Genomic DNA, 53,405 nt, shown 5'->3' on the forward strand with positions numbered 1-53,405 from the left:
GAAGCATTGGCTGGCCCTCTTTACCTACTCTGAAGGATATTACGCAATAATGTACAGAAATTTCTCCAAGCCATCCTCGTGACAACAACCCCACCGACTCATCTCCGCCAATCAGAATGCTTGGCCTCTGTGCCCTAGCTCCCCCTCCTCCCCGCCTCCTCCGTCGCACGAGGCGGAATTTTCCGGTCGCAGACTGTTTTTCTCCTGGAGAGGCCGACGCGCCTGCGCACCGCGCCCTGATTGGCTGAGAGCTGAGGCCCTGCGCGTGCAGGCCACAGCCTCGGTTACTTAGGGCGGGAGCCCGGGCGAGGGCGCCGGCGGTGGGTGTTGTCTGAGGCTCGCCTCAGGGCCTGGCTACGCTCGCCATGCCGAACCGCAGGGCCAGCCGCAATGCCTACTATTTCTTCGTGCAGGAGAAGATCCCCGAACTACGGCGGAGAGGCCTGCCTGTGGCCCGCGTCGTTGATGCCATCCCCTACTGCTCCGCTGACTGGGCGGTAAGGCTGGAAGCCCGTGAGCCCGGGGCCAGGCAGTTGGCAAGTGGGAGGGCCAGGCGGGAGGGAAAGAGGCCCTGAGAAGACCAGTGACCCCGGGGCCCTGCTGGAGGGGAAGGAATCGCCCCGTCCCCGGTCCGGGGCAAACCGACGCCGGAACCGCCTCCCAGTAATGGCCAGGCATCTCTTGCGGGGCCCCGGGCACTCGGCCCTCACTGCTGCTGCTTGTTTTCCCTTTCCATCTCCTCAAGCTCCTGAGGGAGGAGGAAAAGGAGAAGTATGCAGAAATGGCTCGAGAGTGGAGAGCTGCCCAGGGGAAGGACTCCGGGCCTTCGGAGAAGCAGGTAAAGTTAACCAGAGAAGAGCAGCCACCTGCCTCACAGGTAGGCATGCTCAGTAAATGCTGGATGAGTGAATGGGTTAATGTCAAGAGTAGACGACCGGGTGATTTGGGTGAGTGCAAAAAAGAGTTTTTCATTTTTTTCTTGGTGTCAGATGCTTGCTGAAAAACGGGCAGGCTCCTGAACTAGGGCACACATTGGTTTTGTTTGATGGTGAAGGCCAGGGAAAATCCCATTAGGAAACCTGCAACCAATAAACCATGATTAATTAGCAAAAGGGAGTCTTGATATTTAGGATTTGTACTAGATCGCCTCTAAGGGTCCTTTTGAATTCTTTTATGATTGAAGAATCTTTTTTCAGATGTTTAACAGTAGTTTGGTCCATTCTCTCTTTTTGAATGACACCAGTCTGTGTTTAAAATATTGAAATAACAGTATCTGTGGATGTTGATTAATGTTTTGTGTGCCTTACAGGTAAGAGTTGAATAAAGTTTATTTGAATTTATGTCTGTGTAGCAGAATGTTAAAGCACTGAATAAAATCTGTTGCTGATTCATATCTAGAAATATGAATTTTACCCCCTCCCTCTGTATTCTTCCCATTCTGACATAGCAAAAATTCTATTCTTATTATAAACTGCTAACATTGGATTGAAATTCAATAGTTTTGCTTGTTTTAGGTTGGAGAGATTTTTATCTTATGGATTTATGTTTGAGTAGAAGCTCTACTCAGTTGAATTCGAATTAATACTTAATTATACTTGTGAGCCCTGATTTTTTTGTGTGTGTCTTCTTTTCACTACAGTTTCTTAAGATATTTCCCCTCAAAATAAAAGTCATGTTCTACATATACATCATTGAGACTTGGAGTCAGCACAGTCTGGTTTTTACTTTGAATGAAGAACAAGCAGTGTCAGAGTACTCTGGCAAATGATATTCTTTTGGCCACTGGACAAGCATGTATTATATGACTCCATAGGATTAGATTATCAGTAGTGGGGAAATGGCTTTCAACAGTAATTGGACTGGTTATTTACCACTCAGCCCCTTGATTCAAAATATTTTTAGATTTTTGCCATTTCTGACTTTGGCTGTTGGTGTTATAGATATTTATTTATATACTCATTGGATTTATTGGCTTGGAGTGGTTACTAGAGTAATCTATGCTATAGGTTGTTTCAAAGTTATTTTGCTAAATTTAAGTATATGATATAAAGTGGGCAAGAGTTTAAATATATGGTCAATGATTACTTTTCTCTTTAGAAACCTATTTGCACCCCATTGAGGAAGCCAGGCATGCTTGTACCAAAGCAGAATGTTTCACCCCCGGATCTGTCAGGCTTGTCTCTAAAAAGTGATCAAGGTAGAGTAATCCTACAGTGTTTTGCTTATATAAATTTGGGCACTTAAAATTCTATGTTATGTTGATCAGTAAACTTGTCTTCTCTTCATTTTGATTCTGCATTTCAAAGTAACTGACTATGGTGTTCGAACATGATGGCACTAAAGTTGTAAAAGATCAGGTAGTATGCATTTGTCTAAGTAACACTGGGGTTTTGTTTTTTTTTTTTTTAAACAAAAATCTGGTTTCTACCATGTCTCATATTTTTAGACATGCTTTTTGAATTCAAGTGTTTATAGCTAGACACTTAAATATGTTTGTTTCAAAAGTAAAGATAAATTGAGCCTAGGCCAGCAAAGAATATAGTTAATCAGAGTCCTTGCTATTCCTTCTGGCTGTTTTTTTTTTTTTTTTTTAATTAAATGTGTTCTGACTTTGTTAAAAACTTACTAATCTTTAGTAGTCCTTAAGTGTGGCCAATCCTGGAAAATAATACCCTTCTTACATTTTCACATTTCTTTCTTCCTTTAGAGAATTTATAAGTCGTCTTGTGTGTATTGGTAAAAGGTAAAGAGTGAACTCAATTGTCCATAGTTTGTACTAGAATTTTTCTATACTGATTCTGCTTGGTTTTATTTTCCATACCCTTATATTTCTTGAATATGGGTCACAGCTTTTCTTAAGTCATTACTCACACTTAAGGCTTATGTATAGCTAAGTTATGTAGAGCTAGCTGTAAGTTTGAATAATTTTGTTATTTCATGCAAAGAGTGGTTACTGCTTTAATCCTTGGTAAATGTTAAAAAAATTTATTTATCTGATACACCTGACTTATTTTTTCTTTTCCAATTTATTTAGGAATATAGGAACAGAAGGAGAAAGGTTCTAAAACTTTTGTTTTTATCAAAGGAGTAAATCCTGAGATGCTCATCTGTTTGTTTTTTTTTTTTTTTTTTTTGAAGCTCTCCTTGGAGGCATTTTTTATTTTTTGAATATTTTTAGCCATGGCGAGCTACCTCCTCACTGTGAACAGCGCTTCCTCCCTTGTGAAATAGGCTGTGTTAAATATTCTCTCCAAGAAGGTATTATGGCAGATTTCCACAGTTTTATAAATCCTGGTAAGTAGCCAATTAGAGTAGATCCTAGATGTTAAAAAGTTACTTTTTTATATTGATCTTATTTGATAATAGTATTTTTCTTAAAAGCTGTTGCATGGGTGAGTTCTTCAAATGTAGACTGGGTGAAAAACTACTGAGAATAAAGTGTTGACAGAGTTTTTGGTTTGGGCTTTTAACCTCAAGTAAGCGTTAAAGTTGAGCAGGTAGAATGCCTGAAAAAATCTGTAGCCTGCTGTTTGCTTATCTGTAGTTTTAGAATCTGCTGAAAGCTTTGCTGTTTACTTTCTTTACCCCATCCTTCACATCAACAGTTCCTAGTTTTTAACTTGGTGTTGACTTGTAACCTTGAGCAAAATATTTATCCTTTCTGAACCTATTAATTAATCTGTAAAGTAGGGGTAATACCTGTTGGAGGGCTGTTCTAATGTGGGAGACCTGGGTTCGATTCCTGGATTGGGAAGATCCACTGGAAAAGGGAATGATCACCCAGTCCAGTATTTTGGCCTGGAGAATTCCATGGACTGTAGTTCATGGGGTTGTCAGACACGGCTAAGCGACTTTCACTTTTACTTTTCTAAAGAATACATGAGAAGGTAAGAAAATAGACTAGTATTTAAAAGACTTTCAGATAATATTATTCCTACTACTATTCTACCCCATCAGAAGCAGTTAGTAATGAACACATAGGATTTCATTGAGTTCTCAAGTTGGTAGATAGTAGTTAGGGGAGTACTGTACCTTTTAGAGATTAGTGGGAGGAATACATAGGGAGAAGAGTTTGGGGAAAGAATAATTTCATCTTTAGTTTTGTCAGATGCTTTAAAATTCATTAGGACAGTCCAACACTTTTCCTTGTTTTGAAATAACAGGAAAACAAATTTTCCTACTTAAGGAGAGTTGCTGCTTAGGACAATTTTTGAACAAGTGTAAAACATTAAAAAGGCAGAACTTGGAGACTTTCCTCTGAGAAATATGTCAGTTATCTTAGTATATCAAGGGTCTCATGAACTGTGGCCTTTTTATGGACTCCTGGCTAAGACTCCTTTAGCACAGATTTTCTTTACCTAGTATTTCTTTCTCTGTGAGGACTAACTTTCTAAAGTAGTGTGGATAATATACCAAGATTCTTTGATAGTCATCATACGTTTGGTTAGGAAAAAAAACTCCTTTGAGGTTTCAATCCTCTGTAATTTCACATAACAATAGCAATTACCTGTGTTATGATATGGTCATCCTATGGAATATTACTGTAGTACAGCTGAGAGCTTCTGGATTTCTCCATCTCTCAATAAAATATTTTGAATTACAGGTGAAATTCCACGAGGATTTCGTTTTCATTGTCAGGCTGCAAGTAAGTATAAAGGAGTGGGATAGAATATAGGCATTGAATATAAGCACCTGGGTAAGATGCTCTTTAAACAGACACATAAAACATTGGGGGAAGATAATCTTAAATTATTGTTGGTAAATCTTCCTAAAAGTGGTAGATAGTGTATGTAAGCCTTAAAAATTTTTAAATTACAAGCAATGATAGAATAATGTCCTTTTCCTTTTACGGAGATTGTGTTTTTATTTCTGGTTTGTTTTTTTCTGCTTTTATCCTTTGGCTTGAAGATCAGTGGCTTTTACTGGCCAGGTGCTTAGGTAGGTCTTCTAATAGGTATAAGGTTATCTAGATTTAGGGCTATTCACAGAAATGTCCATTCAAAAGTAAGGGGGGAAAAGTTTATGCTTCAAAAGTAACAGAACGATAGTGTTAAACAGATGAAACAGCTATGAATTGATTTTTCAGATGAGGAAAACAGGTTTCTGTGTAAAGCATCTGCAACTGAAGGATGTGACTATATAAATCTGACCTCTTGTACTCTTTTCTAGAAACTATATTTTAACCAGTTTCTTCTTTTCAAATAAAAATCAGGACAATAGGTTTGTTTTTAGTTTTTATTCAAAATGTCAGTGTTTAAAAGTTTTTTCTTAAAAATGTAGACAACTAGTGTAGAAGTGTTTGAAATTAAAAATAAGTTTTTCAAATCTGCTATAACAAGCAGCTGTTTTGTAATACTTATAATATTCTTTATAAATGAAGAGAATATTTTAGATTCATTTTTTATTGTGTTGAGTTTTTCCCAGTATTTTTTTTAATAAAAAATATATATTAGTCCCTTTTTTGTTTGTTTTTTTGAATCAGAACTGTAGACTTTGGAACAGGGAGTTTAAGGCAGTGTTTTCGTAAGTTCCCTTATGTAGCTTTGGGTGAAAAAAATGTATAGAATAAAAATGCTGTTGTAACTTTGAGATGTGAACCTAGGTCATCTCAAGTGTTAAACTGTCTGAAGCTATTTGGCAAACTAGGTAGTAGTAAAAAAGTAAAAGTAGAAACTTAGCTGGTGAATTAATTTCACATTTTTGCTTAAGCTCTGTTTATGGTTTGTTCATCTCATGAATGCATTGGAATCCCTATATGCCAGACACTCATTTGTGAGAATGTCCTTTACTGTTTATTTTGTTTCTGATTAATTTTTTTTAAATCATTTAAAAAACATATTTTTGCAATGTTTTCAAAATTAAGTGATTAACAGAAAGTGTGGTTCTTGAAAACAAACCTATCAAGGTTTCCAGGAATGTTTTCTTAAGTTATTTTTCACACTATTTGAAACCAAGCACAATGTTTTTCATTCAGGAAACCTAAAATGCTTGGAGCTTACCAATTTAAGCATGTCTTAAATTGCCAATTTGATAACCCCAGGAAATGTATCAACTAAATAAGATAAATGACTGTATTAGAATGACAGCGATGTCAACAGAGTAACTAAAAATACCGAGGATGGTGTAATCCAGCTGATGTTTCACACAGTAATACTCTGAAAGAGATATACATGATTAATAGCTAAGAATGGTACATTCAGATCTTCCTAATGCTCCTGTGTATCTGGTCTTTAAGAAGTACATGTGAAACCAAGTGAAGGCTTCATGGGCATTACGGTTTAGCACATTATATTGAAGAGTTTTAAGACTGGAAGAGATTTGGATGGTCTCCCATGTCCCGCCCACCCCTACAGTGTTCCTCTGAATGGGAGTTCAGGTTCTGCGTGTCTGTGTTGGGGGTGCGGGGGTAGGTAGGAGATGCGGGACCTCTCCTCCTCCCACACTTCTCCAGAGGTGCTCTGCCTCTCTCCTTTCTATAGTTAATTATGAGACAGAAGTTCTGCTTTAACATGAGCCAAGCCTTAGAAATTGCTCTCAGCTTCCTATATGGAAGGTCTGTCAGCTTTTAAAACGAAGCTTCATACACACATAAAAAGATTATAGCATTCACTTAAAGTTTAAAGAATATTAATGAACAGTAGTGTGCCCGCCAGTCAGCTGAAGAAATAGCACTTGGCTGTTATCACTGAAGACCCCTATATTTCTCTTGGATTTCATACCCCCCTTAAGAGAACCACTGTTCTGAATTTTGTGTTAATCTCCTTTGTTTTATGAATGGTTTTAGGATAAGTACATATTGAAATAATGTGTTTTATTTTGCTTGTTTGAACCTCTCGGTCGTGTCTGACTCTCTGCAACTCCATGTGCTGCACCCCCCAGGCTCCTCTGTTCATGGGATTCTTCAGGCAAGAATACTGGAGTAGGGGCTTCCCTTGTGGTGCAGTGAATAAGTCTCTGCACTCCCAATGCACAGGGCCTAGATCACTCCCTGGTCGGGGAACTAGATCCCACATGCCGAAACTAAGAGCCGGAGTAGCCAAATAAATACATGTTTTATTAAGAAAAAAAAAGAATACTGGGTAGAAGGTAGCCATTCCCTTCTCCAGGTCATCTTTCCAACCCAGGGATTGAACCCAGGTCTCCTTCATTGCACACACATTCTTTACTCTGAGCCATCAGGGAAGCTCCACATATTCTATATATTTCTGTGTATTTTTTAAATGACGTCTTTCCCCCTATTTCTCTGTTGGATTGTTTGTCATCTTTATTGGTGTATGGAAGTTTATAATATGTCTATCTGTTTTTATTGATTATTTTAATCATGTGCAGATACCTGTTTTCATTTTTCTCTCATGGGTATTTTAATTTATAGAAGTTTTTATTGTTAATTTAGTAAATGTATCAGTTTTTTTCCTGATAGCTTGTGGGTGCTTGGGGTCTTATTTAAGAATTCCCTTTTACTTTTTTTATAGTAAGCTTTAAAGAATTTATTTTGACTTGACCTGCTTACATTTCTCAGAATGAGAATATATACATTATTTACCAATAAATGCTTAATGCTTTAAACTTATAATTACCTTACTTGCAGAAATTTGGCAATCATTCCAATTAACTGGAAAAATACAAAAATTTTTTGTTCTTATAATTCAAAATATATTTAAAATAAAACTTCTATAGCAGCCAAAACCTTTAACCAAAAATTCAGAACTGCAGTCTCTTAAGGGTAACAAAATGGCCACATACTAATTATCTTGATTATTAACACAGGAAAAAAATATGTGGCTCTTCAAACAAGACTGGCTAGCAGTTGGTACAGTGTTCCTTTCTGGGCACACAAAGCTCTTTATTTTATCTGTTCAAACACAGACAGTTGCTCCAACTTTAAAGTTTAAACGGACTTTCAACATTTAATATTGGTGATGCTTGCTAAGATTTAATAACTCCCAGCAATGAGAATCAGAAAATGATCACAATTAAAATTATCCTAAAGGACTTAACTACTACACAGAGTAATCTGCTATTCAGTAGTGTTTTTTGAATTACGTGGTATTTTTCCACAAACATAGCACCTCATTAAATATCTTGTAAACCACTTTGTAGTTACAATAAGGGTTGGGAGGTTAAGTTCCAAAGAGAATTATGTAATTAGTTTCACATAACATTGAAAGACAATGCAAATCTCAGGCAAAATCAGCATTAGGAATGCAGTCTGTTGATCGCTACAGTCCATGGAGTCGCCTGTACTCCAGTGGATGCTCATCTGTAATGGGCACCATCTTATTCAGACATGGTATTAATACTACACTTCCAAAGTCCAAGTAGATAAACATTGAAATGGACTCCTGCTTTACAAATCATCTATTAAATATGCCTATAAAATGAAAAAATTTTTTTTCCAAAAGGTCAGATGAGTTACACTTATTTTATCCTTAACCCCAGGTAAAGAATTCCCTTCTCCTTGAAGGCCATGAAGATATCTTTATTTTATAGTTCCAAGATCTTATTTCACTTGGAATTGACTTGTGTATGATGTGAGGTCGAGATTTTCTTTTTTTTTCCCATGTGGATAATCAGCTGTCTCATTTATTGAATAATCAGTGTGTTCCCCATGTGTAGTGCCACCTGTATCACATTATACTTCTGTTTATGCATGAGTCTTTTTGATATCTTCTGTTCTATTAATCTTCTTGTTTTTTAGTGCCCATATGTTGTTAAAACACAATATTTTCATAATATTTACTTAACTTTGTTCTTTTGGAATATTATGGCTGTTCTTGTCTCTTTGCTCTTCCACGTATAATTTATTGCACTTCACAAAAAGGCTATTAAGAATCTCCCGATTTAGAATCACAGGATTCTTAATCTTAGGATTTGGGGGATTTTTAGGGGAGTGTTTGTGCATTTTTATTTTTATTCTTATACATTTTTTAAAGATTGATTTCCACTTATTACAAAATGTTGGTTATATTCTCCATCTTATACAATACATGCTTGAGTACCTCCCATTCCCCCACCCCTATGTTGCACCTCTGCCCACTGAAAGCTGCTGGTTTGTTCTCTATATTTATGAGTCTTTTTTTATATTCACTAATTTGTAGTTTTTAGATCCACATATAACCCATATCATATAGTACTGATCTTGGTCTGATTTATTTCACTTGGTACAGTGTCCTCCAAGTCCATCCATTACAGCAAATAGCGATATTTTATTCTTTTTTAATGACTGGGTAGTAGTCCTATGCGTGTATATATCACAGCTTCTTTTTAAATTTTTATTTTATATTTGAATATAGTTGATTTGGGCTTCCCAGGTGGCATGAGTGGTATAAAAAATCCGCGTGCCAGTGCAGGAGATGTAAGAGACATGGGTTTGATCCCTGGGTTGAGAAGATCTCCCAGAGGAGGGCACAGCAACCCTCTCCAGTATTCTTACCTGATGAATCCCATGGACAGAGGAGCATGATGGGCTACAGTCCGTGGGGTTGCCAAGAGTTGGACACAACTGAAGCAACTTAGCATGTGTAGCACACACATGATTTACAACATTTTGTTAGTTTCAGGCTAACAGCAAACTGATAGTTACACATGTATGTGTATCTGTTTTCCAGATCCTTTTCCCATGTAGGCTATTGCAGAGTATTGAGTAGAGTTTCCTGTCCTTGTTGATTATCAATTTTACATATAGTAGTGTGTGTATGTTAATCCCAAACTCCTAATTTATCCCTCCTCCCCTTACCTTTCCCCTTTAGTAGCCATAAATTTGTTTTCTAAATCTGTGAATCTGTTTCTGTTTTATAAATAAGTTCATTTGTATTATTTTTCTTTTTTTAGATTCCATATATAGCAATACCATATGTATCTTTGTCCGACTTACTTCACTTGGTATGATAATCTCTATAGGTTATAGAGATTGTCTGTTGGTCTATCCATATTGGCTGCAAATGGCATTTTTGTGGGGAGGGCCCCCCACCTCCACTGCACACAATGTGGTATTTTACTTCCCCAACCAGAGATTAAACCCATGCCTCTGCAGTGGAAGTGCAGAGTCTTAACCACTGGATGCTGGGTAAATCCCTGCAAATGGCATTATTTTATTATTTTTTGTTCCATTGTGTATATGTACCACATCTTTATCCATTGATCTGTTGATGGACATTTAGGTTGCTTCCATTTCTTGGCTATTGGAAATAGTACTGCAATGAACACTGGAGTGCATATATTCTTTCAAAGTATGGTTTTCTCTGGATATATGCCTAAGAGTAGAATTCTTAGATCATATGGAAACTCTCTTTTTAGTTTTTTTATGGAACCTCCAGACTCCTTTCATAGTAGTTGTACCAATTTACATTCTTACCAACAGTGTAGGAGTTCCCCTTTTCACCATATCCTCTCCAGCATTTACTGTTTGTAGATGTTTTGATGATGGCCATTCTGAGGTGATGATTTTGATTTGCATTATAATGTTTATTTGCATTATAATCAAAATTATAGTGCAAATTCATTTAATAATTGTAGTGCAGATTTTATAGTAATTTATAATATAAATTATAACAATTTATAATATTATAATTTGCAGTAAATTATAATGGAAACTATAATTAATGCAATTTTTATGTTTATAAAATTTATAAAAATATACAATTTATTTTAAAATTTATATAATTATGCAAATTTCGGAAATTAAAATTATTGAAGTGGTAATTTTTATTTGCATTATAATTTTGATTTACATTTTGATAATTATTGACATTGAGCATCTTTTTAAGTGCTTTTTGGTCATCTGTACATCTTTGGGAAAATGTTTATTAAGATCTTCCACCCATTTTTTAAATTTTTATTTTTTTTTATATTCAGCAACATGAGCTATTTGTAGATTTAGGGAATAATGCCTTATGGGTTGCATCATTTGAAAATATTTTTTCTAATTCTGTGGGTTGTCTTGTGGTTTTGTTTATGGTTTGCTTTGCTGTACAAAAACTTTTAAATATTCATTTATTTTTATTTATGTATTTATTTTGTTGAGCCAGGTCTTAGTTGTAGCACATGGGATCTTCAAACTTTGTTGCAACATATGGGATCTAGCTCCCTGATCAGGGGTTGAACCAGGGCTTCCTGCTTTGGGAACTTAGAGTCTTAGCAGCTAGACCACTAGGGACGTACTGTGTAAAAGCTTTTAGTTAGGTCCTATTTGTTTAGTATTCTTTTTATTGTTATTAGGATGTGGATCCAAGAAGATACTGCTGATTTATGTCAGAGAGTGTTCTGTTTTCCTCTTAAGAGTTTTATAGTATCTGGTCTTACATTTAGGTTTTTAATCATTTCGAGTTTATTTTTGTGTACATTCTTAAAGGATGTTTTAATATTGTATCATTCTGTCACATGTGTCTGTCCATTTTTCTCAGCACCACTTACTGAAGAGACTGTCCTTTCTCCATTGTAATTCTTGCCTTCTTTGCTGTAGATTATTGACCATAGGTGAGTGGGTTCATTTCTGGGCTCTCTATCCTGTTCCATTGTTCTATGTTTTTGTATGAGTACCATACTGTTTTGATGACTGTGGCTTTATAGTATAATCTAAAGTCAGGGAGCCTGATTATTCCTCCAGCTCTGTTCATCTTAAGATTGCTTTGACTCTTTGGGAGTCTTTTGTGTCTTCATACAAATTTGAAGATTTTTTTGCTCTAGTCCTCTAAAACAGTGCCTTTGGTAATTTGATAGAGATTGCATTGAGTCAGTACACTACGTTGGATAGTATAATCATTTTGACAATATTGATTCTTCAGATTCAGGAACATGGTGTGTGTGTGTGTATATATATATATCTGTGTCATCTTTAGTTTCTTTCCTCTGCATCTTCTAGTTTACAGAGTACAGGTCTTTTGCCTCCTTAGGTTATGTTTATTCCTAGGTATTTTATTCTTTTTGATGTGATGGCAAGTGAGATGGTTTCCTTATTTTTTCTTTCTGTTCTTTTGTTCTTAGTGTATAGATAATGCAACAGATTTCTGTGTATTAGTCTCCTAAAATTTTATTGAATTAATGAACTGTAGTAAGTTTTCTGGTAACATCTTTAGGATTTTCTATGTAAGTATCATGTCATCTGCAAACAGTGACGGTTATACTACTACTTTTCCAATTTGGATTCCTTTTGTTTTCTCTGATTGCCCTGGCTAGGACTCCCAAACTGTGTTCAAAAAAAGTGGTGAGAGTAGACATCCTTGTCTTGTTCCTGGTCTTAGAGGGAATGATTTAGCTTTTCACCATTGAATATGGTGTTGAATTTGTCATATGTGGCCTTTATTATGTTGAGGTATGTTCCATCTGTGCCCACTTTTCTATGGATTTTCTTTAATTTGTAAATGAGGTGCATCACACTGACTTGGAGATACTTAAAAATACTTCTATCTTTGGGATAAGTCCATTTGATCATGATGTATGATCCTTTTAATATACTGTTGAATTTAGTTTGCTAGTATTTGTTGAGGATTTTGCATCTTTGTTAATTGATACTGGCCTCTAATATTTTCTTTGCCTGATTTTGGCCTCATAGAATGAGTTTAGAAGTGTTCCTTCCTGTGCCATTTTTTGGAATAGTTTCAGAAGGATAGATGTTAACTCTGCTCTAAGTGTTTAATAGAACTCGCCTGTGATGCCATCTGGTCCTGGACTTTGTTGGGAGTGTCTTAATTAGTTTCAGTCTCAGTACTTGGGATTGTTCTGTTTGTATTTTCTGTTTCTTCCTGGTTTGGAAGGTTGTTCTTTTCTGATAAGCTTCCCAGGTGGCTCAGTGTGGGAGACATGGGAGACATGGGTTCCATTCCTTGGGTTGGGAAGACCCCCTGCAGGAGGAAATGGCAACCCACTCCAGTATTCTTGCCTGGAAAATCCCATGGACAGATGAACCTGGCGGGCTACAGTCCATAAGGTCTGAGAACCGAGCGCAGCTGAGCAACTGAGCACACATACGTACACACCTTTCTAATAATTTGTCCGTTTCTTCTAGATTGTCCATTTTATTGATGTATAGTTGCTCATAGTAGCTTCCTATGACCCTTTGTATTTCTGTGGTATCTGTTATTTCACTTCTAGTTTTGAGTTCAGCCCTCTCCCTTTTTTCCTTGATGAGTCTAGCTACAGATTTATCAATTTTGTTTATCTTCTCAAAAACCAGCTTTTGGTTTCATAGACCTTGTCTATTATTTATTTTGTCTCTATTTAATTCATTGTTTTGTCTCCATGTCATTTATTTCTGCTCTCTTTCCTTCTGCTAATTTTAAATTTTTGTTTTTTCCTCTGATTGCTCTAGATGTAATGTTAGATTTTTTTATTTGACAGATTGTTCTTGTTTCCTGAGATAAGATTGTATTGCTTATAAACTTCCCTCTTAGAACTGCTTTTGATGCATCTCATAAATTTGGATTATTGTGCTTTTGTTTGCATTTATCTTTAAGTATTTTTTGCTTTCCTCTTTGTTTTTTTTCCCATGATTCATTAGTTTATTTAGTAGCATATTATTTATCCTCTGAGTGTTTTGTTTTTAAGTTTTTTTTTTTATTGATTTTTAAAAAATCTTCTAGTGTTGTGGTTGGAAAGGATGATTGATGTAATTGCAGTTTTACCCAAGCTTGCTTTGTGGCATAGCCTGTGATCGCTCCTGGAGAATATTTTCCTGTGCACTTGAGAAGATTTTGTATTCTGCTGCTTTCAGAATGTTCTGTAAGTATCAGTTAAGTCTGTCTGCTAATGTGTATTTAAGACCTGTGTTTCCTCACTTGATTTCGGTTCGGATGGTCTGTCCGGTGATGTGATGTGATGTTGAAGGTCCCCGCTCCTGTGTCACTGTTGATTTCTCCCTTCACAGCTGGGGTGTGTGTCTTGCTCAGTTGCTCAGCTGTGTGCGCGACTCTTGTGATCCCATGGATGGTAGCCTGCCAGGCTCCTCTGTCCATGCGATTTTTTCAAGCAAGAATCCTGGAATTGGTTTCCATTTCCTCCTCCAGGCCCAGAGGCCCATTTCTTCTCTTCCCAACCCAGAGATGAAACCTGAATCTCTATGACTGTTAGCATTTGCATTATACCTTGAGGTGCTCTTATGTTGATTGCATGTATAATTGTTAATTCCTCTTTTTGGATTGATCTCTTGATCATTGTACAGTGGAAGTGACAAATAGATTCAAGAGATTAGATCTGATAGAGTGCCTGAAGAACTATGGACAGAGGTTTGTGACATTGTACAGGAGGCAGGGATCAAGACAATCCCCAAGGAAAAAAAATGCAAAATGGCAAAATGGTTGTCTGAGGAGACCTTACAAATATCTGTGAAAAGAAGAGAAGCAGAAAGCAAAGGAGAAAAGGAGAGAGATTTCCCATTTGAGTGCAGAGTTCCAAAGAATAGCAAGGAGAGGTAAGAAAGCCTTTCTCTGTGATCAATGCAAAGAAATAGAGGCAAACAATAGAATGGAAAAGACTAGAGATCTCGTCAAGGAAATTAGAGACACCAAGGGAACATTTCATGCACAGATGGGCACAATAAATGACAGAAATGATATAGACCTAACAGAAGCAGAAGATATTAAGAAGAGATGGCAAGAATATACAGAAGAACTATACAAAAAAGATCTTCACGACCCAGATAATCATGATGGTGTGATCACTAACCCAGAGCCAGACATCCTGGAGTGTGAAGTCAAGTGGGCCTTAGAAAGCATCACTACAAACAAAGCTAGTGGAGGTGATGGAATTCCATTTGAGCTTTTTCAAATCCTAAAAGATGATGCTCTGAAAGTGCTGCACTCAATATGCCAGCAAATTTGGAAAACTCAGCAGTGGCCACAGGACTGGAAAAGGTCAGTTTTTATTCCAGTCCCAAAGAAAGGCAATGCCTTTGTAGTACTTTTGAAGTGTACTTTTGCTCAACATTCAGAAAACTAAGATCATGGCATCTGGTCCAATCACTTCATGGGAAATAAATGGGGAAACAGTGGAAACAGGGACAGACTTTATTTTCTTGGGCTCCAAAATCACTGCAGATGGTGATTGCAGCCATGAAATTTAAAGACACTTCCTCCTTGGAAGAGAAGTCATGACCAAGCTAGACAGTATATTAAAAAGCAGAGACATTACTTTGTCAACAAAGTTCCATCTAATCAAGGCTCTGGTTTTTTCAGTAGTCATGTATGGATGTGAGAGTTGAACTATAAAGAAAGCTGAGCGCTGCAGAATTGATGCTTTTGAACTGTGGTGTTGGAGAAGAGTCTTGAGAGTCCCTTAGAATGTAAGGAGATCCAACCAATCCATCCTAAAGCAGATCAGTCCTGGGTGTTCGTTGGAAGGACTGATGCTGAAGCTGAAGCTGCAATACTTTGGCCACCTGATGCGAAGAACTGATTCATTTAAAAAGACCCCGATGCTGGGAAAGATTGAAGACGGGAGGAGAAGGGAACGGCAGAGGATGAGATGGCTGGATGGCATCACCGACTCAGTGTGGATGAGTTTGAGTAAACTCCGGGAGTTGGTGATGGACAGGGAGGACTGGTGTGCTGCAGTCCATGGGGTCACAGAGAGTTGGACATGACTGAGAGACTGAACTGAATTTGATCATTAGGTAGTATCTGTCTTTGTATGTTCTATGTCTTTATTTTGAACTTCATTTTTTCTGATACGAGTATTATTCCATCGTTGATTTCCTTTTGCATGGAATATCGTTTTCCATCTCCTCACTTTCAGTCTATATGTGTCCCTAGATCTGAAGTGGTTCTCTTGTAAACAGCATGTATGTGGTTTTATTTTTGTGCGTTCAACCACTGTATGTCTTTTGGTTGGAGCACTTGATCTGTTGACATTTAAGTTAATTACTGATATGTATGTACTTATTGCCATTTTGTTAGTTTTGTACTTGTTTTTATAGGTCTTTTTTCTTCCTCTTTTATTCTCTTGTGATTTGATGACTGTCTTCATATTATGGTTGGATTCCTTTTTCTCTTTTGTGTAAGCATTGAATACCTTTTTAATTTTGTGTGTTGAGTCCATTGTAGATTTTCAGTTTGTGGTTACCATGAGGTTTTGATATAGAAGTCTATATATCCAAGATTAAGTTGCCGGTCTCTTAATTTCAAATGTGTTTCCATTATCCTGCATTTATACTCTGCTCATTCTGTGTGAGTGATTTCCTGTCGTTACTGTGTGTACTGGTGAGCTTTCCTATTTGTAATTTTGTTTCTAGTTGCCACCTTTTCATTTCCATTTAGAGAAGTTCCTGTAGGATTTGTTATGAAACTGGCTTGGTAGTGCTGAATTCTCACGACTTTTGCTTGTCTATAAAGCTTTTGATTTCTGCATCAAATATGAATGAGAGCCTTGCTGAGTAGAGTATTTTTGGTTGTAATTTTTTCCTTCATCATTTTAAATATGCCAAACCATTTCCTTCTGCCCTGTAGAGTTTCTCCTGAAGAATCAGCTGATAACCTTACAGGGATTCTGTTATATGTTATTTGTTGCTTTTCCCTTGTTGCTTTTAATATTTTCTTTTTGTCTTTTATTTTTATCAATTTGATTAACATGTGTCCTGGCACATTCCTCCTTGGGTTTCTGCTGTACATGATTCTGTGCTTCCTCAACTTTTCCATAATAGGGAAGTTTTCAGATATTATACCTTCCAAATATTTTGTCAAGCCCTTTCTCTATATCTTCTTTCAGGACCCGTATAACATGAATGCTAGTGCATTTAATATTGTCTCAGAGTTCTCTTAAACTGTCTTCATTTCCTTTTATTCTTTTTTCTTTTGTTTTCTTTTTCTGTTCCATAGCAGTGATTTCTACCATTCTGTCTTCCAGCACACTTATCCATTCTTCTGCCTCATTGATTTTGCTATTGATTCCTTCTAGTGTTTTTTTCAGTTACTGTATTTTCCACTCTGTTTGTTCTTTATATCATCTGGCTCTTGGTTGAACATTTCTTGTATCTTCATGGTCAGTTCCTATATTCTTTTTCCAAGATTTTGGGTCCTCTTTACTGTCATTACACTCAATTCTTTTTCAGGTACATTGTCTATCTCCACTTAGTTTTCTGTTGTTGTTGTTCCTTCATCTGGAACCTATTCCTCTGTCATCTCACTTTGTCAAACTTTCTGTCTTTGTGGTCCCATTGGATACAGGATTGTAACTCATTTTTTTTCTGGTGTCTGCTCCCTGGTGGGTGGAGCTGGGTCCATTTTCTCTGGTGGGCAGGGCAATTGCAGAGATTGTGTTCAGGGGCAGCTCTGAGCTCAGGAAAACTTGAAGCAGCTTGTCTGCTGAGTAGGGATATGTTCCCACCCTGTTTATTTTTTGGCTTGTGTTGGGTGGGTATCCTTCAGGACAGCTCACACCAGTGAGCATGCCCCAGAGCCTTTGCCACCAGTGCTCTTGTCCCCACAGTGAGACACAGCAGCCCCCGCTTTGCAAGAAGAGCCTCTAGGGCCAGCAGGTGAGTCTGGTCCAGACTCCTGTGAAGTTGCTGCTCTTCCCCCTGGGTCCTGGTACACATGCGATCTTGTGTGTGCTCTCCAAGAGTGCTAGCAGTTTCTGCCTCCCTCCGGCCCTCTGGAGCCTTTGCAGCAAGCCTTGCTAGCCTTCAAAGCCAAATGGCTCTGGTGGCTCCTCCTCCCAACATCAGGCCCCCGGACTAAGAAACCTGACCCGAGGCTCAGAACTCTCATGCCTATGGGAGAACCTTTGAGATATAATTATTTTCCAGTTTGTGCTTCACCCAGCTGGTAGGTATGAGATTTGATTATTTTGCAAATGTGCCCCCCCACCATCTTGTTGTGGTGGGTTTTTTTGTTTCTGGAGGTATAATATTTTTTTGGATAGATTCCAGTCCTCTTTGTTGCTAGTTTTTCAGCAGTTAGTTGTGATTTTTAGTGTTTCATGAGAGGAGGTGAACTCAGGTCCCTTTACTTTGCCTTCTTGTCCTCTGTCCAGAGAAACTAATCTCACTATTTTGAATATATTTAAATCTTTGAATCATCTTGGAAAGAACTTGACAGCTTCATGATATTGTTTGTGTTTACACATTTTTGACCAGAGACATATTAACGCCACTGGTGTTAGTTTCTGCAAAAATTCCCCAGTTGGTAATGTTTTAATATAGAACTACTCTTATTTTTTAAATGTGTAGCTCTTTATAATAAAGTCTTAGTTTTCTCTATAGTCTTTATCTTATTAGTTATGGCTTATCATTTTTCTTGCTAATTATATGTAATAGCTCTCAATTATATTCTTTTTTCTCAGAAAATTAATTTTATTTAAAAATTATTCTCTTTAGTATTTTTTAAGTTGAATCAAAATTATATTTTCTAATTGTTTATTTTTTGTTTTGGTTTTATCCCACCTTTGCTAAACTCTGAGGTTTTCAGAAAATTCCTTATATTTGTGAAATGACTTCTTCTAATCTGTATCTTTTATTTAAAACATCTAAAACCTCTTTGTCTTACTGGCTGGCTCTGAACTCTCGTTTCTAATCTCATCAGTGAGTATTCTGTTTGCTGTAGTCTTTCTCTCTCTCTCTTTTTTAGTTTTGGTATATACTCTTTATCAGGATAAAGAAGTTCCCTTCTGTTCCCAGTTTCACTAGAGATACCAGTTGCATGTTTTAATGAATACTCTTTCTGGATATCAGATGATTTGTGTCTTTTGTTTATATGGTGATTTACTAATCTTAAAAACTAACCTTACATTCCAGGAGCAAATCCAACATTTTCACTATATAACTCTTAAATAAATTGCTGGATTTGGTTTGCTAATATGGATTGGTCAGAAAGTTCCTTTGGTTTTTAAAAAGTAAAAATAAAGGACACATTTTTCATTATCACCAAGAGCTTTATGAAACAGTGATTCACCATTTTGTTCCACTAACTTCTACCGTTATTCAGCAACTTCATAATTCCATCTTCCTAAAACTTTTTACCTTTTAGAACAAAGGATTGTTCCAGGTGCCTTTTTACACCAGGGAATTGAAAATTTTTCTTTAAAAGAAGTTTGTAAAGATCAAAATAAATGTAAATTTGAAGGTGCAATGTCTAGTGAGTATGGTGGATGAATCAGAACTTCCCAGCCAAGCTTTAACAGCTTTTGCCTGGTCATCAAAGAAACATGCAAACCTGTGTTATCCTGATGGAAGACTATATGTTTTCTTTTGGGGATTTCTGGGTGCTTCTCATTGAGTGCTGCTTTCAGTTGATCTAATTGGGAGTAGTCATTGTTGGAATGAATCATTCGGTGTTCCGGAAAAAGCTCATCCCTTCCGGTCCCACCATGTACACACCATCACCTTCTTTGGATAAAGATCGGCCTTTGGTGTGGTTGATGGTGGTTCATTTTGCTTGCCCCATGATATCTTCCACTTACATTATTATACTGTATCATCTTTTTATCACTTGTCACAATTTATTCAGAAAACAAAATATTTTTGTTATGTTTTAAGTAGAGAATTGCATTCAGAAATATGATCAAGAAGGTTGGTTTTTTTTTCCTTATGTGTAACCCAAACATATTTAATAAAAGTAGTTACTACAGTGCTTTGATTTTCAGTGCTTGAGTTGGATATTTTGAGTATGTCACTTATCTCCCGTGTGGAATAAGATTCATTGTTCCAAATGTCTCAGTTTGATTGCTGTCACCTTCAACTGGTCTACCCAACCACGGAGCGTCATCCAACCAGAAATCTCTGCCATGAAACTGTGCAAACCACTTTTGGTGTGTTTGATCAGCCACAATACCTTTTCTATGTACTTCACAAATCTTTCTTTGTGCTTCAGATGCATTTTTACCTTGAAATTATAAAGCATATTATTCTGAAAATGTGGCTTTTTCCCCTTCCATCTTCAATATTAAAATGGCTGCACAAAAACTCAGCCGTTTTGGTAGACTTTTTAAAATGCATGCTTATATGACAACTGTTACAATACAGTCCAACAAAATTGTTTTGAATGAAGTTAAAGACACCTAAGCACTACTAGAGCCATTTTACAGAAAAACCAAACTTTTTGGACAACCCAATATTTTGTTTTAGGATTTGTGCATTCATGTTCAACCTGAGGTTAATCTTTATCTTGTCATCAAGGCTGTTTTGCCATTCTAAAATGGTTTGGGGAATGTATTTTCAGTTTTTGAGTCTACATTGGTTCTTTTTTATGGTTCTGTTTAAGTTATCAGTAATTTTATTTCCTTGAACATAATAAACCTTGTTTTTTAAAGTTTTATGCTTGATAACTCTGTTATGGGGATCTTGTTTTTTGGATGTATTTTTGTACTCTGTTTATCTTGGTGTTCAATCACGTATTCAACTCTCTTAATATGTCTCATCATTTTTGAGTACTGAACAGTATGACTTGGCACACATGCAAAGAAATCATCAGTAAAGTTTATAATCGGCTTCACAGCCTGAACAGTGGAGGCCAGAAGACAATTGAGCATTTTTTAATTTATAAATTTTTATATATACACAAGTAATTCTGGAGTAATGTTTTAAATTCTTACTAGCTATAGGTCTGTTGAAATCTCAGTTTCTCAGTCTCTGTATCTCTTCTAGGATTGGTAAATGCCCAAATAACCAACATACCTAAATGCCAGATTCAGCTCTCTAGGTTTTCTTCATTTTAAGATCTTGGACTTATAGTTCCTCTTTTCATTTATATATCTGCAGTGTTTTCAAGCAGGTGTTTGATGTGTTCCATATTTTCCTTAGTCTGTCATTATCAGAACTTGAACTCTTCCTGTATTATTTTTTTAGTTGGCTGCACAGTGCTGCTCGCAGGATTGAACCCAGGGCCCAAGCAGTGAAAATGCTGAGTCCTCATCACTAGACCACCAGAGAGTTCCTAGCATTCTTTTTCTTAATAGTTTCCAATTTTATGTTGAAATTTGTAATTTGATCTCATCAGATAATAAGCATGATGATTTAAAATCTGTCTCCAGAAACTTCAGCTTCTGGACTCAATTTTGTCTTTCAACTTTGTCTTGGTTCTCACTCGTGTGTGTGTGTGTACCTGGTTTATTCATATAGATTATCTGGAAAAAAATGAGTTAAGGTAATTTGAGGTTGATGGTTCTCTTCTAGAAAGGATTTATGATTGCTTTTTCTAGACACCTGGGGTCTCACAAACCAGGCCCCCAAAGCTGTCTGAAACACACTTCTTAGCCAGTAAACTTCCTCTTAAGGAATTAGCAAATGATTCCAAGATAGAGCTCCAGGCAGAGCCCTGGTGGGCTGCCATCTCTGGAGTCACACAGAGTCCGACACGACTAAAGCAACTTAGCAGCAGCAGCCAGGGTAAAAACTGCCTCCAGAGTTAGGCTGACCTCTCTGACTTCTTTGCATTTTGATCACCTTTCTCTGCATTTGATTACCTCTGTGGCTTTTTTTGCTTTTGACCTGATAATTCCTTGCTACTATAGCTGTTTTCGATATCCTAAATTTTTGTGGGAAGTTTGTGTTACTTGGTCTGTATTTTACTGGAAGTGGAAATATCATTTTACAACCTTCTAAAAGCCAATCATTATTATCAAGGTCTCCAGCCTTTTTAATAAAACAGTTTATGAAAGGCGACATAGAAATGGTGAAAACACTGCTACTTTAACTTAACAAGCCTGGGATTGAGTCCTGACTCCACTGTTCACCAGCTGTTAACTTACTGTTAACTTCTGTGATTCTCCGTTCTCTCTTCTCTAATATGTATGTATATTGCCTATTTTATAACATTGTGGGATAAAATGTGTAAAGTACCTGACCATTACCAGGCTTGGTACAAGTTCTTAAATACAAGTCACCCTTCCTATTCACTCCTTCCTATACTCACCCTTCTGTACCTAATCCATAATATTTGTCTTGGTAAAATTTTAACTCCTACCTACTTTTTTACTTCCTTCAGGTGATTCTAGTCACAAGATTCCTATTTCATACTTTGAATCTGGGCATGACCAAGCAACTGTGTTACAAAATCTTTATAGATTCATTCATCCAAACCCAGGGAACTGGCCACCTATCTACTGCAAGGTAATTTCAACATAAGAATTTCTTTTAAGTCATCTACTTAGAAAACAGAAGATCCATGAAAGATACCCAAAGAAAGAACTTTAGCCTGTGTATTAACTGTGTGCTAAAATGTGTTCATTTTTAGTTGCTTTGAATGTAATTAGGTACGTATGGTGCCTTTTTTTCTACATTTCTCTAATATTGGAGGAATTTTGCAGACTGCAGTAACTGAATGTATTTCACCTTTGGTGGATTTCATGTTTATGGCTCCTCCTGTGAAATACCGTCAATGCCTGTTTACCCTGGAGGGTGGGTTTCTGGTTTGTACACCTATCACTTCGAGGCAAGAGTACTTGAAGTTTATTCAGAACTGTTTTTATAGTAATTCCTTGATCTTCTTTTTGTAATCTTCTTTGTTTTGTCTAAATTCTTTCAGGCTCGGTGTAGTAGAATTGGGTTTTATTAATAAAACAGTAAAAATAGAACATTTCTCACCATGAACACTAATCACCTTATCTTTTTCTGAGCATTGGTTTCATTTGCCTACCCTAAGTCTCACTTGCTGTTCATAAAGTATATTAACAATGCTTTATGAACGTAACTGGTTATTATTAGCAGTATTTTCTAGTATATGTTGTTCTTTTTTTTTTTTTTAACAGTTCTCATTTAGTTTTCACGAACTCTTCAGCCTTTCCCTTCCCCTTACCCCTCCTCCCCCCCACAGTTTGAAAGGGCCTTATTAATTGAAAGTAACAGAGGATAGAAGAAAATATAAGTAAAATTTTTTCCCTTCTCTAGTCTGATGATAGAGCCAGAGTCAACTGGTGTTTGAAGCACATGGCAAAGTCATCAGGTGAGTTTAGTATCAGTGTTTCCATTTTGATGTACATGTTCTGTGTACTTGAATTCACTAATTTTATGTTTGTTTTTATTTACCAATGGAAGAAATCAGACAAGAACTAGAACTTCTCACTGTAGAGGATCTTGTAGTAGGGATCTACCAGCAAAAATTTCTGAAGGAGCCTTCTAAGACCTGGGTTCGGAGCCTCCTAGAGGTGGCCATGTGGGATTATTCTAGCAACACAAGGTACTTAGGTGATTTTGTGATAGTGATACTGACTTTTTTCTGAACTGAGAAATACAGTAGGATTAGTTTGTTCCTTTTAAAGCAAGATTTTCCTATGAAACTTTGAAATCATTGTATTTCCTTGAATATAAGTTTTCACTGATTATAAGATACATTGTTAGTTTATCACTAAAAGCAAAAAACAAACTACCAAATAAAATGACAGTGTTTTATCATTTAGAGTGTCTGTATTGATGAAAGTATATTGTATCCATTTAAATAAATACTCTATTACATAGAATTCTTACATAAATATAAAAATGAAATGATAAGTATTTTATTTTTGATATTTCAGGCTTACAGAAAATTCGGAAGACTCTAGTATAAGGAAATTGTATATACCATTCTCAGATTCTAATTGTTAATATTTTAATATATTTATAAAAATAAACACTGTTTCTTTTTCTCAACCACTTAAGAATAAGTTGCTGTCATGATGTCTTTTCACCCTGAATATCAGGAATGTTCGTAAGAACAGGAACATGTATATTGCCACAGTACAGTTATCAAAACAGTATATTGCCATTGCTACAGTACTACTGTCTAATCATATTAGTTCTAATCATATTTTGCTAGTTCTAATAATGCCTTCTGTAGCAAAAAATAAACACCTAGGGTCCAATCCAGAATGACATGTTATATTTAATTATGTCTCTTTCAATTCAGTTCAGTTCAGTTCAGTCGCTCAGTCATGTCCGATTGCGACCCCATGAATCGCAGCATGCCAGGCCTCCCTGTCCATCACCAACTCCCAGAGTTTACTCAAACTCATGTCCATTGAGTCGGTGATGCCATCCAACCATCTCATCCTCTGTCGTTCCCTTCTCCTCCTGCCCCCAATCCCTCCCAGCATCAGGGTCTTTGCCAGTGAGTCAACTCTTCGCATGAGGTGGCCAAAGTACTGGAGTTTCAGCTTCAACATCAGTCCTTCCAATGAACACCCAGGACTGATCTCCTCTAGGATGGACTGGTTGGATCTGCTTGCAGTCCAAGGGACTCTCAAGAGTCTTCTTCAACACCACAGTTCAAAAGCATCAATTTTTCGGCACTCAGCTTTCTTCACAGTCCAACTGTCACGTCCATACATGCCCACTGGAAAAACCATAGCCTTGACTAGATACACCTTTGTTGGCAAAGTAATGCCTCTGCTTTTTAACATGCTGTCTAGGATGGTCATAATTTTCCTTCCAAGGAGTAAGCGTCTTTTAATTTCATGGGTGCAATCACCGTCTGCAGAGATTTTGGAGCCCAAAAAAATAAAGTCTGACACTGTTTCCACTGTTTCCCCATCTATTTGCCATGAAGTGATGGGACCAGATGCCATGATCTTAGTTTTCTGAGTGTTGAGCTTTAAGCCAACTTTTCCACTCTCCTCTTTCACCTTCATCAAGAGGCTCTTAAGTTCCTCTTCACTTTCTGCCATAAGGGTGGTGTCATCTGCATATCTGAGGTTATTGATATTTCTCCCAGCAATCTTGATTCCAGCTTGTGCTTCTTCCAGCCCAGTTTCTCATGATGTACTCTGCATATAAGTTAAATAAGCAGGGTGACAATATACAGCCTTGACTTTGTCCTTTTTTTTTTCCTTAACTGTGTTTAATAACTGTGTTTAAATTATTCATATGAAATAGTTTATTTTCTTGCTTTATTCCAGTTTGTTTTTGCCCATATTTATTGGTTTTATTACATTTTAAATGTGCAGTACTTTAATACAGTTCAAACAAAACAGTTCAGTCTAGTTCTATAAAATTTCTTGAAAGTGTTAGTCACTCAGTAATGTCTGACTCTTTGTGACTCTGAGGACTGCAGCCCACCAGGCTCCTCTGTCTTGGGGATTCTTCAGGCAAGAATGCTGGAGAGGGTAGCCATTCTCTTTTCCAGGGTATCTTCCTGACCCAGGGATCAAACCTGGGTCTCCTGCATTGCAGGCAGATTCTTTACATTCTGAGCCACCAGGGAAGCTCTGTAAAGTTCCTTGGATTGCATTAAATTTATAAACTAACTTGAGAACTGAAATCTTTACATATGAATTCTGTACCAGGACAGGAGATGTCTTTTCATTGTTCAGATCTACGTTTGGGTCTTTCAAATTTGTTTTAAAATTTTTCTCACATAGATTGTGCCTATCTGAGATTGCTGAGTTTTTGTGGGGTGGTGCCATGATAACTTTCTTTGTTTATTCTATGAAAGTTGACTTGATTAGACTTTCTGACTTTAATTGCATCAGTTTTGGTAATCTGTACTTCCCTAAGAAATGATTCATTTTATATAGGTTACCAAACTTATTTAAGTCTGCACACTAAGTCTCTTATAATTTAAAATTCCGTGTTTCATTGGTTTCTTATATATTTGTGCTTCTGCTTTCCCCTCCTAAATCACACCTCATGCATTGTCTATTTTTTTTTTTTAAAACAGCAGGATTTCAGTTTATTAGATCTACTAATTTTTTGTTCTCTTCCTCATTCATTTCTGTTTTTGTATTCTTGGTACTTTGTGACTCTTTGTTTAGATTTGTGGACTTAGTGTTTAGTTAACTCTTTGATTATTTTTTTAATTGATAAGTGTTTAGTAGAGTGAATTTTCTCAGACATGACTTTCAGTGCATCCCATAAGTTGTTGACATAGCATTTTGTCATTTTTTAAAAAAAAATTCTGTAGTTCCAACTCCTTTTAACCCAAGAGTTAATATGAGGCTTTAAAATGTCCAGGTGGAAAGAAAGTCTTTCTGGTTTTTTGTTAGTAAATTCTAGTGTCTTTGCATTTTGTTCAAAGTATTGCTTATAACATTCCTACCTTATGAAAGTTACCAGTGTTTTGCAAGTTAAAATAATCAATATTTGGACTGTTTTGTGGATATATGAGAACAATATATATTTTGTCAGGGTGCAGCTTTTGACAAGTATCCACAAGCTCTACATTATTATGTCATTTAAGCTGCGTTATCTTCTTATGTTTTTTGTCTGCTTGATCTGTTTTATATTGAAAATGTGGTCTCATTACTATTGTTTATGTCTGTATCTTAGGACATCTCCTATAGTTATAAGTGGTTGCTGTGTTGTTTGATGCTTTTACAGGAAAAGTTTGCTGAATCTTGATTGGTCAAGGGCTCTTGGGAATGACAGTAACTGTGTTCTTGTGTGCTTAAAACTTTTTCTGTTGGTTTGCATTTTATTTCTTTTAGTTTAAAAAAAATAACAGCTGCATTATATTATGTTGTTTTTTAGAAATTTGGTTGTTAAATTCTCGATTTTTTTTTTAAATTTTGATCTTTTTTGCCTGGAGACCCTAAGAATGATTTTTTTCATCTTTAATAGATTTTAAAGAAGTTGATTCATTCATTCATTGATTTCTTCATGTGCTGGGTCTTCACTGCTGTGCGTGGGTTTTCTCTGGTTGTGGTGCACAGGCTTCTCGTGGTGGCTTCTCTCGTTGCGGAGCATGGGCTCTAGGGCGAGTGGGCTTCAGTCGTTGTAGCCCATGAGCTTAGTTGCCCACCACATATGGGCTCTTCCTGGACAGAGATTGAACCTGTGTTGCCTGCTTTGGCAGGTGGGTTCTCTACCGCCGTACCACCAGGGAAGTCTTCCAGTCTAATAGTCTCACTGAGGTAGTTCTCTGAGCTCATCATTGCAGGTCAGCTTTCCCAGGCCTCTGGCAGCCCCTTTTAGTGTGCAGAATCAGGTCTTATTTCTGGATATTTTTCTTAGATTGTAGTTTAATATTTTTTTCCATTTCATTTTTCTTAAGGATGTCCAATGTATGTATGTTCGGTCTATTTTACCTGTGTTTCATTATGGTCAGTCTTTCTCACCCCTGTTTCATCTTTCATTAATCTCTTATTCTTATGTTAGTTTTCCGTTTTCTTTAGTTTTTTACTTAACTTCTCATTTGAGTCTGTTCTTCCTTAGGTAATTTGAAATTCAGTTATTTTCCCATACAATATTTATTTTTTTTCTGAGTTTTGTCAACCCTTATGTCTTATTTTTGTCCTTAGTTTTCAAGTTTCTTATTTAGGCCATGTTTTCATATCATCAGGATTTTTGTTTGAGGATATTTAGCTCATATATTAACAACAGTGTAGAATGTGTGTGGTCGCTAAGTAGTGTCCAGCTCTTTGCAGCCCCATGGACTGTAACCCAGGCTCCTCTGTCCCTGGGATTTCCCAAGCAAAGAGACTGGAGTGGGTTGCCATTCCTTTCTCAGGGGATCTTCCTGACCCAGGGATCAAACATGCATCCCCTGCATTGGCACGTGGATTTTTTGTTGTTGTTTTTTACTGCTGAGCCACCAGGGAAGTCCCTGTTGTGTTATGGTGTTATGTTACAGTTTTCTTCTCCTTCATGTTTCTTTTGGTGGGGGCAGGAGTAAGGGTAGGGAGAGTCATCAATGACAGTGATTCTCGTTTTCTGTTTTTTTTCTATTTTTTTCTTACAGTGGCTTTATGTTGTTCCTTTGCATTTCTTGGACAGAGGTGGTTATTTCTTGTGGTTTGAAATTTATAGTTTAAGTGCTCCCTCATTTGTCAGTGTAACAAAGTATGGTTTCTCTGAATGCTTTCAGGACGGTGGGGGTGTGGTTATGGGTCTTTACTTTTTTCTTTTTTTTCCTTCTGCTTTCCTTGTTCTGGAAAATTAAATTTCCCCCTCTTTGCTTTTTTATCCCTCACACAGCCTCTGAAGGACTTTTGCCTCTTGCCTTCTGCTGACCAGAAACATTGCCTTCCAGGTTGCCTTCTAGAGCTTCAGGCACTTTTAAGTCCTTTCCTGTAGTTAGTGCTCTGATCTTACCAGGAATTCTGAATATTTATGGGTCTCCTCATTGTGGGAATGATTATGATTTAATCTTGGGCTCTTCATTTCTCTTCTCTCTTCCCTGATGTTTTCTGGGCTCCACTCTCTATATGAAGCTATGTAAAGGCTTGGGTGTGAACTTGAGAAATGAATCCATTGGAAATTAAGAGGTGGTTTTTTTCCCCCCTATTTATAGGTAATTGATGCTTGTAGTCTTATAGTGTTCTCTTAGTTATGCTGCAGGCCTGTACTTTGTTTTGTTTATTCTTGTTAGGCTTTAAGTTTATGGATGATGTATTAGGATATTTAGATTTATGTACCATTGCCTCAGCCACTCGCTAAAGTATTCCTAAAATTTCATATCCAGAATCATTCATTGTCTGTGTTTTTATACTTTATTGCCTCTGTGCCATCCAGAGTGGTAATGCAGCATTTTTTAAAAGATAACTGCACTATTATCTCAGGATTTTCTACCAAGCTACTGATAGACACCTTTTCTGCAGATTTTGATGCTGGTTCTTTCTTGATCTTGTGAGTTGATATCAATCGAAGATTTCAGAGACAAATCAGTGTTTTCTCAATGGTTTATTGGCTAAAATGTTGAAAGATCACAGTTGTTAGATTATCAAGAATGGTAAGCAAATATATGTGCAAACCAGAATCAGATTACAGATATAGAAGACAGACTAGAGTGGTTACCAGAGGGAGGAAGGTGAAGGAAGGAGAGACTCAGGACTGTGGAGTGATCAGATTACAGATACAGAAGATAGACTGGAGTGGTTACCAAAGGGAGGAGGGTGAAGGAGGGAGAGATTCAGGAGCATGGGATGATCAAACTAATGTATACATAATAGACACACAACAAGGATGTACTGTATAGCACAGGGAATTACTATACCATTATCTCACAATAACCTGTAATGGAATATAATCTGCACAAATGCCAAATCACTATGCTGTGTACCTGAAACTCACACAATATTGTAAATCAAAACTGTACTGCAATAAAAATGAAAATAACTACATATGACTGCTTTGAAAAATAATAAATTTGTACTTGTTTAGGCAAGTTCAACTATTTCTAGACTGACCAATAGCAATTGTAGAATACTTTGTATGTTGCATTTCACCTTCAGTTAAAGTGTGAAAAAATCATTTTAGAATTGAAGAAACAATGATGAGTCTCAGATTACATACGGGCTGCAACAGGAATAGAGTAACTTTGGTGTAAGGCATTTTTGGGGGTCTGTGCCATGGGATCTTATTAAAGGTAAAACCATTACATAGTACTCTAAGCACTTTAATAATACATTTCTTTGGAAAGGATGGATCTGCCTTTTCCTGAGCTTCATAATGTCGTATAATTCTGAATACATATATTCAGAAGATTCCAAATAGTTAGTATCTTACAAAGGAGTTCTGGTTTTAGTGGACAATAGAAACTGTTGTTAGAATCTGTTAGTTAATATAAGCTGATAGGAGCTCAGTTCATATAAGCTAGATATGACTCATTTCAAACACTGCTCTTAAAGTTTATTAAAATTTGTAATAATTTTTGATAAATTTTGTCTCTACCTCCGGGAGAAATGGGTGGGTTTTATATTGGTGAAATTTAATACAGTTACATAAAAAAGAGTAGCAAGAGTCTTAAACAGGCTGTTAATCATGTTATTTTGAAGGCTAGAGTATTTATAACTTTTATAGATTCCCTCCATTCTCCTTGTTGCTTTCTGTCATAATTGTCCTTTGATTAATTCACTGTGACCTGCTGACTGAAACAAGGTAGCTTTTATTTAATCAACAAATATTTATTAAGCATGTCCCAGTAAGTGTCCTAGGCCCTTACCAAGCATATAGTGGTGAATGAGATGAATATGGTCTCTGCTTTCATGCAGCTCACAGTTAAGTGGGAAAGAGAAACATCCTGTAAATTAAAAAAAACAGTGGTTTTAACTGTGATCAGTGATAAGGAAATCAGCAGGGTACTATAGTAGGAAATACTGTGCAGAAAGGTAGACTGCTTTCTAGAATGTTAAGGAGACTTTTTTGATAATTTAACATTAAAGCTGAGATCTTAAGCAAGAGGAAAGAAGCAGCCTTGCTAAAAATAGAAGGAACAGCATCCTGAGCAGAGGGTTGCAAAGACCTTGAGGTGAGAACTTGGTGTATACTGGAAGCTGTTAGACAATCTGTGTGTCCCACTGGAGAGTTAGTGAACAAAGGGGAGAATTCATAAGATGAGATTGAAGCAGTAAGCAAGGACCATAAGCATAGAGCCTTGTTAGCTAAGGGAAGGGATTTTATCAAATAGGGAATCAACAGGATTAGCTAAGATTTCTAAAAATTTCTGAGTATTTAATGGATGTATTAGGAGCAGTCAAGAAAGAAAGTATTAAGCCTGTAGTTATTAGGCATTTCTCTGGTCCATGTAAGAAGTGGCTTGAACAGGGATGATGGCAGTAAAGTTAGAGCTGAATAAGTAGCTGTCAGGCTGGTGAAAATGTTCCAGGTCTCTAGTGCAGGCCTCAGAGTAGAAGAGGAAGTGAAGGAGCAGCGCGCTTAGAATATGTTGGGGCCCTGGGGAGGCACGTTCTAGAAATAGTGTGTAAGCAGCTGGTCCTTCTGGCCTGGAACTCAGTGCAGAAGTTTGGATACTGTCAGCGTTCGTTTCACTATATTTCAGGCACTGTTCTGGATACTGAAAATGGCAGTGAAGGGAGCCAAATCCTCTGCCTAAATGGATCTTACAGGGTATGGAAGAGATCATCTAGGCAGAGGGTGCAGAGAGAAGAGGGCCCAGCACAGGGCCCTCACAAACTCTGACGTTTTCACACTGGGAGAGATTGAGTTTTTCATCTTCTAGAACCTTTCAGCCCACAGTTGCTATCCATATAAATCATCATAGCCAATCATCAGTGTTGATGAGGGTTGAAAGGATGAAGAGAAAACCTAGGATTATAGATGCAGTAATTTCACAAATCTCATTGGGGTACTTGTTGGTGAGGCAGAAACAGCTTGCTTTGGTTCCCTGGATTATCTCATTCTTTTGGGTTGTGAGTTGTGATCCTCCTGTTGTCGTTGTTGAGTCACTTAGTCGTGTCTGACTCTGCAAACCCATGAATTGCAGCACTCCAGGCTTCCCTCTCCTCCTCCGTCTCTCTGTGATCTTCCTATGTGGACCTTTCTTGTGTTGCAGACTTTCCTTGAATGTGCAATTGTCCTTGGCTCTGTTCACATTTTAGAATGAGGCTGTAAAGATGCATAAGTGCTCTGTGTTGTCCAGTGGGGACTGTCAACTGATCAAGCTTTGCTAAGGGAAAACAGACAAAGGAGCTAGTTGTAAAGATGGGGGTCGAATCATAAATTCCAGAATTCTGAGGGTTTTGCCCTATGTATTCAGCATCTGTTCTTGCTGCCTAGTTCTCCAAGAACAGGTCACTTCTTTGCATGGAGTCAGGGGAGTTAACTATTCTCTGTACAGAAGAAGTCCAGTCTCATATCTTGCCTCTGCTTTCTGGCCAGGGACATGTCCATGAGTTCAGAGCTTCTCCAGAGATGCATAAGTAGGTTAGCGTCTGTGCTGCCTATTCTGTGAGTACTGAAGGCTGAGACTTCGTTTGTCTAGTCCCATCAGTTCTCACTCTTCGTTTAATCCCACAGGTTTGTTCAGCTCTCTTCCTTGGAGGCCTCTTCCTGTTTTCTCCTCTATTGTGGACATCTCCTACTATGACTGTTTGACTTTCATTTTGATAGGGTCTTAAGGGCAAGAGGAGATAAATTTAGGCATCTTGAACCAGAGCATTTGTAGTTTTAAGAGGTGCAGTTTTCTATTTTGACATCACTTTAAAATAACTTTTTTTTAGTCCAACTTGAGGTTTTGATATTTAACAAATACAACTTTTGTATATAAGGCATGAGACTAGGTTCTGTAAACAAGGGGAAGAGTAACAGGGTTGCCCTTGCCCTCAGAGTCTCCTGTCTGATAAGAGCAGTAAAGCACGTTATGCATGAGTTATATATGATAATTTCTGAAAATTCTTAAAAGAGTTTCAAAAGATAATGATAAATCACATGAGGGAGAAATTGCTTCATGTATTTAATATATGAAGTACTTTATAGAATAAATGTTTTATTAGCTTCTTCTGGAAAGATGGATAGAATTTCTGTGAGCAGAGATTTGGGTTAAAGGGAGGACCTTTCCAAAAGAATAACATGGCCTGAGCAGTGATTCAGGATTGAAAACATGGAGAGTCTGATTGAGAAAAAACAGTGAGTCAGTTTGACTAGAGTGGAGAGCATCAGAAACTGTCAGATGACAGTGGTTCCAGAGAAAAGGGAAAGGCAGGGCTATCCTTGAAAAGGAGGAAACTTGACCCTGAAATAAGAGGAAAAGAGTTCATTGAGACCTTTGGATATCAAGAGAAGAGTGTAAAAGTCCTTTATGCTGCACATTATTTTAATGGATAAGATCGTTTTGAAACTTTGGGAGTGAGTTGCAGACTTAACAGACATACTCACTTATGATCTTATGTTATTACTTTAGAGTAGAATTTCATAAAGGAAGCACATTGGAAATTATTAAAGTTTAAGCTAGATTTGAGGTTGCATAGTGCATATTAACAGAACAGTATACTAAGTTCTGATTACTGACAGTTTTTAGAATGAATCATCCTTTACTAGAAAATACATTCACATTTTGGGATAATTTGGAGGAAGATCAGTAAGTATAAATAAAACCAGATCAAAATAATGTCCTTTTTAACAGTATGATGAGATTTGGAGACATTTTTCCCTGGAGTCAGATTTTTCTGGGGTTTTTGTTGTAGTTTGCTTTAATACTGGAATACATTGTAATATTTTTAATTGTTTTCATTTAAAATATGAGCTCCAATGGGAAATGTGTATATTAAGTAGGTGCTCTTGGGAATTAAGATCTGGACAAGGAGCAAAATTCCTTGGTTTCGCGTGGACCTGTGAGAACTAGATTCAATTTTCTTTTGTTCGCGTCTCACTGGGGTGTAGCTCACTCACAACTCTGAGCTAGTGTCAGGTGTATGGCATGGTGGTGCAGATGCATGTGTCCATCCTTCTCAGATTCTGCTTCCCAGACAAATTATTACAGAGTATTGAGTAGAATTTCCTGTGCTATACAGTAGGTCCTCCGTGATTCTCTCCCTGATACATAATAGTGTTTCAGTGTTAATCCTAGCCTTCTAATTTATCCCTCCACCCTCACCTTTCCCCTTTGGTAATTGCAAGTTTATTTTCTAGCCCCGTGAATCTGTCTCTGTTTTATAAATAAGTACATTTTAATATATTTTTTAGATTCCACATATGCTTATGGGCAAATATCATATAATATTTGTCTTTGTCTGGTTTACTTCACTTGATATGATCATATCTAGGCCATCCATGTTACTGCAAATGCCATCATTTCATTCTTTATGGCTGAGTATCGTTTCATTGTATATATGTATCACGTCTTTGTCCATTCCTCTGTTAATGGACATTTAGGTTGCTTCCATATCTTGACTGAGGAAATAGTGCTGCAGTGAACATTGGGGTGCATGTATCTTTCTGAAATATCGTTTTCTCTGTAAATATGCCCAGGAGCAGGATTGTAGGATCATATGATAGGTCTCTCTCTAGCATTTTTAAGGAACCTCCATCCTCTTTTCCAAAGTGGTTATACCAACGTACATTCCCTACCAATGGTGTATGAAGGTTCCCTTTTCTGCACACCCTCTCCAGCATTTATTGTTTGTAGAATTTTTGACAGTGGCTGTTCTGACTAGTGTGAGGTGAAACCTCTTTATAGTTTTGCTTTGCATTTCTCCAATAGTTAGTGATATTGAGCATCTTTTAATGTGTTTGTTGACCATCTTTATATCTTCTTTGGAGAACTTTCTGTTTAGGTCTTCTGCCCATTTTTTTGATTAGGTTGTTTGGTTTTGATACTGAACTTGCAAGAGCTGTTTGTATGTTTTGAAGATTAATCCCTTGTTGGTTGCTTTGTTTGCAAATATTTTCTCACATTCTAGGTGTTGTCTTTTTGTCTTATTTATGACTTTCCTTGCTGTGCAAAAACTTTTAGGTTTCATTAGGTCCCAGCTGTTTATTTTTGTTTTTATTTTCTTTATGAGGGGGGTCAGAAGACAGAGTGCTGTGATTTTTATGTCAGAATTGTTCTACTTGTTTTTTCCTCTAAGTTTTATAATAGTTGGTCTTACATTGAGATCTTTAATCCATTTTAGTTTATTTTTATGTATGATGTTAGAGAATGTTCTAATTTCATTTCCTTTGCATTCCAGTTTTCCCAGTATCTCTCAATGAAGAGACTATCTTTTCTCCATTATATAGTTTTGCCTCATTCAGTTCAATTCAGTCACTCAGTCATGTCCGACTCTGAGACCCCATGGACTGCAGCAGGCTAGGCCTCCCTATCCATCACCAATTCCCAGAGTTTACTCAAACTATGTACACTGAGTTGGTGATGCTATCTAACCATTTCATCCTCTGTCATCCCTTCTCCTGCCCTCAATCTTTCCCAGCATCAGGGTCTTTTCAAATGAGTCAGCTCTTTGCATCAGGTGGTCAAAGTATTGGAGTTTCCGCCTCAGCATCAGTCCCTCCAATGAACACCCAGGACTGATCTCCTCTAGGATGGACTGGTTGGATCTCCTTGCAGTCTAAGGGACTCTCAAGAGTCTTCTCCCAACACCACAGTTCAAAAGCATCAATTCTTTGGTGCTTAGCTTTCTTTATAGTCCAACTCTCACATCCATACGTAACTACTGGAAATCCATCGTGTTGACTAGACAGATCTTTGCTGACAAAATAATGTCTCTGCTTTTTAATATGCTATCTAGGTTGGTCATAACTTTTCTTCCAAGGAGAAAGTGTCTTTTAATTCCATGGCTGCAGTCACCATCTGCAGTGATTTTGGAGTCCCCCAAAAATAAAGTCTTGTCACTGTTTCCACTGTTTTCCCTTCTACTTGCCATGAAGTGATGGGACCAGATGCCATGATCTTAGTTTTCTGAATGTTGAGTTTTAAGCCAACTTTTTCACTCTCCTCTTTCACTTTCATCAAGAGGCTCTTTAGTTCTTCTTTGCTTTCTGCCATAGGGTGGTGTCCCTGCGTATCTGAGGTTATTGATATTTCTCCCGGCAGTCTTGATTCCAGCTTGTGCTTCTTCCAGTCCAGAGTTTCTCATGATGTACTCTGCATATAAGTTAAATAAGCAGAGTGACAGTATACAACCTTAACATACTCCTTTCCCAATTGGGAACCAGTCTGTTCCATGTCCAGTTCTAACTGTTGCTTCTTGACCTGCATACAGATTTCTCAGGAGGTGGGTCAGGTGGACTGGTATTCCCATCTCTTTCAGAATTTTCCACAGTTTATTGTGATCCACACAGTCAAAGGCTTTGGCATAGTCAGTAAAGCAGAAATAGATGTTTTTCTGGAACTCTCTTTCTTTTTCAGTGGTCCAGCGGATGTTGGCAATTTGATCTCTGGTTCCTCTGTCTTTTCTAAATCCAGCTTGAATGTCTGGAATTTCACAGTTCACATACTGTTGAAGCCTGGCTTGGAGAATTTTGAGCATTACATTACTAGCATGTGAGATGAGTGCAATTGTGCAGTAGTTTGAGCATTCTTTGGCATTACCTTTCTTTGGGATTGGAATGAAAACTGACCTTTTCCAGTCCTGTGGCCACTGCTGAGTTTTCCAAATTTGCTGGCATATTGAGTGTAGCACTTTCAGAGCATCATCTTTCAGGATTTGAAATAGCTCAACTGGAATTCCATCACCTCCACTAGCTTTGTTCGTAGTGATGCTTCCTAAAGCCCACTTGACTTCGCATTCCAGGATGTCTGGCTCTAGGTGAGTGATCACAGCATCATGATTATCTGGGTTGTGAAGATCTTTTTTGTACAGTTCTTCTGTGTATACTTAACACCTCTTCTTAATATCTTCTGCTTCTGTTAGGTCCATACCATTTCTTTCCTTTATTGTGTCCATCTTTGCATGAAATGTTCCCTTGGTGTGTCTGATTTTCTTGATGAGATCTCTAGTGTTTCCCATTCTCTTGTTTTCCTATATTTCTTTACACTGATTACTGAGGAAGGCTTTCTTATCTCTCCTTGCTGTTCTTTGGAACTCTGCATTCAAATGGGAATATTTTTCCTTTTCTCTTTTGCCTTTCACTTCTCTTCTTTTCACAGCTATTTGTAAGGCCTCCTCAGGCAGTCATTTTGCCTTTTTGCATTTCTTTTTCTTGGGGATGGTCTTGATCCCTGTCTCCTGTACAGTGTTACAAACCTCCGTCCATAGTTTATCTGGTATTCTATCATATCTAATCCCTTGAGTCTGTTTGTCACTTCCACTGTATAACCGTAAGGGATTTGATTTAGGTCATACCTGAATGGTCTAGTGGGTTTCCCTACTTTCTTTAATTTAAGTCTGAATTTGGCAGTAACAAGTTCATGATCTGAGCCACATCAGCTCCCGGTGTTGTTTTTGCTGACCAAATAGAGCGTCTCCATCTTTGGCTGCAAAGAATATGATCAGTCTGATTTTGGTATTGACCATCTGGTGATGTCCATGTGTGGAGTCTTCTCCTGTTTTGTTGGAAGAGGGTGTTTGCTATGACCAGTGCGTTTTCTTGGCAGAACTCTATTAGCCTTTGCTCTACTTCATTCTGTGCTCCAAGGCCAAATTTGCCTGTTACTCCAGGTATTTCCTAACTTCCACTTTTGCATTCCAGTCCCCTGTAATGAAAAGGACATCTTTTGGGGGTGTTAGTTCTAGAGAGTCTTGTAGGTCTTCATCGAACCATTCAACTTCAGCTTCTTCAGCATTACTGGTTGGGGCATAGACTTGGATTACTGTGATACTGAGTGGTTTGCCTTGGAAACGAACAGAGATCATTCTGTCGTTTTTGAGATTGCATCCAAATACTGCATTTCAGACTCTTTTGTTGACTATGATGGCTACTCCATTTCTTCTAAGGGATTCTTGCCCACTGCAGTAGATACAATGGTCATCTAAGTTAAATTCACCCATTCCAGTCCATTTTTGTTCATTAATTCCAAAAGTATAGATATTCACTCTTGCCATCTCCTGTTTGACCACTTCAAATTTGTCTTGATTCATAGACCTAACATTCTAGGTTCCTATGCAATATTGCTCTTTACAGCTTCAAACTTTACGTCCATCACCAGTCGCATCCACAACTGGGTGGTGTTTTTGCTTTGGCTCCATCCCTTCATTCTTTCTGGAGTTATTACTCCACTGATCTCCAGTAGCATATTGGGTACCTGTTGAGCTCAGGAGTTCATCTTTCAGTGTCCTGTCTTTTTGCCTTTTCATACCGTTCATGGGGCTCTCAAGGCATACTGCTCATGGGGTTCTCTTTTGCCTCCTTTGCTATAAATTAATTGATCCTAGCCAGGTGTCCCTGTCCTTCACCATCTCCCAGAGTTTGCTCGGAGTCATGTCCATTGAGTCAATGATGCCATCCAACCATCTCATCCTCTGTTTCCGTTTCTCCTCTTGCCCTCAATCTTCCCCAGCATCAGGGTGTTTCCAGTGAGTTGACTCTTCACATCAGGTGCCCAAAGTATTGGAGCTTTAGCATATTCATACTGATTTCCTTTAGGATTGACTGGTTTGATCTCCTTGATGTCCAAAGGATTCTCAAGAATCTTCTCCAGCACCACAGTTCAAAAGCATCGATTCTTCAGCACTCAGCCTTCCTTATGGTCCAACTCTCATATCCATACATGACCACTTTAAAAACCATAGCTTTGACTATATGGACCTTTGTCAGCAAAGTGATATCTCTGCTTTTTAATTCACTGTCTAGGTTAGTTGTAGGTCTTCTTCCTGGGAGCAAGCGTCTTTTAATTTTGTGGCTGCAGTCGCTGTCTGCAGTGATCTGGTGCCCAAGAAAATAAAGTCTGTCACTGTTTTCACTGTTTCCCCATCTATTTGCCATGAAGTGGTGGGACCGGATGCCATGATCTTTGTTTTTACATGTTGAGTTTTAAGCCAGCTTTTTCACTCTCCTCTTTACCTTCATCGAGAGGCTCTTTAGTTCCTCTTCACTTTCTGCTGTTAAAGTGGTATCATCTGCATACCTGTGGTTGTTGATATTTCTCCCAGCAATCTTGATTCCAGGTCGCAGTTCATCCAGCCCAGCATTTTGCAGGATGTACTCTGCTTTGTAAGTTAAATCAGCATGGTGACAACAAATAGTCTTGACATAGTCCTTTTCTAATTTAGAACCAGTCTGTTGTTCCATGTTCAGGTCTAACTTGTTTCTTGTCATGTGTACAGGCTTCTCAGGAGGCATGTAATGTGGTCTGAGATTCCCATCTCATTAAGAATATTCCAGTTTGTGTGATTCACACAGTCATAGGCTTTAGTGTAGTCAATGAAGCAGAGCATGTTGGCAATTTGAAATCTGGTTCCTCTTCCTTTTCCAGATCCAGCTTGTACATCTGGAAGTTCTCAGTTCACATACTCCTGAAGTCTAGCTTGAAGGATTTTGAACGTAATCTAACTGGGATGTAAAATGAGTACAATTATACAGTAATTTGAAAATGAGTACAATTATACAGTAATTGTACATTGCTTTGGCATTGCCTTTCTTTGGGATTGGAATGAAAACTGACATTTTCCAGTCCCGTGGCCACTGCTGAGTTTTCCAAATTTGCTGTCCTAAGCAGTGCAGCACTTTCAGAGCATCATCTTTTAGGATTTGAAATAGCTCAGCTTGAAATGCATCACCTCCACTAGCTTTGTTCATAGTAATGCTTTCTAAGGCCCACTTGACTTCACACTCCAGGACGTCTAGCTCTAGGTGAGTGATCACACCATCATAGTTGTCTGGGTCATTAAGAACATTTTTGTACAGATCTGTGTAGTCTTGCCACCTCTTCTTAATCTCTTCTGCTTCTGTTAGGTCCTTGCCGTTTTTGTCCTTTATTGTTTCCATCTTTGCGTGAAATGTTCCCCTTTGCATGAAATGTCTCCATTTTGCTTGAAGAGATCTCTAGGCTTTCCCATTCTGTTGTTTTCCTCTATTTCTTTGCATTGTTCACTTAAGAATGCTTTCTTGTATCTCCTTACTATTCTCTGGAACTCTGCATTCAGTTGGGTATACCTTTCCCTTTCTCCTTTGCCTTTCTCTTCTTTTCTCAGCTATTTGTAAGGCCTCCTCAGACAACCATTTTGCCTTTTTGCATTTCTTTTTCTTGGGGATGGTTTTGGTCACCACCTCCTGCACAATGTCATGAACCTCCATCCATAGTTCTTCAGACACTCTTCTACCAAATCTGGTCCCTTGAGTCTATTAATCACCTCCACTGTATAAACATAAGGGATTTAATTTATGTCATACCTGAATGTCTTAGTGGTTTTCCCTACTTTATGCAACTTGACCCTGAATTTTGCTACAAGGAGCTTATGAGCTGAGCCATAGTCAGCTCCACGTCTTGTTTTTATGACTGTATAGAGCTTCTCCATCTTTGGTTACAAAGAATATAATCAGTCTGATTTCAGTATTGACCATCTGGTGATGTCCATGTGTGGAATTGCCTCTTGTGTTGCTGGATAAGAGTGTTTTCTATAACTAGTGTGTTCTCTTGGTAAAACTGTTAGCCTTTACCTTGCTTCATTTTGTACTCCAAGGTCAAACTTGCTTGTAATTCGAGGTATCTCTTGACTTCCTTTTTTTGCATTCTAAGACCCCTATGATGAAAAGGACATCTTTCTTTGGTGTTAGTTCCAGTAGGTTCTATAGGTCATCATTGAACTTTTCAGTTCAACTTTAGCTTCTTCAGCATTAGTGATTGGGTAATTGACTTGGATTATTGTGATATTGAGTGGTTTGCCTTGGAAATGAGCTGAGATCATTCTACCATTTTTGAAATTACACCCAAGTACTGCATTTTGTCCTTTGTTGACTAAGAGGGCTACTCCATTCCTTTAAGGGATTCTTGCCCACAGTTTTAGATATAATGATCATCTGAATTAAATTCACGCATTCCCTTCCATTTTAGTTTACTGCTTTGTAAAATGTCAGTGTTCAGTTTTGCCATCTTCTGTTTGACCACGTTCATTTAATCTTGATTCGTGGACCTAACATTTCAGGTTCCTATGCATTATTGTTCTTTATAGCGTTGGACTCTACTTTCACCACCAGACACACCCACAGCTGGGCATTGTTTCCGCTTTGGCTCAGCCTCTTCACTCCTTCTGGAGCTATTGCTCCACTCTTCTGCAGTAGTTATAGGGCACCTACCGAGCTGGGGAGTTCATCTTTCAGCGTGATATCTTTTTGCCTTTTCATACTGTTCGTGATGACTGTAGCTTTATAGTGTAGTCTGAAGTCTTTCCCCAGCTCTGTGTTTCTTTCGGGATTGCTTTGGCTGTTTGGGGTCTTTTGGATTTCCATAAAATTTTAAGTCTTTTGTTCTTGATCTTCAAGAACATTGGTAATTTGACAGGGATTGTGTTGAGTCAGTAGACTGAAGTAGTATTTTGATTGAGTCTTCCAGTCCAATAACATGGTTTATCTTTCTGTTTGTTGATGTCATCTTTAGATTTTTTTAATCAGTTATCTTCTAGTTTTTGAACTTCAGTCCTTTTGCCTCCTTAGGTAGGTTTATTTTTAGGTATTTTTTTAATTCTTTTTGATGTAATGGTAAATGGGATTGTTTCCTTCTTCTTATCTTCAGTGGTTAGTAGATAGACATGCAGTACTTACTGTTTGCCATGTTTATAATTTTTAAATGAAGATTCTTGCTAAGTTCAGGCAAGCCTCCTATTGGATTGGCCAAACAGTTTGTTCATCTTTCAGAAAGCCCCAAACAAACTTTTTGGCCAACCCAGTATTATGCAGGTAGTACTGTTCTGAGTCTTAGTAGACTTTGGCACTCAGGGGAAAGATATATATATATATATGCAGGTTTATAGTGGTTCTTGTATGTTTGTTGTTGGTCATTTTAACATCACTGCCTGAAGTCTTCACTTAAACATCCGTTTTTCAGTCATACCTTCCCTGCCTGACTTACCTAAAATGTCACCCTTCTGTAGCATTTCATATCACCTTTTTGTTTTTTTCCTTCTTAGAACTTATCATCTAACTTACTGTATGTTATGCCTAAATATCTTTAATCTGACTTCCCCATTAGAAAGTAGGTTTTGTGTGCATAAGTGTGTTTCATTAAATGCTGAATGCCTAGAACAAGCCTGGTAAGTAGTATGTATTCAGTAAATGCTTGTTTTATGAGTGCATGCTAACCATAGTCACTAATATGTCTCCCGATCTCTCATTTTATTTCAAGGTAAAATTTCTCTCTTATAGTTGTGTGTTGTTTGCAATATTATCATGAATTTACATCTGAGGAAGTAATGTAAAAAACTTGTTTTTTAAAAAAATTATTTTGTATGTTAAATTAGAAATTTTAGTATTTGAGTAATAATTGAAATCATTTAAGAAAAAGTGACACTAAGTTTGAAATTTGGCACTTGAAAACTCATTAGATCAGGATATTAAAGTCTTTTTTTGTACAGGTGCAAGTGGCATGAAGAAAATGATATTCTGTTCTGTGCTTTAGCTGTTTGCAAGAAAATTGCGTAAGTTAGGAGTGTCTTCATAATACTCTAATCTGCACTGAATTCTTTGCAACTTTCCTTGTTGCTTTGACATATAGGATGCATCACTTCACCTCTGTTTCCACAGTTCCCTTTTAAAACAAACACTTTTTAAAATCATGTTACTTTTATTATTCGGCCCCTGTCACTATTTGTTGGATGTAATTACCACCTGAGCAATTTGACTGACCCTTCAGAAGCACTTAAGCTGAATTTTTCCTTCTAGGGTTCCTATAGGAAAGTAAAATCCCCTACTGTCGTTAAGAACAGCACTTCCTCGTGAAGGTGCTCAAAAAATATAGACCCTTTTCTCCTCATTTTGTGAGGAAAGTTCCTGCAGCCTCAGATCTGTAGGTGCTCTGTTGATCACTTCATACAGTTGCTGATCGTTGGTCTGAGAATGAAGAAGTGTTTAAGTTTTAGCCCTCCTCCTGGTGGTGTTTCTCCCTGCCTTAAATATATAAGAATTCTGGTGATCTGTACCCTCACTCCTGTTCTCTTATAACGAGGCTGATAGATTTGCTAATCAAAGTATTGCTTACCACTGGTACCCAGTTTTATATGTGCTGCTACCAAGTCCCATTTTATTCAAATCTCTAAATTTCTTTTCCCCCAGATTTACAGTATCTCTCACATACTTTGTTAGAAACTTTTAAAATGTGACTGCTTTTTAAATGAATTAGATAAGATTCTGATAATGAACATTTTGAATTCCTTTTTAAAGGTACTGCATCAGTAATTCTCTGGCCACTCTCTTTGGAATCCAGCTCACAGAGGCTCATGTACCGCTTCAGGATTACGAGGCCAGCAATAGTGTGACCCCCAAGATGGTTGTGTTGGATGCAGGGCGTTACCAGGTGGGGAGCTGGTCTTGTTGCGGGTTTCTTGTGTCCTGCTCAGCGTGGTTGTGGTCCGCAGGCAGACAAAGAGCTTTCCTGCTTGGGTCTCTCTTCTCTTAGACGTGTTTTTAATCCTTCATGGAATGACAGTTTTTAATCCAATTGGATTTTGCATAAGATCCTTTCCTTTCCTGGTATATTTTTTCCTTCTGGGGAACATTTGGCATTAGTCTTTATACAAAACACATTCAAACATTTATTCAGAAAATTATATGATACACATTTTTGAAGTAGATATTTTAAATACAAGACCTGACTCCGAATTTGATTAGAGGCTAATATAATTTCCGTACCAGCTCTCTTTCCTCCTTGCTATTTACTTACTCGTAGACCTTGCTGTATACTACTGAGAACATAGCAGTTAAGAGTATGGGCTCTCTAGTTGAATTCCTGAATTTCACTTCAGGTTCTGCTACATGTAGGCTGGGTGATTGCAAGTTATTTGAACTATCTGTGCTGATTTCTTACCTGTAGAAAAATAATAATAATAAGGGCTAGTAGTTGTAGGGTTAAATGTAGCAGCATATGAAAGTACTAAGAATTCTGCCATAGAATATAGTATATAATAAATATTATTATTTTAAAATAATAAAATAGTGAAAGGGGAACCCCAAAATGGAATCAGTGATTGACACAAATAACTATTAGTATCGATCTCAAAGGCAATACTTATGCATAGCAAAAGCAGCAGTCTCAAAAGTTATATACTGTATGATTCCATTTATGTGACATTCTTGAAAATACAAATGGTAATGGTGGACATGTCAGTGGTTCCCAGGGAGTCGGGGAGGGTGTGTCTGTGAAGGGATAGTGTGAGGGAGGTTTTTGAGGTGATAAGATGGCTCTGTCTCCTAACTGCAGTGGTGGTTTCACAGATCTCTTTGTTAAAACTCAGAAATGTAACCCCCCCCCCCAAAGTCTGTCTCACTCGTGTGACAGTTTAAAACCTGGGCAGGACTGTTCTCTCTGTATTGTTAACCCCAGCCCAGTGATTCTTCAGGGGGGGCCAGTTTTTGTGCCGTGCAGGAGACACCTGGCAACACTTGGAGACGTGTTTGGTTGTTACAGCCGGGAATGGGGCGCTGCTGGCTTCTCGTGAGTAGGTACCAAAAAGCCTGCTAAACACCTGACAATGCACAGTGGAAGAAAGTGAGAGAGAGCGTCACTCCATCGCGTCCGACTCTGTGCGACCCATGGACTACACAGTCCATGGGATTCTCCAGGCCAGAATACTGGAGTGGGTAGCCTTTCCCTTCTCCAGGGGATCTTCCCAACCCAGGAATTGAACCCAGGTCTCCTGTGCTGCAGCCACAAGGGACAGGACAACCTTCTAAACAAAATATTACCTAGCCTAAAAATGGCAGTAGTATCCAGGATGAGAAACCCTGCCTTAGCCCCATCATTGCTGTCTGTGTTGAGACTACCAGGTTTAGTCACATTATCCCCCCTTTCATTGTTAGCATCAATAACTATGCAAGCTCAGGATACCTAGCTCATTTCCCAAACTCATCTTACTAGGCCAATTCTGTATTCAGCCCTCCCCAACTGTGTGTCTTCTCAACCTCAGTTATCAACAAAATATTGTATTGTCAGCCTCCTCTGGGGAAGGCCTGTTTTCCTCCTTGATTCTAACTAAAATTTGACTGTCTTCTAAAGACACTGTTTCCCTGTTAGCTCTTTAAAATGGCGGCATTTTTTTCCCCTCATTTATTGTGGGCCTAGATTTGAGGTAGTTGTCCTTATTTAACTTTGTGACCTCCAGACTTCCTAACTTCTCTCTAAAATCGCTAGGCTTTGAATCTCATGTCATTCAGGCTGTAGCACTGATAATCCCTTTCTGGAGTCCCTAGGCCCCTGACTTGGACGTCTTCATTCTTAGAGCAACATTGAGGCAGAAGATAAAACAGTATTGCCGTCAGAATTCTTGATTACAGTTTCCCCATAGATCTTTCTAACTGCCTGATATTTCATTTCCTTGACTTCCCCTTCTCCAGTGGTGCTGTCTCCTGCCATCCATCAAATATCCACTCCCATGATCATATTCTAGGTCCCAGTGGCATCTTCGCGCAATCTCGATTTCAAGCATCTTGCTGTCCGACTACCAGTGTCTTTCTCTGGTACCTCAGTGCCCGCAGTTCCTTTATCTTGACTGAGACCTTCTTTGTCTCCACTGTTCTGAAGCCCTCCTTCACAGGGTCGCTGCACTGCACAACTCGAGGGGTACCATTCACATGGACAGTGCTGCACCTTGCATCTTTCTCTCTCCTCACCTTGCCCTTCACCTCCTTCCTTCCCTTTTTAGACTCCTTGCTCTGTTATTTCCACTCACTTGCACTGTCACCTCCAGTGACCTTTCATTCTTCATCATACTTGGTTAATGAGCACTAATCCTGATTAAATCAGCCTTTTACCTACTCTGTTCTTACACGTTTGAAAAGAAACCGCCATACTGACTGGTATTGTTTAACCTCTCTCACCAGCAGCTTCACGTGAGCCCTTAGCAGTGCGTGGCAGTGGTCCATTTCTCTGGTTTGATTAATCTTCCTCTCTCCTAGGCAGTTATTTCTCATCTTCTCTCACTTCAAACTTCCATCACCTGTTCCTTCATCCTTGTTCTAGCTGACGCTCTTTTCCCCTCCTTCTCTGAGAAAATAGAAGCAATCAGAGGTTTTCCATGTATTCCTACCATTACATTTACCATATACTCTGCTTTAATGCATGAATTGTCTGTGTTTCTATCTAAAGCCAGTCCTTTTATTTCTATATATCTCATTCTCTTACCTACCTAAGGACATGGCTCTAGTGATTTTATACTTTATCCTTCATCACTAGGGTTTCTCTCTGTTCTGAGTCATTCTTATTAGGAAACATTGTATGATCTCATATTTAAAAATAAAAACCCTTTTTTATGCTGTAATTTCCCCCTTGAAGATTTCCTTCTGCTTTCCTTTACAACAGTACTCTTCAAAAGTTGATCAGACATTGGAAAGTGGGTGTTAGTTTGTATTTAAGGAGTAATTTGAAGTAGATGATCCAATAATAAGAAATAAACGTTTCCCACATTTTTTTGTTTGTTGGTTGCTTTTTACTTACAGAAGCTAAGGGTTGAGAGCCCAGGATTCTCTCATTTCAGCTCTTCTAATCAAGACAAAAGATCAAACACACCCACTGGTAAGTATCTTATGTTTAATAAGGCACCTTAAAAAGTTAGGGTCTTTCCAAGATTCCAGGGTATGGTACTTAAACAGATGTTCCAAATTGGCTTTAGGACATAGGAATCTTGAATTGGGAGTTTTACTTGTCAAATGCACTTTTTTTGGATATGTGTGACTTTTTACCACTTTGATAAAATTTAACTTACTCTTCAGAATTTTGTTCAGGGCATTTAAAATAAAGCCCTTGTAGCAGCTGTTGTTTTATAGTTTTGATGTGAGGGTGTCTCTGGGGAAATGAGAAAGTTTAAAAAAGCTAGTGACATGAAATTTCAAATGGTCCCTGAAGAACTTCAATTAACATTTCCAGGACTTAAAAAGAATATTCTTGTTCAGCCTTTTGGCATTTACTCTAAGAATTATCTCCCCTTTTGATGATCTGTTTAATCATGGTTAAGTGAAAGGCATACAGTAGTATGAATCAATTGAGGAAGCTGTTTATAATGAGACTGTAAAATTGCTACATTTCTTTTCTTGTATTTTTAATATCCTAGGTGACTACCCATCTGGGGTGAAAATCTCTGGCCAAAACAGCAGTGTTCGGGGAAGAGGGATTACCCGCTTACTAGAGAGCATCTCCAATTCCCCCAGCAATATCCATAAATTCTCCAACTGTGAGACTTCAGTCTCGCCTTACACGTCCCCAAAACACAGATACAAATCTTTCTCTTCCTTATCTTAATGATGGTACATTTTTCAATTTCTGGAAAAATAGCAGACCCAACTTCCCTTCTGACTATAGTCATATATTAAACAGATGACATCAATGATAAATGTCATTACTATAAAAACTACCTAATTTGTAGGGAAATTCTGTTTCATGGATTAAAAATAATTGTGGTTGGAGAAGATCTTGGCATTTTTGCATTTTTCTTTAGGGCTTGTTCTACTTTCTGACTGTATTATGGGAATGCCATTAAAGTTTTGAGTCCTGTAATAAAACCAGCATTTTAAGAGTTGTGCTTTTGGGAATGCTATATTTTTGTATCTTTTCCTCCACAATAAAGGTATTGAATATCTGTTATGAAAGATTTTAAAATAGTCTTATGTATTTCTTTCCATTATGAAATGTGGAATGGTACCCTTGAGACCAGCTCTTTTCATTGCAAATATCTAAGAAAATTAGTCTTTAACAAAATTACTTTTTCTACTTAAAGTCTTTTAAACATGCTGACTTTAGCAAAAGTCATTTGAAGAATGAGAAACCAGAAGGAGATTATGTAATTTTCCCCAAATCATATGGCTGGAAAGTGACCAGATTCCAGGTTTACTTGACCACAAAGCTTTCTGCATATTCCAAGCAGATGTATTTTGAGTCAAGACTTAAACTGGCTCATGTTCTCTACTTGGGCTATTATATAGCCTTGGAGTAGGAGAAGAGATATAGTAACCTTTTATCTTGGAACCATAGTAAGATCATAGATGGCAGTGGCAGAAACAGCATTCTAATTTAGGTCTGTTTGACTCAAAACCCAGGAGAATTATTTGGACTCTGGTTTTTCTTGATAGCCGTATTCTCCTTTACTACCCAGTACCTACATTGTGGAGATATACACACACACACACGGAGTTACACAAATGCACACACACATCTTGTTCTTAACCACTCTGAAGAAGGTGATACTTCCATTCCATTTTACACACACAGTGCGCAGTGGTAAAGAATCTGCCTGCCAGTGCAGGAAACACAAGAGATGCAGGTTTGATCCCTGGGTTGGGAAGATCCCCTGGAGAAGGAAATGGCAACCCACTCTAGTATACTTGCCTGGGAAATTCTATGGACCGAGGAGCCTGGTGGGCTACAGTCCATGGAGTCTCAAAGAGTCAGACACGACTGACAGAGCGCACTCACATACAACTCAGAGATTCAGGTCATACGTCTACTTTATGGAAGAAATGTTAACCATGTTTGACTCCAAAGACCATGTTACTCATATCCGCACTGTCTTTTACCTCCTTTTCATCTATCTCTGATATCAGATCTTTAAGCAAGGAACAGTTACTGAATGTAACTTTATATATTGCATTTTCTACTAGCAGATTGGTTTTTAAATCTTTATAAGCTATGAGACCATTTTATCTTTCTTCAAAATCAGCATGACAGTAATTGAGTTCATTCAGTCTTGTCTGACTCTGCAACTCCATGGACTGCAGCTCACCAGGCCTCCCTGACTTTCTCAGTCTCCCGGAGCTCGCTCAGATTCACGTCCATTAGTCAGTAATGCCATCCAACCACCCTGTCCTCTCCTCCCTTCTCGTGCCTTCAGTCTCTCCAGCATCAGGGTCTTTTCCAATGAATAGGCTCTTCTCATCAAGTGGTCAAAGTATTGGAAACTCAGCATCAGCTTCTAGTGAATATTCAGGGTTGACTTCGTTTAGGATTGACTGGTTTACTCTCCTTGCAGTTCAAAGGACTCCCAAGAGTCTTCTAAAAACCCATAATTCAAAAGTGTCAGTTCTTCAGTGCTCAGACTTCTTTATAGTCCAACTCTCGCATCCATACATGACCACTGGAAAAGCCATAGCTTTGACTAGGTGGACCTCTGTTGGCAAAGTAATGTCTCTGCTTTTTAATATGTTGTCTAAGTTGGTCATAGCTTTGCTTTCAAGGAGCAAGCGTCTTTTAATTTCATGGCTGCAGTCGCAGTCCACAATGATTTTGGAGCCCAGAAAATAAAAGCTGTCAGTTTCTATTGTTTCCCCAGCCATTTGCCATGAAGTGATGGGACCAGATGCCATGATCTTCGTTTTTTGAATGTTGAGATTTTAAATTTAATCAGCTTTTTCTCTCTCCTTTCACCTTCAAGAGGCTCTTTAGTTCCTTTGCTTTCTGCCATAAAGGTGGTGTCATCTGCATATCTGAGGTTATTGATATTTCTCCTAGCAATCTTGATTCCAGCTCGTGCTTCATCCAGCCTGGGATTTCGTATGATGTACTCTGCATATAAGTTAAATAAGCAGGGTGACAGTGTACAGCTTTGACATACTTGTTTTGCAATTTGTAACTGGTCTATTGTTCCATGTCCGGTTCTAGCTACTGAATTCTTGACTTGCATACAGATTTCTCAGGAGGCAGGTAAGGTGGTCTGGTATTCCCATCTCTTTAAGAATTTTCCACAGTTTGTTGTGATCCATACAGTTAAAGGCTTTATCGTAGTCAATGAAGCAGAAGTAGATGTTTTTCTGGAATTATCTTGCTTTTTCTATAATCTGAAGGATGTTGGCAATTTGATCTCTGATTCCTCTGACTTTTCTAAATCCATCTTGTATATCTGGAGGTTTTGTGTTCATGTACTATTGAAGCCTAGCTTGGAGGATTTTGAGCATTACTTTGCCAGCAAGTGAAGTGAGTGCAATTTTGCTGTAGTTTGAACAAACTTTGGCATTGCCCTTCTTTGGGATTGACATGAAAACTGACTTTTTCCAGTCCTGTGGCCACTGCTGAGTTTTCCAAATTTGCTGGGATACTGAGTGCAGCACTTTAACAGTATCATCTTTTAGGATTTGAAATAGCTCAGCTGAAATTCCATCACTTCCACTAGCTTTTGTTCATAGTGATGCTAAGGCCCACTTGACTTCACACTACAGGATGTCTGGCTCTAGGTGAATGATCACACCATTGTGTTTGTCTGTGTCAAGATCTTTTTTGTATAGTCTTCTGTGTTTTCTTGCAACCTCTTCTTAATCTCTTCTGTTAGGTCCATACCATTTCTGTCCTTTATTGTGCCCATATTTGTATGACATGTTCCCTTTGTATCTCTAATTTTCTTAAAGAGATTTCTAGTCTTTCCCATTCTGTTGTTTCCCTCTATTTCTTTGCATTGTTCATTTTAGGAAGGCTTTCTTTTCATTCTTTGCTATTCTTTGGAATTCTGCATTCAGATAGGCATATCTTTGCTTTTCTCCTTTGCCTTTCACTTCTCTTCTTTTCTCAGCTATTTGTAAGGCCTCCTCAGACAAGCATTTTGCTTCTTGCACTTCTTTCTCTTGGGAGTGGTTTTGACCACTGCTTCCTGTAACTATTACAAACCTCTGTCCAAAGTTTTTCAGGCACTCAATCTATCATATCTAACTCCTTCAGTAATCACAATGGTGTGATCATTCACCTAGAGCCAGACATCCTGGAATGCGAAGTCAAGTGGGCCTTAGGAAGCATCACTACAAACAAAGCTAGTGGAGGTGATGGAATTCCAGTTGAGCTATTTCAAATCCTAAAAGATGATGCTGTGAAAGTGCTGCACTCAATATGCCAGCAAATTTGGAAAACTCAGCAGTGGCCACAGGACTGGAAAGGGTCAGTTTTCATTCCAATCCCAAAGAAAGGCAATGCCAAAGAATGCTCAAACTACTGCATAATTGCACTCATCTCACATGCTAGTAAAGTAATGCTCAAAATTTTGAAGCCAGTCTTCAGCAATATGTGAACCATGAACTTCCAGATGTTCAAGCTGGTTTTAGAAAAGGCAGAGGAACCAGAGATCAAATTGCCAACATCCACTGGATCATTGAAAAAGCAAGAGAGTTCCAGAAAAATATCTATTTCTGCTATATTGACTATTCCAAAGCCTTTGACTATGTGGACCACAATAAATTGGAAAATTCTGAAAGAGATGGGAATACCAGACCACCTGACCTGCCTCCTGAGAAACCTGTATGTAGGTCAGGAAGCCACAGTCAGAACTGGACATGGAACAACAGACTGGTTCCAAATAGGAAAAGGAGTACGTCCAGGCTGTATATCATCACCCTGCTTATTTAACTTAATGCAGAGTACATCATGAGAAACACTGGGCTGGAGGAAGCACAAGCTGAAATCAAGATTGCCGGGAGAAATATCAATAACCTCAGACATGCAGATGATACCACCCTTATGGCAGAAAGTGAAGAACTAAAAAGCCTCTTGATGAAAGTGAAAGAGGAGAGTGAAAAAGTTGGCTTAAAGCTCAACATTCAGAAAACTAAGATAACGGTATCTGGTCCCATCACTTCGTGGCAAATAGATGGGGAAACAGTGGAAACAGTGTCAGACTTTATTTTGGGGGGCTTCAAAATCACTTCAGATGGTAATTGCAGCCATGAAATTAAAAGACGCTTACCTCTTGGAAGGAAAGTTATGACCAACCTAGATAGCATGTTAAAAAGCAGAGACATTACTTTGCCAACAAAGGTCTGTCTAGTCAAGGCTATGATTTTTCCAGTGGCCATGTATGGATGTGAGAGTTGGACTGTGAAGAAAGCTGAGCACCGAAAAATTGATGGTTTTGAACTGTGGTGTTGGAGAAGACTCTTGAGAGTCCCTTGGACTGCAAAAAGATCCAACCAGTCCATCCTAGAGGAGATCAGTCCTGGGTGTTCATTGGAAGGACTGATGTTGAAGCTGAAACTCCAATACATTGGCCACCTGAAGCGAAGAGCACTCATTTGAAAAGACGCTGATGCTGGGAAAGATCGAGGGCAGGAGGAGAAGAGGATGACAGAGGATGAGATGATTGGATGGTATCACCGACTCAATGGACATGGTTTGGGTAAACTCCAGGAGTTGGTAATGGACAGGGAGGCCTGGCATGCTGCGATTCACGGAGTCGTAAAGAGTCAGACACGACTGAGTGACTGAACTGAACCCTTTGTATCTATTTGTCACTTCCATTGTGTAATGACAGTAATTGGGTTGCTGAAAAAAGATATGTTTGTTGAAGATCAGTGGACTGTATTCATCTGGGTCTGTTTATGTAGTTCTGTTCCACTGATCTAATTGTCTTTCAGTAGCACATGCTTTTTATTACTCTAGCTTTATAGTAAACCTTGAAGTAGGATAGAGCGTCTTCCAACTTTGGAGTTGTATTGGGTCTGTATTGTCTATTGAGTTGGCTGGTTCTTTTGCTTCTCAATATGTAGTTTAAAATCAGTTTGTTGATAATCACAAAATAACTTACTGGCAGTTTGAGAGGGATTGGCCAGAATCTGTAGATCAATGTTGGTAAGAACTATCCTTTTGACAATATTGAGTGTTCCTATCTGTGAACATGGAATCTCTCTACATTAATTTAGTTCCATCAGAATGTTATATTTTTCTTCATATCTTATGCACATTTTTCTATACATATATCTAAGCTATTTCATTTTAGGGGGTACTAATGAAATAAATTTCTTGATATTTACAGAGTTTTTACAGGAATTTTATTATTTTAAATTTTTATTGAAGCATAGTTGATTTACAATGTATTTGTTTCTGCTGTATAACAGTGAATCAGTCACACTAATAAATACATCTACTCTATTTTGATTCCTTCCCCGTGCAGGTCATTACAGAGTACTGAGTAGAGTCCCCTGCACTATGCAGAGGTCCTTGTTAGTTATGTGCGAATGTCAATCCCAGTTTACCACCACTTATCCCCTGGTGACCATAAGTTTGTTTTCTCTATCTTTATTGGAGTTTTAGATTCACAGCACAATCTAGAGGAGGCTACAGAGATTTCCCATATACCTTGCATCCCCATACATGTATAACTTTCCCATCATTAGCAACATCCACTGGTTACAATTAATGAACCTAAAATACACTGACATATAACTAGTCATCCAAAGTCCATAGTTTACCTGAGGCTTCAGTCTTAGTAGTGTATAACCTGAGTTTGGACAAATGTAAAATGATGTATATATACCCATCATTATGATACAGAGTGTTTTCACTACCCTAAAAGTTCTCTGTGCTCTAATGGTAATGAGTTTTTAATTTCAAATTCTACTTCATTACTGGCATATAGGAAAATGATTTTTTGTATATTAATCTTGTCTCCTGCAACCTTGTTATAATCGTGAGTTTATAATTAAACTCGCAGTTTTTTTGTCAATTCTTTTGAGTTTTCTGCATAGGTTATTATGTCATCTGTGAACAAAAATAATTTTGTTTCTTCTCTTCCTGGTGTCTGTACCTTCCATTTCTTTTTCATATCTTATTGACATCCAAATAAATGGTCTTATTCTGATGACATGAGTATCAAAGCTAGAGATCTTGGAGAGGAGGGAGATAGATCTGAAAGAAGCACTGAAGAACAAGGAGATGCTACCCAAACCTTTACGCCCAGTGGCAACAGGGGGTGTGAGAGAGGAAAAACATCATTTGAGAAGACTGCAGGAAAAACTGCTTTCAGGGGCAATCCACATTTCTGTTGTTGCAAGAAGTTGATGAGGGCATCCAGGAGAAAAAAAGGTTGTAAGGCAATTTTGATGAACCATGAATTTTAGAGGGCATTATAGGTTCAGGAATTGGAGAAAGGTGCTAAAAGGGGCAGGATTAGGGATGTAGAGACTCTTTGATCTGAGTGTGGGAGTTGACCTAGGAATCTCATGGTTCTTGTGATAACTGACATAAATAGGGCTAGAAAGGGCATGAGAAAACTGGTAGATTCAAAGCAGATATTGATGCTAAGACTCGTTATTAGCAGATCAGGATGAGTGAATTTCTGTGACTTTTCACTCATGATGGGTGAGCATACACCTATGGGAGGTGTACTTCTGGACCCAGACACTGACTCGTGCTAGACCTCTGTTGAGGAAATGGCAATCACTGTAAGCATGTCTACCTTATCTTGTTGATGCACAGCAGGAATTTGAAGTTGTGGAAGGCCTGGGGATAGGAGATGGACATAGAGCATAATGCAGGTGGCATGACTGCTGTCATTTGACTTGCTGGGAC

General features: G+C 38.0%; 1 protein-coding gene across 2 annotated transcripts; it reads left to right on the plus strand.

Moving 5' to 3' along the window:
- Window positions 1-365: 365 nt before the first annotated feature.
- On the plus strand, window positions 366-46,391 carry MAEL (maelstrom spermatogenic transposon silencer). Of its 2 annotated transcripts, XM_065924690.1 has the most exons (12): window positions 366-497; window positions 746-838; window positions 2,098-2,197; window positions 3,139-3,294; window positions 4,604-4,645; window positions 21,909-22,033; window positions 22,811-22,865; window positions 22,958-23,099; window positions 41,518-41,580; window positions 42,323-42,455; window positions 45,593-45,668; window positions 46,204-46,391. In XM_065924690.1, the coding sequence occupies exons 1-12, from the start codon at window positions 366-368 to the stop codon at window positions 46,389-46,391; spliced, it is 1,305 nt and encodes a 434-aa protein (XP_065780762.1). The 2 variants fall into 2 exon arrangements, with proteins under 2 accessions (XP_065780762.1, XP_065780772.1); XM_065924700.1 differs by lacking the exon at window positions 746-838.
- The last annotated feature ends 7,014 nt before the right edge of the window (window positions 46,392-53,405 follow it).

The sequence above is a fragment of the Muntiacus reevesi genome, chromosome 1 (assembly GCF_963930625.1).
Source record: "Muntiacus reevesi chromosome 1, mMunRee1.1, whole genome shotgun sequence".
In the NCBI taxonomy this organism is placed as follows: Eukaryota; Metazoa; Chordata; class Mammalia; order Artiodactyla; family Cervidae; genus Muntiacus; species Muntiacus reevesi.

Bases quoted from the DNA above. Each gene is read 5' to 3' on its own strand.
- MAEL (XM_065924690.1), top strand. From the start codon at position 366: ATGCCGAACCGCAGGGCCAGCCGCAATGCCTACTATTTCTTCGTGCAG. The intron at 3,295-4,603 runs GTAAGTAGCCAA...TTTGAATTACAG, and splicing joins CCACAGTTTTATAAATCCTG to GTGAAATTCCACGAGGATTT. The intron at 41,581-42,322 runs GTAAGTTAGGAG...TCCTTTTTAAAG, and splicing joins GCTGTTTGCAAGAAAATTGC to GTACTGCATCAGTAATTCTC.